This window comes from Cynocephalus volans, chromosome 3 (genome assembly GCF_027409185.1).
Source record: "Cynocephalus volans isolate mCynVol1 chromosome 3, mCynVol1.pri, whole genome shotgun sequence".
NCBI classification, from domain to species: domain Eukaryota; kingdom Metazoa; phylum Chordata; class Mammalia; order Dermoptera; family Cynocephalidae; genus Cynocephalus; species Cynocephalus volans.
Window position 1 is genome coordinate 14,788,809 of NC_084462.1, and position 69,623 is coordinate 14,858,431.

Sequence of the window (69,623 nt, forward strand, 5' to 3'; positions counted from 1 at the left end):
TTTGTGTAAGCGAGAGGCATGGTACAGGGGCCATCCCTAAGACGGGAGCAGGTGCTGCTAGGAGCCACCTCTGCGGCAGGGGTGGGGTGGGAGTGGAGTGAGAGAGGACACGGCCCTTGAAAGAACCACGTGGAGGGCTGGCCGGTGGCTCACTCGGGAGAGTGTGGTGCTGATAACACCAAGGCCACGGGTTCGGATCCTATATAGGGATGGCCGGTTCGCTCACTGGCTGAGCATGGTGCTGACAACACCAAGTCAAGGGTTAAGATCCCCTTACCGGTTAACTTTTAGAAAAAAAAAAAAAAAACACGTGGGTGCAGAGGGAGCACCAGTACAGGAGTGGTCATGGTGGGGGCTGCGCAGATGAGGAGGCACCGAGTGGATGGAGACCCAGTTTCCATCTACTGTTTATTGAGCACCTACTGGGGGCAAGGTCCAGGGCAGCCTGTCTGTACCTAAGAGATCGCTGGCCTCACAACAACCCTGTGAGGTAGGTGTTCTGACCAAAGTGGTCGCAGTGCGTCCTGGCCGGAGCTACTCTGCACTGTGGACACGCTGGTGCTGGATGAGCTTGGTACTCTGGTGGAAGCGGCGGCCGCAGTCCTGGCAGGCAAAGGGCTTCTCTCGCCGGTGGGTGCGCAGGTGCTGAGTGAGTGTGGGCCGCTGGCGGAAGGCCTTGCCACACTCAGGGCATGCGTAGGGACGCTCGCCCGTGTGGATGCGTCGGTGTTGGGTGAGGTTGGCGTGCTGCCGGAAGCTCTGGCCACACTCGGGGCAGGCAAAGGGCCGTTCGCCAGTGTGGATGCGCTGGTGCTCGGTGAGCCGCGAGACCTGCGTGAAGCCTAGGCCGCACTCGCCGCAGTGGTAGGGCTTCTCGCCAGTGTGTGTCCTCTGGTGGCGCGTGAGCTTGAGACGCTGGCTGAAGCGCTGGCCACACTCGGGGCAGGCAAAGGGCTTCTCGCCCGTGTGCACGCGCAGGTGCTGCGTGAGCGTGGGCCGCTGGCGGAAGGCCTTGCCGCACTCCGCGCAGGCAAAGGGCCGCTCGCCGGTGTGGATCCGCCGGTGCTGCGTGAGGTTGGAGCGCTGCCGGAAGCTCTGCCCGCACTCCGCGCAGGCGAAGGGCCGCTCGCCGCTATGCACCCGCCTATGCTGCAGCAGCACCGAACGGCGGCCGAAGCGCTCGCCGCATTCCACGCAGCCGAAGGACTTGTCTCCCGTGTGCACTGCTTGGTGCTCCAACAGAACGGCGCGCCGCGCGAAGCTTTCGCGGCACTCGCTGCACGGAAAGGGGCCTGGGGGCTCAGGCACGCCGGGAGGGGCGTGAGGCGCAGCGCCAGGACCCGGGGGATCGCCATGGATGCGCTGGTGCTGCAACAGGTTGGAGCGCTGGCGGAAGCTCTGGCCGCACTCTGCGCAACGAAAGGGCTGCTCTCCGGTGTGTACGCGCCGGTGCTCCTCCAGGCGCGCGCTGCGCACGAAGCCCTGGCCACAGTCTCCGCAAACGAACGGCCGTTCCTCGGTGTGCGTGAGCTGGTGGCGCAGCAGGTGCGAGCTGCGGCTGAAGCTGCGGCCACACTCGCCGCACACAAATGGTCGCTCGCCCGTGTGGATCTTCTGGTGCCTCAGCAGATTGCTGCGTTGACTGAATACCCTGCCACACACATCGCAACGGCCGCCCCGAACCGCCCCGGCCCCAGTGCTGGGGCGACCCCGTCCCCGGCTTCGGCCCCTGGGAGCGCGCCAGCGGGCAGTGACCAGTGTGGGACCCACGCTCCGGCGGGGATCCTCATGCGTGGGGTCCTGCTCACTTCCTGGGTCGCTGGGAAGCATGAGCATGCCACCTTCGCGGGAGGGTGACCGGATCCGGCCTGAGAGGCCAGCCATGCCGAGGTCCCAGGGGATGTGGAGGTGGGGATTCACAGTACCTGGGCCTGCGGAGACGCTGTCCATCTGGAGCGCAAATCCTGCGTGCACAAGGGACCCACTCATTCACGACTGAGTGCCCACTGTGCCCGACCCACTTCAGCCCTGTGGACACTGTGAACTAGAAGGACCTGAAACTGACCAGTGAGGCAGACAGAGGTGCAAGGGTGGGGCCAGGAATACCATCTGTGCAGGCTTCCCCGAAGAGGTGACAATAGGACAGAGCCCCGCATGAGAATGAAGACTGGGCTGTGCAAAAATCTTTCTGGGTCTGACTCAAGTTGAAACAAATCACCTCTTTCTGGAAGGGCTGTACGGCAGTAGTGGGGGAAGGCAGTCCTCACAGGGTCTAGGTGGGAAATGATGGTCTCCTCAAAGGCAGAGAAATGGGTGGCTGTGGGGGAGGCTGGAGGTGGAGCCAACAGAAACGGATGGCGGGGGTGCTGACAGGGAATGCAGGCTACTGGACTTTGGTCTGGGGTTTGGACGTGACCAACAGAGGGCAGGTGTCTATGGAGCAGAGAAGTGCGTCCCGGCCATGCTGTGAACACTCCAGCATTAGCAGCTGGGTGAGGAAAGAGGAGTCAGCACAGGCGACTGAGAAGCAGGGGCTGAAGAAGGAGGAAGCCTGAAAGAGGTTAACTCAAGAAGACTGGGAGTAGTGAGGGCTTTAGTGGGTGATAGAAAATCCATAAGTTGTCAAAGAAAAGTCAGATAAGTTAGAATGCATCAAAGGTAATCAACAAAAACCACCTCAGAGTCAAAAGGCAGATGACAGACTGAAAAACCCTCTAGAGGCAAAGAGCTTATTAACCTAAGTAAAGAGTTTCAATAAAACAACAAGAAAGACCAATGACCTGACAGATACATGGGCTGTAAACAGGAAAGGAAACATAACTAATGCTTAAGTCCCATAAATATGCTCAGTCTCCTCCTAGTAAGAAAAAGTGCACACTAGGGCTGAACTCATCTGCCATTTCCACACCCTCACTGCATGGACCCAAGTGTTTATATGCATTTCTAGTGGGAAGCCAGTGCAGCAAAATCCATCAAAACAGCAAATATCCCACACTTTGACCCAGTAATTCCACTTTTAGGTATTTCTCCAACACCTGTGTTCCTCCCTGTGCTAAATGACCTAGGTACAAGGTTTCTTAGTGCGTTACTGAGAAGCAACCCAAAAGAATGTCAGTAGTAACCTGGATAAACAATCTTGTGTCCACAGTGAGCCACAGTGGGGCTCTATGCAGCCATCCATAGATTCAGGGCGCTTGCTGCTATGTGTTGAAGTGGGGACATGTGCAAAAAATGCCAGGCGTGGAACATGGTGAAGATTAAGCATCCATGAGTGGTTTTTGTGTGTGTGTGCGGCTGGCAGGTAACAGGGATCAAACCTTCTGCGTGTGTTTTATTTATTTTATTTTTTAAAAGATGACCGGTAAGGGGATCCTAACCCTTGACCTGGTGTTGTCAGCACCACGCTCACCCAGTGAGCCAAATGGCCATCCCTATGTAGGGATCTGAACCTGCGGATCTGGTGTTTATCAGCACCACACTCTCCCAAGTGAGCCACGGGCCGGCCCGTGTTTTAAAGAGAAATGTATGTATATGTGTTTGCTCCTCTATGTGCAGAATCTTTCTGGAGTGATACCTAAGAAAAGTAACGTTGGCTGTTGGGCATCAGGACTGTGTGGCACAGGCAGAGAAGGGGCATTCCACTGTATTGTTTCTTGTGCCTTTTGAATTTCCTAATGTGAATATTAGCTACTGAAAATATTCTCATGACGAAAACATTAAAAAGAAGACCTCTCTGGCTGCAAACAAGAGGCACAGTTTGGGGACAAGAAAGCAGCCAGGAGACCTGACAGGGTTGCCAAGGTGGCCAAGGGGAATCCGTGTTCAAAGCTGGGGGCTATGGTTTGTCTACAGGGAGAGCGCAGCCCGAGAAGAATGAGGCTGCAGAGAAAGAAGTCACCAAGGAGCCTGAGGCAGTGCTGCTGGTGTGGCTGGAAGAAAGCCCAGACTGTGGGGTTGTGAACTGACAGAGAAGCAGGTCCAAGCAAGAGGAAGTGGTCAGCCATACAGCATAGGCTGGGCAGGCTGAAGGCTGGAGCAGCAGAAGGGGCATGTGTTGGATCCTATTCTCTCTGCTCCAACATGCAGAAATGCCAACAAAATGTAAGAAGGGCTTTAAAAATACGTTGGGCGGCTCTGAAGTAAGAAAGGAGAGTTGGTGAGGTTCAGGAGTCAAGACCCTGGTGCAGTGAGCTCTAAAGAAGGCCTAAAACTCTCGGGATCTCGGGACTGGAGCCAGGTTCCATCATGAAGCTGTGGCTCATGGGGTTAGTCCAGTTCACCCACCAATCTGGCCAGGAATAGCTGCTTGCTTCTGGATGGGTTGTAGGCAGAGGCATCTGCACTGAATGGCCCAGGACCCAGGTGATTCATTCTTCCACTTTAGGGTTCTGACAGACCCTGTGGCAGTTCCTCACCTAGGATGATGCGCAGGGAAGGGGCAAACAAGAAACCACCAGAGCTGTGAAGGTCAGGCTGTCGATGACACAACCAGTGAGAGAACTCGCACCTGAGGACAAAGAGCTGACTGACCTGTCTGGAAAGACACTAAAGTATTTCCAAATCCTCAAAGGAGAGGATCAGCATCCAGAAAACAAGAATATTATGGGGGGGAAAAAAGTATTCTTATTGATTAAAAAAAAATAGCAAATGGGGATTTCTAGGTAACAGTGGTATCTATCTAAGTTTGCTCCATCCTGAAACCCCAGAGAAAACTACAATAAAGTTTTTTGGGGGGGCCGGCCTATGGCTCACTTGGGAGAGTGGTGCTGATAACACCAAGGCCACGGGTTCGGATCCTTAAAAACAAAACAAAACAAAACAAAACAAAAAAACACAAAAAACCTTAAAAAAAAAAAGTTCTTTTTTTTTTGTTTTGCCACCCCTCCCCCCACAATTTTTGTTTCAAGGTATAAAATCCACAAAGATGAAGAGAAGTAAATAAACAAAAATCCCTGACATTTTCTACTCTGGAAAGAAGATGTGCAGATAGTAACTGTGTAGCAGACTGGAGAAAGTGAATACTAAGCCAGCAGTGGGGAAAGCTGAAAGAAATTTATGTGTTTTATTCCAAAGATGATTCTAAAAGCTCAGGAGCTAGAGGCACCAGGTACCTCTGGCTGTGCAAGTGAAGAGGCAGGGCACCAACCAGGCTGGGGAGGCTTACAGAAGCAGATGCTGGGCAGGGCTGCTGCTATGGGCTTTGCACAGAATTCTTAGCCAACAGTGTGCACTGCTGTGGCTCTGATTCCTGGATTTCTTCTCCCATCGTGGCAGAAGTCTGTGTTGCGGGTGGGACACAGTACTGAGAAAATCAGGGGGACTAAGTAAACAGCCACACTGTGTGCTCAGGTCACCCTCTCCAGGGATGCTGGCAGGAGGCTGAAAGTGCCCTCTTGGGGGACTCAGAGGAAGGATTTGAGAATGCTTACAGCAGGGAGTACCCCTAAATGGTCTAGCCATGTTGGCCTACGGATCCTTCAGCAGCATCTACTCATACTTCAGCTGCCAACTCATGTCCCCCAGGAAGTAGATCTCCTTGGGGAGTGGCCCCCCCAATGTCCCTCCCAACCCTGGTTTGTTGTCAGTAAGCCCCTCATCCACCTGCTCAGAGCTGCCAGCCAGATTTGTGATCCCCTTGTCTTACACATAAGCAAAGAACTTGGAGGGAACAGAGGTCACACTGGGAAAAGAAAACTTAAAAAAACAAGTTATTATTGTCCTCAAAGAAATAAGGAAAGACATTGTACCTGAAAAGACAAAAGGAAGTGGCTATAAAGTTGAATGTTCAGAGAATAAAACCAGTCTTAGAAATTAAATATATGCTGGCAGAAATTAATATCATAAGAGAAGATCTAGAAGATATAAGTGAGGAAACTTCCTGGAAAACAGAGCAAAGACAAAGAGATGGAAAATTGGAGTGAAATGATAACATTAGAGGACCTGCCCAGAGGCCAACAGCCAAGTAATAGGCATTCCAGAAACAGAGAACAGAGCAATGGAGGGGAAGGAAATGAAAGAAGCATTGCAAGGTAGTTTCCCACAACTGAGAGATGAGCATTTCATATTGAAAGGGCTCACTAACAACAGTGATAAACAAAGTCTGACTCTGTATTAATAAAAAGAATTTTTCCAGCTAAATTCTAGTCTAACGCTGAGGGTTACACAAATGTGTTTCAAATACATAATGTCTCAGAATTTTGCCTCCCACACCAGAATTCACAGGAAACTGCACCAAAACAAGGGAGTAAACCAAAAAGAAGATTCGGGGCCTGGGGAACAGGGAGGAACAGAAGATGGGGTGTGTGTAGGGGGAGCCTGGATGACAGCAGATAAGGATGGTGGCTGAGGTGGACAGCAGGGGCCTTTGGCCTGTGAAGCCTGTGTGATTGGGCAGGATCTTGGTCTGTCGTCACCTGATTCCCATCCTGTGTTTAGGTCCCTCCTGCCCACCTGCCTGTCTACTAACCTGCTGTCCTTGCCAGGTCCTGACCCTCCCTGCCCCAATGTCAAACAGCAGGAAGCTAGCCCAGAGTCTGGAGTCATACAGGATGCCAGGACTGGGAGAGGATGTGGGTATGGGGAACATAAGCCCCACTCTCAGGAGGTTTTACTGTGGTAGAGAGCAGAAGCTAAAGGGGCCATGGAATCAATAGCAGGCTTGGCTTTTGAGGGCAGAAGATGCTAGAGCAGGTTGAATGTTGCAGGGGATGGTCTAGGGAATGGGGGATCTTGGGGGTGCTGGCGATAGAGGGCTGCCTGGTAGGGCCAGGAGTAGGGTCAGTGGACATGGTACTATACATGTGAGGGCCCAGCCCCACCATCCCATCTCACTCACCTTGGGAGAAGATGCCCCCAGCTTCCTCATGCCACAGGGCCCTGGAGTGCTCCCTCCATGAAGGCCCCTCAGGCCCATTCTCACTGTGGGGAGAGGCCTGGTCCAGCACTGTCCCACAGCCCTGAAACCACAGTGCTCATCTGTACCTGGCTGGGCTCAGGGTGGACCAACCCGGCCCCCACCCACTGAGGCTCTTGGGGGAGAGAGAGGGGCTCAGCCTGTTCAGGGCTCACCTGGGCCTCCTCAGGCAGGAGGGTGGGTGCAGCCTCCTGGATGGCAGCTAGACGCCCAGACTCCAGAAGCTCTAGAGACGAAGAGTGGGGTCAGGCAGCCTGAGGGAGTTCCCACCATGCTGTCTTTCTCAGTAGTGGGCCACGATACAGGCGGGGAGAGACCTGGGTGTGGGCTTGGGGCTGGGGAGGGCAGCGCAGGGCAGCTCAGGGCCTGGCTTGGGGGTGGGGAGAAGGGCACCCTGGAAGGCCAGGGGTGGAGCTGCGGCAGGATGAGGTGGGCTCAGGTCTGCACCCCTGCACCAGCTCTGGGGCAGGATGGCCTGTAGGGTTTGGGGGGCGGTCACTGTACAGTGGTCCATATAGGAAGGGTGGAGTGTGAGCAGCTGGCTAAGGGGCCCTGCCTGGAAGGTGAATGTGGGGGGCACACCCCCAATACTGTGGGGTCCTTCCTCAGCAACACCTACCTATAGTCTGGCCTGCTGTCTACTCTCCAGTGACCAGTGGATATTCCCCAGTGGATCTCCTTGGGGAATGAACTCCATGTGCCTCCTAAATAGGGAAACTCAACAGCCTACTTCATGCCAGGGGAGAGCCATGGAAATGGGGCTGTGGCAGTCAGGCTTGGCATATGAGGGGCAGTAACAGTGCTGGCTAGCTGGAAGGGAGACCTAATTGGGTGGGATGTGGGGGCCACTGGTACATGGGAACCATTCCATTTAGCAGAAGCCCAGCCCAGAAGACTTTAGACTGCTCAGGACAGGCCCCTCATGTCCACCCAACCAAGCCTTAGGACCTTCCCACCCTGCCAGTCCTCACCTGGATCCTCTGTAACCTCTGGCTCCTCCTTCACCTGAAGGCCCAGCAACGATTCCTGCCTGGCCCCAAAGGGCATCTTGGGACCAGGCTCTGGAGTTTGCGGCTCAGTTTGAGGTAGGGGCTGGAAGTCAGAGGGCTCCATCTTCTCTGATAGGACCTCCTGGCCCTGCACCTGGACTGTGACCTGGGGAGGTGACCCTACCATCAGAGGCCCAAGCAGAGATGGGGCTGGGCACAACCTGGTGTTCATGGGCACCCACCCAATTGCAGGACTCCAGGGGTCTGTCTGGTAAACACCTACTCACTTGGTCCTCCAAAAGCCTACCTCCCCTGGCCCTGAGCAAGAAATGAAGGGGCCACCTGCAGTTGTTCTCTTGCTGCTGACTTCCAGGGCTGCCTGGTATGTTCCATCTCTTCCCTTACCCCGCAGCCCTCGTGTTCACGTGACTCGAGGTGATGCAGGAATGGGCTGGCAAGACTGGCCCTGGAACCCACCCTGCCCTGGACACTTTCACACAGGCTCTCTGTTGCAGGTGGCCACTTCCAAACAGTGAGGGAGGATGGACGTGTGTTTGGTCAAGCATGGTACCCCGCTAGGGTGAGGAGCTGGACAATGCTCCAGCCCTGACCCCCCCACTTAGGGCCACTGACTCACCCATCTCCGAGGCCCGCCCAACTCCTGGCGCAGCCCGTCCACCAGGGCAGCAGCCTCCTCTGGGCTGCTTGGCTGCTGCTCTTGCACACGGGCCTGGATCTCAGGGGGCAGTGCGCCTAGGAACTGCTCCAGCACCAACAGTTCCAGTATCTGCTCCTTGGAGAGCACCTCTGGCTGCAGCCACTGGTGACACAGCTCTCGGAGCTGGGCCAGGGCCTCTCGAGGCCCCGCTGCCTCCTCATAGCGGAAGCACCGGAAGCGCAGGCGTGCAGCCTCAGGTCCTGGGTCCCATGGGAGAGCTTCACCCTCCTCTTCAGAGTCCTCCAACTTCACCATGACAGTCCCATCATCTTCTGAGGGTGTGCAACCTGGGGATCCCAGCACAGTGGGTCTCATTGGGAGTACCAGGTCAGGTTCTCTGAGGCCAATGTCTGCCCCTGGGAAAGGAATAGGATGAGGCTGCTGCAATAAGTGTAGACAGTGGCAGCAAATGCTTAAGTGCCTACTGTATGCTGTGTTGTTCAATTCTCAGACCTGCCCCATGTGGAAGGCAGATGAGGAAACTGAGGCACAGAGAGGTGGGTCCACACCCCAGGGACCTGGGGAGCTGGAAGCCTTTGTTGAGCCATCATGTCCCTGGCCTCTCTAGGGAGGCTTGCATAGAGTTTCCCGTAGCCCTCCTGCTCCAAACACAGGCTGTTTCTTAGGCCTAGAAGCCACCTCCTCTCTACCCTAAATCCTGCCCTTCTTCTACATGTATAACCTCATCCCTGCCTTGGAGTTCTCCCTCTACCAGGTAGATGGCACCTACACCACTTATGACCTGGGCATCAGCACCACTGCTGCGCACTGAACGAGATTCCCCTAATGCCAGCCCCTCACTACACCATCCACTCTCCCACCCAGTCTCTCTCAGATTTGGTCCCACCATCATTTGCCTCCCAGCCTGATTCTAGAGGGCAGCTTCACTCCACCTGGTCCCCATCTAGACGAGTGCAGTCACTTGTGTGACCTAGCCCCCAGACAGCACCCTGTCCCTACTCAGTCCCATTCTCTGAGCCCAACTTATCACACTATGCAATGCCCCATCTCCCCTACTCCCTCATTTACATGGGGCGGGGAGGTGTTGGGGGAGGTTCTAGGAGTGGGGGTGGGCAGAGGCCCCAAGACCACTGGACCAGGAGCCTGCAAGGAAGGTCCAAGAATCTGACCCCGCCCATTCTCAGGTCGCTGTTTCTCTGTGAACTTCAGTTTCCCCATATGCAAATAGGGCTGACCTCCCCGCTCAGGCTGCTGCTTCTGCAGCTGGGACTTTGTGAAAGAATCTGAATTTATTAAAGGGGTGGCATCTATTTCGAAGGCCGCTTGATCCCGGATCAGGTCAAACCTCCACTCCTCAAGATTCCAAGTCAACCTGAAACCCTGGGAGAAACTTGGGTCATCGCCAAGCCGGCAGGTCCCTGCGGAGGTTCCTGAAATACATTTCCCAGAAGTCTAGGCGGGCAACTTCAGCTCCAGGGTGCCAAGGCAGGTTCTGGCTCCGCCATGGCAACCGGGGGCGGGGCCCCCAGAGCCTGTCGTCGTGGCAACAACCGGTAATTGATAAGAATCGCGCGACAGCGCAGGGCCCTCCTGCAGGGAGTTCCCAGATCCCTCCCCCGTGCTCCCAGTCTCGCTGGGCAGCCGGAACCCCCGATTCCGTAGTTGCCGCCCCGCTCCCCGCCCGAACCTTCCTAGTTGAGCGGTGCCGGCCCTCACCTCTGCACTTAGCGGGCCGCTCCGCGCTCCCGAGCATGCGCACTCGCCAATTTCCCCCTACCCGCCCGGACTACGTCTCCCAGAATGCTCCGCGCGCCAGCTCGAGCGCCTCCTTGCCCTTCCCCCACCCTCGCCCCCGTTTCTAGCCTGGTGCCCCCACCCACCCCCCACCCCCCGGTCCCCTGGGGGTAGCGGCGGTCTCAATGATCAGGTCACACTCCCGGCCGCCTCTTCCCACGCTCCCCTCCTCGAATCCAGGCGTCCGGCCCCCGTCGACGTGCGCTAGCTTCTCGGGGGAAACGGACGACAGTACCGCCTTGTAGACAGCGCATGCCCCTCCCACCACGTTTTCCTCAGTTTTCTACGGGCCTTCCTAGAAATACGAGCAGGGTTCTGCACCAATCACGGCCCTCACTAGGACGCCGTCGGCCCCACGTCTCCATGGCAACCCCCTGCCAGGCGTAGGGTTCCTCCTCTGCTACCTGTTGGATGACAAAATGGAGAAAGGCTCGGCCCGGTGCGTTCTGGGAGATGTAGTCTGAGCGATGACGTTCCTCTGTGCTTGCGGGCGGTGGGCGGGTCCGGGGACCCGGCGGGCTTTCGAAAGGCAGTAGGGGGGGTGGTTTGAGGGCGTGGGGAGGCAACTGCGGCAGAGAGAGGCAGTGAGGAGAGGCAGAGAGACCCAGAGACTCAAGGACAGGGAGAGACGGGGGGAAGGAGGGAGAGAGAGGCTCGACATGAGGAGAGACAGTGAAAGTGAACACACAAAGACACTGTCTGAGTCAAAGTGTGATTTCAGCTCTCATTAGAGAGGGTCAGAGAGTCAGGGCCGGGGAGACAGGTGTGTCAGAACAGTTAGTAGGAAGGAGAGAGATCAGGAAGGAATGGAGATGACAGGAGAGACAGCAACAAAGAGGGAGATGGAGAATGGATACACAGAGACAAGGAGTGCAGACATCCAGACCCAAGGGACAGACAGGAATACGGAGGCAAGAAGGGAGAAAGGGACAGAATTTAGAGATACGGTAAGATGGGCTGATAGTTTTCAAAGATTCGGAGAAAACTGACAGCAAGAGGAGGGACAGGAAGAGTTGGAGGGAGACTTGTTAGGAAAACTTATCCAAAACTTGAGAATAAGACAAAAAGATAACTGGGAGTCCTAGCATTGTCTACCAAGCTTGCTTCGAACTCCCTGAGCGAAACAACTCTCTAACTTGACTACTTTTGATTAGAGTCCACATGCTGTGCAGTTGGATGCTAACTTGCAAAAGGTTGGTAGCTTACAAATGCCTTCTGTGCTGTGTATCGATTGCCCTCTAGGTCACTAAGCAGTTTTGTATCAGACTTTGCTCTTTTTTTCTGGTAGGGGAATTTGAGCCTGGGACTTTGCTGTGATAAGTCTGTGGTCTAACCAAATGAGCTAACTGGCCAGACCCTGAAAACTTTGCTTTTATTTCAGTGTTCTTTCTTTTACTCTGTTTATAGTTCCTTCTTTCCCATCTTCCTGAAACACCTATGTCATCCTGCTGGTTCCCTCGGTGAGGCGAATAAACCTTTGACACGTGATCACTGAGTCATGTCTTTTGAAAACTATATTTTGACATTCTGAAGGGAACCAGTTCTCCAGGATGGGGGGCAGATAGGGAGAAAGGGAAAAGTGAGACAGAGCCAGGGAGAAAAGGAGGTAGGTAGATGATAGAAAGACAAAGACAGAAGACAGGCGGCGAAAAGGCCAGCCTAGGGCAGAAACAGCCTAGGGCGCCTTTGCCGGGACTGCGCGTCGCGGCCTCGTCGTGGAAACTACATTTCCCGGCAGCCCTCGGGGGGCGCCAGGCGCAGGACAGAGTGCGTCACCAGGGGCGGAACCGACGCGGCCTCATCCAATCCCGGCCGTCGCCTGGCAACCTTCTCCTCCGCCAAGATGAAGGCTGGGTTCGGCCGCCTCCAGGAAACGGCTCGGTGAGGCGGCCGATGGGGAAATGCCGCAGTCCTGTCAGCCCAGCTGAAGCACGCAGCTCTTCTCAAGGCCCGGGGGTGAGAGTTGGACGCGCGGGGGCTAGGGCTCTGGGGGCGGGAGCTATGGCACCTTTTCTCCGCTTCGGTCGCGGGGAAGGGGGCTGGAGAGGCTGCGCGCGCAGCCAAGATGCGCGCGAGAGGGTCAGTTGGAGCCGTCGGCAGCTCCGCGGCCGTGTGGGAAATGTAGTCTCGAATGGGGGACGAGCCCTTTCTTCCACCCAGACATTGGGCAGCGAGCAGGCTTGGGGCTGCCCCTCGAGATGGCGAGAGAGGGAATGAGTGATCGTGTGGGTGAATTAACTTAAAAATGTGGGTGAGAAGGCGAAGGATGTGGGAGAGAGGATGGTAGTCTGAGTGGCTCAGAATTCGGGCCCACTGTCATCAGGCAGGAGCCTTCTCCATGCTCATTTGCCTTTCCCTGTCTCCCTAGGTGAGGGCTTTGTGGGCAGTGCCACCTTGTTTCACAGCAGGTGCATGGACCTATCAGGAATTTATCTGTTCCTGCTTTTCACAAACATTCCTTTAGTCGCTTTTTTAGTTGCTACTTTCACATAGCTCAAAATGCAAAGGAACAAGGTGAGAAGCCTGCCTCCCACCACTGTACTTCATTTAATAAATTATTCAACAAGTGATTGCTGGGTGCCTGCTAAGTGCCAGGCACTGTTCCTGGGCCTGGGGACACAACTGAAAGCTCAGTAGACACTGCTCCTGTTCTCAGGCAGCATGTGATATACACACAAAAAACACAGTGGGGGAGAGCCTCACCGATAAGGTCACATTTGAACAGGGACTTACAGAAGGTGAGGGAACAAGACATGCAGATAACAGGGAAGAATGCCTGTTCTGCACCAAAGAAACCAAGGAACAAAAGCCCAGAGTCAGCACCATTGGTCTGCCCGGAGGATGGGGTCAGGAGTGAGGGAAGGAGAGAAGGAGGCTTTGAGACCCGCAAAAAAGCTGATGAGGACTGTGCCTTTTACTCAGAGAGGGGTGGGAGGCCTGGGAGGGCTCTGTGCAGAGGAGGGACAGCATCTGACTTAGGCTTTACTGAATCATTCTTGCTGTGATGTGGAGGACTACTATCCTCTTCTAGTCTTGGGTACTCCATGGTGTGGCACAAATTAGGGAGGTTCCCTTATGTGTTAGTTTCCTATGACTGCTGTAACAAATCACTGCTAACTTAGTGGCTTAAAATTACTCAAATTTGTTATCTTAGCGTCTGTCCTGGAGGTCAGAAGTCTGAAGTGGGTCTTACTAGGCTAAAATCAAGGTATCAGCAAGGCTGGTCCCTTCTGAAGGCTCCAGGCTTCAGTGTGATCATATTGCCTTCTTCTGAGTCAAATCTTCCTTCACCTCCTCTTCTAGGGACCCCTGCGAGTAGATTTAGAGGCCACTTGATAACCCAGGATAACCTCCCCATCTCAAGATTATTAATTTACAAAGTTTCTTTTGCTATGTCAGGTAATTTATTCATAGGTTCGTGGGATTAGGATGTGGACATCTTTAGGGTGTCCTTATTCAGTTTCCCACACTGACATTTGATGTCTTTGCATGAGAAGTGTGGAGATGGTAGCTCATCTGCTCCTTTGCGTCTGGAAGGTGGGTCATGGTCTCTCCACTCTACTGGCTTTCCCTTGTGGTCGCAAGAGGTTCCTATAGCCTCCACTGCTGGGAGAAGACAGTGAAGTTCCCTAGCAGACCTCTTTTTTGGTGTCATAAACCAAAACTGAGTGACACAGTCCTTTAGCAACAAAGAAGGCTGGGAAATGACTGTGCAGTGTTTCTGTGGGCTGAGAGAAAAGGCACTGGGTGTGCTGCTGGGGCAGTATCTGTGTCAGGGCATGAGAAAGCCAGTCATGTGCTCACACATTGATGCTCATGTGTGTCCCTCTTACAGGCAGAGGCAGGCGTGGCAAGAGAGGGCAAGAGGCTGCCATTGTGGGCACAGCGGTAGCTGCCTGGGCTGGGCAGGGAGAAGAGAGCTCATTGAGGTATGTGGCTCAGGGAAGCGGAATGAAGACAGTCTCCCACCCACAGGTGTCGGGGAAGGCACCCATTGGTGAGATTGGCCTCTGTCGCAGTACTAAGTGGGATCGGAAGTCCATCACCCTGCACGTGAAGTTGGAGGTGCTGCAGAGGTTTGAGGAGGGTGAGAAGCTGATGCAGATCGCCTGGGCCCTGGGGCTGGCCACCTCCACCGTTGCCTCGATCTGTGTCAACAAGGACAAGATCCAGGCCAATTCCCGGACCACCACTCCAGTCAGTGCCACACAGCTGACCTGCTGCTGGGGCATGGTGATGGGCCACATGGAGCACTTGCTGAGCCTGTGGATTGAGGAGCAGAAGCAGCAGAACCTGCCTGTCAGCACACTGCTCATCCAGGACAAGGCACGCAGACTGTTTGCACAGCTGCAGCAGGAGCAGGGTGATGGCACCCAGGCTGAGATCTTTGGGGCCAGCAACGGCTGGTTTGCCTGCTTCAAGGCGCACCACAATGTGCTGCTGACGGATGAGCCAGCTGTAGCTGACACCCAGGCTGCTGCCCAGTAACCCCCAGTGTTACACACCATTCTGGAGGAGGGCTGCTACTCACCGTGCCAAGTCTTTAATGTGGATGAGAAGGGCCTGTTCTGGAAGCGGCTGCCTGAGTGCATGCTCCTGGCACTGGAGGGGGCAGCCAGGCCAGGGCCCAAGGCCTCTAAGACCACCTGACCCTGCTGCTCAGTGGCAATGCTGCTGGCGACTTCAAGCTAAAGCCCCTGCTAGTGTACCCTTCAGAGAATCTGCGTGCTCTCAAGGGCTGCTCCAAGGCCAGCCTACCTGTGGTGTGGCGCTCCAACCGCAGCGATTGGTTAACTCCCAGTATCTTCCAGGAGTGGTTCACTAGCTGCTTCTGCCCTGCTATGGAGAGCTACTGTGTCCACCATGGCCCCCCACACCATGCCTTGCTGCTCCTGGATGGTGCGCCCTGCCACCCTGCCTACCTGGGTAGTCTCTCGGCCCACGTGTGTGTCGAGTTCCCTGCCCAAGAACACCTTAGGCCTAATCCAGCCCATGAACCAAGGTATCATTGCTGCCTTCAAGGCCCATTACCTGTGCCGCACACTCAGCCAACTGGTCCAGGAGATGACCGGCCAGGATAGGCCCTCTGCAGAGGAGTTCTGGCATAGCTATACTGTCATGACTGCTGTGGACAACATTGCTGAGGCCTGGGCAGAACTGCAGCCTGCTACTATGAACAGTGCTTGGAGCAAGCTCTGGCCTGAGTGTGTGCCTTCTGGTGCCCTTGAGCCTGATGCTGTGCCCCAGCTCCACCACAGCACTGTGGTGCTAGCCGGCCATGTGGGCCTTGGGGATGAGGCTGATGTTGCTCGCTTGCTCCAGACTCATGGGGAGCCCCTACCCTGCAGTGTCCCCCAGGACATAGAGGCTGGGCATACCAGCAGTTCTGGGATGCCCTGGGAGGCAGGGAAAGGCCTGGCCTCCAAAAGACCAGAGCCAGAGCTCACACAGAGAGTGTGGGGACCCAGGAAGCAGTTGAAGGCGTGCTGAGCCATGAGCACCTGTCCCAGGCCCTGTCCCACTTTGCTGCTGGCTTTAGGGTCCTTCCAGAGAATGACCCCAACCGAGACCTTAGCCTGTGGGTATCTTGGCGTGTCCACAGTGCCCTTGCCTGCCTCTGGGAGCTGCATAGAGACAGGAGGTGGCAGTCTTGGGTGGCTGCATCCTCAGGAGGCTCTGTGGCAGTGTTGACAAGGGAGTTGGTGGGAAGCCTGCATTTGCCCCAGGAGAGGCCTGCAGAGGATGAGCAAGTGGCTCAGGCCATAGGCCTGGAAAGACAGACCTCTGCAGCTGTTCTGCATGAGTTTGGGGTTGGGGCTGATCTCAGATGAACTCTGCCTGGTGATGTTTTCTGGACAGCAGACACTGCCTCTTTTCTCCCATGGTTCTCATCTGTGACGTCCTGTGGCCTTTCTGCATTGATTCACACACAGCATCAGTCTTGGGGAACAGGAAGGTGGTATTCCCTGATCAGTGGGTGAGCTGCAGGGCTCAGGAATACCCACACATGAAGGAGATGCACCCAAAAGGCACAATGGTTGTCCACCAGGGTGGCATTCCTTGAGGAGTGAGAGGGGAGGGGCCAGGACCCAGATCAGTCTCTCCCATTTGTCAACTCTACGTTCTTACTCCCTGCTCCATTATGACACTTCCCAGCAAAATTTAGATGGGGGTTCCTGTGCTTGGCATCTCCCTGTTCACTTTCTATACTATCCTGCCACTCTGGCTTCCATGCCCTCTGTTGTCTGAGGTCTTTGGTACCCTCCCTGTGCCAAACTCTTGGGGCACATGTTGGCCCTTGTCCTCATCCCACTGTGGTCTTTGATACCAGGGACCACTGTTTTGTTTTGGTGTTTTCTTTCTTCAGCTTCTGTGGCATGTCTGTCTTGGCTTCCATCTGGTCTTTGTAGCTGACTCCTTTGTGACTAATGGTCTCTTGGATCTAGTTCTTGGGAAATCCCATCCATTTTTGAGGACTCAGTGGCCACTTCAGGGTCAGCTCTGGGTGCACTGGCTGTAGCCCAGCCCCTCCCCAAGTTCTAGACCCACAGCTCTATCTGTGGACAGGCCCCTGGATAGTCTTGTAATTTCCTCTCATTCCCCCAAACTGTAATAACAGGCACCCTGGGGTGTTTGCTTGACCTTGCTGACCAGATGTGCCACCAGAACACAGATATTCAGCGAGGGAAGATGCTCTGTTCATGCTTCAGCTGGATGAGCCATAGGGTGTTGGACAGCAATGTGTGGCTTACTGAACTTCTTTCAACACAGTTATCTGCACGTGTGTATCTGTGAGCCAAGAAATAAAGATAGGAGAAAGGATTCCTGCCACTTTTGTCCTGGCTAACACCCACAGTGATGGGGCTGGTGGCTGAGGAGGGGCTAGAAGGCCCAGCCTTAGTGGGGGAAAGGCCAGATGATGCCCTTCCATGGCTTTCCTGGCAAAGCAGATGGCAAAGGAGAAGGTAAGGGACTTTTCTTAGGACCCAGGTGACTGGGTTATCATCTAATTTTTTTTTTTTTTTAAAGAGTATTTCTCATGCATGTAAATTACAAATGGAGGGTTTGGGGACAGAGTTGAGATTTCTCTCTGCTCCTTCCAATCAATCCCATCCATTACACAAATTATGAGCACTTGTACTAGGTATTGGGGAGACCAGGATGGGTGAGATTGGCTTCAGGAGTTGCCAGTCCAGAAGTTACATTCTATGTGTCAAGGTTATGACTTAGGAGGGACCCCATTTTAGTTGGGGCAGAAGACAAAAAAGTCTTTCTGGGAAGGTGGTGTCCCACCTTCTAACAACAATTCTAACAAACGGGAAACTGGTCATTTCAAAATGTCGCGAGTCAGAGAGGAGCTCGGGGGCAGCCCAGCATGGCAAGGTGGTTGGACTGGCGGAGGGGTAGCCCCGGTATTGGCGGAGGCGACCCACTGGAGTGAGCGCGGTACAGCCGGGTGAGGGAACGCGACTGGACCCGAGGTCTCGCAGGCAGTGCGTGGCGGTGATAACGAATACGTGAGCCTGTGGCTCCAGGACTCTCCTCAAAGCCAAGGTCGGCGCCCGGACCTTAAACGCTCAGCCTAACGCTCCGGACTCGCTCCACAAGCGCCCTCTCACAGGCTCTGAAGAACTGCGTTTTCTGGCAGCCTGAGCGCAGCTACCGCTGCCTCTTGGGAAATGTAGCTTTTCACTCGATGGGCCGGTCTTCCAACGCCGCCAGAACTACATTTCCCAGAAGGCCCCTCGGACATGCATTTCCTGCATCTCTCACTTCCGGCACGTGTGCTGTTGCCATAGAAACACCAAAGCGCTTGATCGCCCCGCCTCCTCCTCGCTCCTGCACGGAAGGTCGGGAAGAGGGACGGGGTCGCACTTGAGGGGCGGTGGGAGGACCATGCGCCGGAAGTAGCTTGCTAGGCGGCCGGAAGCTTCCAATCCTCGGGCACGGGGTGGTTGGTCGTCGTTCTCGCGCAGCGAGCAGGTTGCGTAGCTCTCGGGGCCGGTGAGTCCGAGCACGGGGCGGCCAGTGTCGTCTGGAAGGCCCAGGATAGGGTGCGCAGTTGGCCGGCGGGCGACAGGGAGTTGGGGCGGAGAAGCTCCTCCCTCCTCTGTAGGAGCTCGAGCGAGACCAAAGGAAAAGGGGGGTGCCGCTGGGACTTGGAGTCCGGGCACGACCCAGAAGCGGGTCCGCCTTGAGGGCGGCTCTCTGGCCACGCCTCCGGGTCTGGCGTGCGAGAGAGGCAAACGGCCGGCCAATGGGTCCTCTGCCCCCTCTCAGACAACATTCCTGAACTAGCAGCAATCCTCAGTTCTGTGCACACCGCGTACGCTTTCCCACTCAGCGCCCCCTAAGCTGTTGTCACCTCCTCTAGGAAGTCCTTCTGGATTTCCTTAGCCTGGGTCCCCTCTTTGTTCCCACTGCAACTGTCCTTCTGTACATTGAAGTGGGGAGGGCGATCCCGCACCCGGAGATTAAACTTCAGATAACTACCTGTCCCAAGGCCCTACAGGATCGCCCTGGCCACACTGGCCTTTACCTGTGCTGTTCCTGCTACCCAGAATGCTTTCACTTCAGCTGTCACCTCCTCAGGGCACCCTCCTGGGGTGTGAGGAGCCCTAAGTGGATGGGATGGGAGTGACCGGGTCTGGGAAGCCCTGACCAGCCCCTTTAGAAACATGTATTGGCATTGAAACAATTTTTAATTTTTTGAAGTTGCAATGGTAACAAATGGCCATTGCAAAGCAAGTTCATATGGTAAGCAGACATTTTATAAAAGAAAAAATGGGCGTCCAATTCCTTTCCCCACAATTGTCAGCCAGGCATTTGTTGTTTTTGACCCTTTTCTGAACTTATTTAACAGTAGTGCCCGTGCACACACACGTACACCCGCAGAAGTTTGTTTTAAAATTCTAACGTAATGGGATCTTTTTTGAGGAGGAGGGCCCCAGCTTACTTTTTTGTTCAGCATTATAGGCTAGATATCTTTCTCTGTCAACTGGCTAGTCGAACTAAGCCTCTAGTCCCTGTAGAAATCTGCTATGGGAGAAGGATAGTCTTCCAGTAGAGATGCCACCTGTTGCCATTCAGGCTCCTGCTGGTTGCATTGCAACTGCCCCAACCTCTGACTTGCCCTTCCATTTTGTCCCCCATGTCGCTCTTGTGCCCCTCAGACCTTCACTGGGTACTTACCCTCTGCTAGTTCCCACCAGCAGCTCTGCTTTGCTAATGGTGGGGCTCTCTGTTTGTTAGACACCGGGCACAACCACACCACCTGTCTCCAGGAACAGTTCTCCTGGCCTGGCACTGGTGACAGCCCTTTCTGCCCTGCCAGTCTGGCCTGAGCACGGGTGTGCTTGCTTTTCTGTTGTCCAGATTCTCAGTGCCAAGCATACTCTCTTTTTTTTGGCAGCTGGCCGGTAAGAGGATCCGAACCCTTGACCTTGGTTTACAACGTGCTCTAACCAACTGAGCTATTTGGCTAGCTGCCTCAGGCATCCTCTTGAGGGTACAGATCAGGAGGTACCGTCTTACTACCTGGTCAGGATGTGGAGGAGCCTGGGGAGCCAGGTCTGCAGACAGTTTCCCCCATAACAGTGGCATTGCAAGGTGTGGGCAGGTGGAGGGATGTGGTCGGCCCATGGCCTTGACTGGATGGGTGTGTGTCCAGGCAGGTGGTGTGTGTGTCTTGAGTGAGGGTTAGGGAGGCTGGCTTCCCACCTTGCTATGACGGACAGCCCAGCACCCCTAGAGCAGGAAGAGCTTGTGGTCATCAAGATGGAGGAGGATGAGGCCACCCTGTGGGAGCCTGACCCTCAGCCCTTGACCCTGCCACCTGAGCTCACCAGGGAGCCCCAGCAGTGCTTCTGCAGCTTCTGCTATGAGGAGGCGGCTGGCCCTCGAGATGCTCTGGCCCACCTGCGCGAGCTGTGCTGCCGGTGGCTGCAGCCCGAGGTACACTCCAAGGAGCAGACACTGGAGCTCTTGGTGCTGGAGCAGTTCCTGGGTGTGCTGTCACCTGACACCCAGGTCTGTGTGGAGTCCCAATGTCCTGAGAGCGGGGAGGAGGCTGTGGTGCTGGTTGAGAACCTTGTCCAGATGTTGCAGGAGACTGGTGAGCCACAGGGATCCAGGGGACTTGTCAGGAGGCCCGGGGGTGGGGGAATGTGTGAGGGGACACAGTTCACGACCCCGGGCCCTGAGTGTTCCTCTGCCCCATCTGCCTAGGCTGTCAATGTCCCTGTCTTAGGGAGAGGGATTTAGAAGCTGCAATACATTTGAAGCCTTTTGCAACCTCTGAACTCCCCAGAGGTGGGAGCTTGAAGTTGGTGTGACTTCCACCCTCTCAGGGTGCACCAAGCCTGTTTTCCCTGCCTTTTCTCCTTCCCCACAAGGTCTCTTGAGTGCCTGCCACATGTCAGGCCCTGTGGATACAGTGGGGAAGTACACAAGGTTTCTGCCCTCATGGAGCCTGGTCTGTTTGGAGAGGTGGACAATGAGACCACTAGTCACAACTTGGGTGTCCTTCCCCTGGACGGGGTGGAGGGAAGAAGAATTGAGCACAGAGGCTGGCCTGGTCGGGGGTGACTTTGTAGTTCCTGGTGTGTGATGCCTTCACCTTGGGCTCCATGCATGTGTGTACACCTGTGTAGTTGGGAGTGGGTGATAACCATGAAGTAGGCAGGAGGGAAGGTACGTTCCAGCCATCGTTCATCTTGACATTTGTTTCTCTGTTTAGTCATTTACTCACACACGTCTACGCAGTGCTTCCAGTCTACTTCACCTTCTTCATCAGGAGGTAGAAACCACAGTACTTTTTTTTTTAAAGATATACTTTTACTAAGGTATAATGGACATACTAAAAAAAGTATACCATTCAGGAATTTTCTTTCTTTCTTTTTTTTTATTTTTTATTTTTTATTTTTATTTTTTTAAAAGATGACCGGTAAGGGGATCTTAACCCTTGACTTGGTGTTGTCAGCACCACGCTCAGCCAGTGAGCGAACCGGCCATCCCTATATGGGAACCGAACCCGGGGCCTTGGTGTTATCAGCACCACACTCTCCCGAGTGAGCCACGGGCCGGCCTGGGAATTTTCTTTCTTTCTTTCTTTCTTTCTTTTTTTTTTTAAACTGGCCAGTACAGGGATGGAACCCTGGACCTTGGTGTTATCAGTACCATGCTCTAACTAACTGAGCTACCTGGCCAGCCCCAATTCAGGGATTTTTAGTATATTCACAAGATTGTGCAACCATTACCACTAATACCAGAATTTAATCACCCCCAAAAGAAACCTCGTGCCCATTAGCAGTCACCACTCTACATCCCTGTCCTCCCAATGCCTGGCAACCACTAGTCTTTTTGTCTCTATGGATTTGCCTGTTCTGGACATCTCATTAAATGGAATCATATAATAATGTGGCCTTTTATGTCTGGCTTCTTTTGGAGTATAATGTTTTTGAGGTTGTAATGTGTCAGAATTTCATTCATTTTTATAAGTGAATAATATTTCAGCATGGATATACCACATTTTGTTTATTCATGTATCCATCAATTGGCATTTGGGTGGTTTTTACTTTTTGGCTATTATGAATAATGCTGCTGTGAACATTGGTGTGCACATTTGTTTGTGGACATGTGTTTTCATATCTCTTGAGTATATACCTACAAGTAGAACTGTTGGGTCATATGGTAACACTTTTTGACCTTTTGAGGGACTGCTAACACACCACTTGTTTTAACAGGGGGAAGTTAATGTAAAAGATTTTATGTAGGTTTTTTTTTAAAAAAAGATGACTGGTAAGGGGATCTTAACCCTTGACTTGGTGTTGTCAGCACCACGCTCTCCCAAGTGAGCTAACTGGCCATCCCTATATAGGGATCCAAACCCGTGGCCTTGGTGTTATCGGCACCACACTCTCTCAAGTGAGCCACAGGCCGGCCCTTATGTAGCTATTAAAGGAATAAAAAAGTATCAAAAATAAATCCCTGAAGTGTCCATGAACTGCAGGGAACAGCATTCATTCCTAGACTGGCAAGAACAAAGGGAAGAGGTTGCAATTATGTCAACTAGAAGCTCAAATAAGGAGAATGTGGGGCTAGGATCCAGACCCTTGGGGAGGGGCCCCTGCCGGCTGGTACTGGGGAGGGCCTGATGAAGCTGGTTCTGCACAGGTTGGAAAAGTTCCAAACTGGATTCAGCTACTGCTAAGCAAACTAAAAACCTTGATGTTGCAGGACTTGTTTTTGGCTGCACATGAACGTGAGGTGCAGGTGAGACATCTTGGGTGCATGTACCTGTGGTCCTTGTGTGGTGTTTGCTGTAGTGCTGGGCTCCGTTTTCTAAGCCTGTCACCAGCGTTTGAGGCAAGCTGTCTCCTGAACAACAGCCAGCATTTGCCTCCTCCTTGGAGGTCTGGCCCCTTGGTTCCTAGTTTCTCATTGAACGGTTGCTTAGATGATGCGTACTATGAAGAGGAATTTTGCAACATAACCACATGGATGTTGGAATAGTAGCCCACAGGTCACTGAATGGGTTCAGGCCTAGCACTTACATGGATCTCTGTGGGTCATGAATGGTTATGTCTACTGGGCTTTGAAATCACATGGTTTCAAGTTTGCCTCAGTTCACATTTACATGAAGACTCCTGCCTTTGCCCTGTGCCCTTACCTGGTCTCAGCTCTGCCCATTGTTCCTGTGTCCTCTGATGCCCCATTTGTGAGGGAAGAGGGTTGGCACTGGCTATCTCTGGATGAACTGCTGTGATGCTGTTAGGGAGTCCAGGAGCTGGGTGTCCTGAGCTCTTCCTTAGCTGTCACTGTCCCAGTATGTTCAGGGGCCCCCAAGACCACCCTCAGGTTCACTGATTTGCTAGGACTCTCAGAACTCAGCAAGACTGTTATACTCACAGTTAGAGCTTATTACAGTGGAATGATACAAATTGAGATCAGCAATGGAAATAGGTGCATAGGGCAGAGTCTAGGAGCAACCAGGGATGCGCTTCCAGTTGTTCTCTCCCAGTGGAGTTGTGTGGACAGTGCTTATTTCTCCCAACATTGATGTGCGACAATATCCAAGGAAATTGTCAACCAGGGAAGCTCCCCTGAGCCATGGTGTCATGGGTTTTTATTGGGGGTCAGTCACATAGGCATGGAGCATTCACATGACTGACTTCAGTTACTCAGACTCCAGCAACCCCAGAGATCAGATGGATGCAGCATGGCCCAAGTCTCCCACCATAAATTGCAGTTAGCATAAACTGTCTGGTGTGACCCAGGGCCTTAGATAGACACAGACAATCTTAACAGGCAGGATATTCCAAGCGCTTAGAGGTTGCCTCCTTGGAGCAGGTCAAAGGCCAGAACTTTGTTTGGAATGTGCAGGGTTTGAACAGCCCAGGCCTGCTGGGTCAGCTCTTTACGGCATGCCTGGTTACAGCTGAATGAAGCTTCTAATCTAGTTACTTCCTTTGTGTTTCAGTGACTTGAGTTTCAGGGATCTCGGGAGTACTCTGGGTGGGTGTGTATGTGTGTGCATGTGCATATGTGTATGTGTACCAGAGGGGACTGCATGTTAGAGAGGGGTAGTCTGTGTGGCCTGGAGAGCAGGCCTATGTCCTGTCCAGCTGAGAGTCCCAGGCTAGTATCTAGTCCAAACTTGAGGACACTGGCCACATGTTGACTACCTGATTGATTGGCCTAGGTGCATGGCCCCTGTGTGCTCCTAGTGGGGCTGAGGACACTAACACTCCCTTTTCTCCTCAGCACTGGCCCAAGGCCCTTCCAGGGACTGGTGGTCTGGAGACCTGGCAGAGTCGGCCAAGCCCTTCATGGATGGAGCTCAGGTGAGCTGTGAGTCCTTCAAGGTCACAGATGTCACATCCTATCGTCCCAGCCCTCTGCATCCCCTCTTCACCCCAGGCCATGGAGGGGGCATATTCAGCAGCTGTGCCCAAGCACCCCAGGCCTCCCTTCACCCTCAGGCTTGGTCCAGGAGCTGCTTCCCCCAGCTCCTCGTTCTGAGGGTGTGTCCCTCCCAGGCTCATGCTTTCTAGTAGTGAGGTAGGTATTTGTCTCTGGGTCTCGGGACCTCAGGGCCCAAACCCACAGGCACAGGAGCCGGCTCCAGCAGGCTTCTTGTCCCCGTCTCACTATCCAGCCTGGGGTTCTGCCTGACTTTCCAAAAGTGGGTTTTCTTTGATTAATTTAGGCATAATTTCTGTTGTACAGAGATAGAAATATACTAGTCATTATCTGTCCTCCCACGTATAACACATGTACATTATAAAATAATTCAAACCTTACACAAGTATGTAAAATTCTGGTCTCACATCTGATCTCTGGAGGAGGCCGCTGTTAACTGTTGTGCATCTTTCCTCCCTTCTCTTGTGTATACTTGTGGGAAACACACATATGTGTGTATGAACATAGGTGCACTGACATTTCCAAAGAAAGCCCATTAACACTCCATGCCCTGCCGTTTTCACTCCATCTCATATTAGGGGCCCTCTGAGTGGCACAAGCAGTCCTCCCTTTTTAGTGGCTCCATAGGAGTCAATTGCCCAGCCTAGCCAAGGCATGTGGGTTGTTGCCCGTTTCTCACTCTAGAACACATACCCCTGCCCTGGTTGCCAGTCCTTTTTGCCTCCCCTGTCTCCCAGCCTGCAGCCCCTGATGTCCTTGCAGCCCCTGCTTTGGTGCTGAGCACTGTGTAGGGCCATTTCACTTCCAGTCCTCACTGTAGGTAGCCCCATGTGGTTGTCCCTGTTGGCTAGGGATGGGAGCCAAGGTGGGTCATGACAAACAGCTCACCTCCCACTCTCTACCCAGCGTGGCCTCCCCAGAATGGCTCTGCCTCATGAGGCAGACACTGAAGCTTGTCTGTGTGTCACAGGGCACTCAACTGTTTGTGGTCCTGGTGGGTAACCGAGGGGCTTGCCCCAGAGCCTTGCTCACAGACACTAACTGAAAATGCATGGAAAGGAGGGTGTGATAGTCAAGGAGCATGCTGGGTCTCCTGCCAAGTGAGCAGGGAGGCTGGATGACATGCTGGCCTTTCTGCCCTTGACTGCGATTCTTGGGGGCTTCCTGATGCCCTGCAGGGCCTGGGAACTCCCATGATGGCCCTGTCCGGATCCACCCCAGAGCTGGGCTCACCAGGTGTCCTACAGGTTACTGGAATGCTGGCAACTCTTAGAGAACAGCCAGGGATGCTTTACTGTAAAACTCTGATCACAAACGAAGAGTGAAAAGCTGAGTTCTGAGAGGTGCTGTTTTTGGAAGAAACAAGGTGCCTGGTCTGCCCTGTTGTTGAAGGACACATGAGAAAGTGGGCTCAGTGGCTGCCTCTGGGCTCTGCAGTAGGAGGGAGACTCTCCCCTTGCCTGGTTCTCCTGTGGCATGTTGGGGTTATTTTACCATGCGTATGTATCACCTTTAAAAATAAACCTCCAGCAGACCCTCCCCCAAAACAAAGAAAACATGAAAGAAAACATGAGTCTTGTGACATCTTTAATGATATTGCTCAAGGTCTCGCCAAGCTTAGCACCATGAAAATATGTTTTCTGTAACTGGACGCTTCTTGTTTCTCTCCTTTACCTGGCTGCCTGGAAGCTCAGAGTTCAGTTTTCTGTGCAGTTGCTGTAAGTTCCTGTGCTGAGCCAGGATCTATCCAGACTGTTTTTTCCCCTGTCTCCACAAGCCCTTCAATTCCTGACTTCTGCATTTGGTCTGACAGCTTATTGTGTATGGCACCAACCTGGATCCTTGGGGAGGCTGGCGAGTCTGGTGATGGCCAGTGGGGGCATGGTTATCAAGTCCTAGTGGGTTTACAGAAGCTTGCTGCATTCCTGAGAATGCAGTTAATTTAGTCCAGGGGGGCAGCATTCATACAGTGGGAAGTGAGCTCTGTGACCTAATGTGGACCCTAATCTACCTAAAGAGAGACTTGTACATGATCTTTAACAGGTGTTACCCAAGTCAGTCCCACTTCCCACCAGTAAAGTTGTCGCCCCCTTTTACAGAGGGTCAGGGCCAGGGCAGTAGCAGCGCTTAGGTCAGCGGGCACAGGGTGGGAGCACAAATACTCTCTTGTGATGTACAGAGAGAGTGGTGCAGACAGAACCTTCCTCTCCACCGTCTCAGGCCCGAAGAGGCCCCTGAAGAGGCCGCTGAGCTCCAGCAGCGAGTGCTGAATCGCCAAATGGGACCGCAAGGCCATCAACCTGCAGGTGAAGGTTGAGGTGCTGCGGCGTTTGGAAGGTGGAGAGAAGCTCAGCAGAATCGGGAAGGCACTGGGGCTGTCCACCGCCACTGTGGCCGCCATTCGTGACAACAAGAAGATCCAGGAGGGTTCGCAGGCGGCCACCAGCTTGACACGTAGCCGCAGCCTGATAATGGAGCACATGGAGCGGCTGCTGAGCGTGTGGATCGAGGACCAGAACCAGCGCAACGTGCCCATCAACGTGGTGCCCATCCAGGAGAAAGCCCGCAGTCTGTTCGAAGACCTTAAGCGGGAGCAGAGCGACAGCGCCGAATCCGAAGCCCTCGGGGCCAGTCGCGGGTGGTTTGCCCGGTTCAAGGTGCGCCACAGCTTGCCGCAGCATAGGGCCCAGCGGTGAGGCTATGGGTTCCAACGCAGAAGCCACGCGAAAGTACCCGGAGGGTGATCCAGGAGGGCGGCTACACGGCCTGGCAGGTGTTCAACGTGGACGAGACCAGGCTTTTCTGGAAGCGTCTGCCTGACAGGACGTTCATTTCCATGGAGGACAAGTCGGCCCCGCGGGTTCAAACCCGCCAGAGACCTCCCGACCCTGCTGCTTGGTGGCAACGCGGCTGGCAACCTCAGGCTGAAGCCCTTGCTCGTGTACCCGTCGGAGAACCCGTGTGCCCTCAAGGGCTTCTCCAAGCCCAACCTGCCCGTGGTGTGGCGCTCGCACAAGAAAGCTTGTGTGACCATGAGCCTCTTCCAGGAGTGGTTCGTGCACCTCTTCTGCCCCGCTGTGGAGAGGTACTGCTCCCAGCACGGCCTTCCGAACAAAGCGCTGCTCGTCCTGGACAGCGGCCCGGCCACCCTGGGAACCTGAACACCTCTCTGACCACGTGCGCGTGGAGTGCCTGCCAGGAACACCACGGCCCTTATCCAGCCCATGAACCAGGGCGTCGCGGCCCTCTTCAAGTTCTGTTACCTGCGGAGGGTCTTCTGCCTGCTGGTGGTGAGGGCGGGCGGCGGTCCAGAACTTCTGGCGTCCTCGATGCCGTTGACAACATCTCCGAGTCTTGGGAGGAGCTCCCGCCAGCCACGCTGAACGGAGGGTGGAGAAAGCTGTGGCCCAAGTGCGTCCAGAGCGGTTTGGGCAGCGGACACGTGGAAACCCTCCCACAGATCCGGCGCGATAGTGTGGCGCTGGCACACAGCGCAGGTTTTGCAGAGGTGGCAGAAGCAGGTGTGGCCGAACTGCTGCAGTGCTGGGGGGCGGACCTGTCCAACGAGGAACTGATGGGACTGGAGCAGGAGTGGGCCGCGGGGCGGTGGGGTGGGGTGGGGGTGGGAGGAGGACAGCTCGCCAGCCCTGCACAGGCTCACCGCCAGGCACCTGGCCAAGGCCCTTGCACACTTTGATGCTGGCTTGCAGATTGTCAGAGACAACGATCCCAACCCGGAGCGCAGCCTCAAAGTCTGCCGGAGCATCAAAGACATCAGCAGCTACAGAGAGCTCTTCAAGGAGAAGAAGAGAGGCCTCAAGCAGGGGTTGGGTGTAAGGTGGGGGTGGGAGTTCTGAGGCCTAGGATTTTGTGGTGGGGGGAGAGGAGGTCTTCCCATCTCCCTCCTTGAGTGAAAGTTAAACTGGTGTGAATGTTTCCATTTCATTATATTTAACTCCCCAAATGTTTTTATCTGCACTAATTTATTATCTGAAGTGAACTTCTGTCTCAAATACATGCTTCTTAAAAGCCTCCATGAACTCTCAAGTGTGATCTTATTACAACCTAAAGCCCCTTGGAGCAAAGTGTACCCAGTGTCCTAGTGGGAGCCCATGAGAAAGCCGGGCTCACTTTTTTTTTTTTTCTGATTTTTTTTTTTTTCGATTGGTAAGGGGATCGTAACCCTTTGGCTTGGTGTGGTCTGCACCACGCTCAGCTAGTGAGCACACTGGCCATCCCTATATGGGATCCAAACCCGCGGTGTCGTCACTAACAGCACCGCTCTCACCCAAGTGAGCCATGGGGCAAAGCTGGGCTCACTTTGCATCATCTCCCTCTGCAGTATTCCTGGAGCCCACACCCACTACACTGAGCAGTCCCTGTGTGCAAAAGTGGGGCTTGCAGAGATGGATGGACTTCCTGCTTGTTTTCCTGTCACCCTGCAGCTGAGCTTCAAGCCCTGCAGACAGCAAAGGTAGAGCCAGCTGATCTCCCAAAGAGACCCCGCAGTGGTGGGTGGGAGGACTGCCTGGCCACACACCTCCCAGCTCTGTTCCTGTGGCACTCTGTCCCCTGAAATGATGCTGTGCCCTGGCAGACCTGTAGTGGGTGAGCTAATGAGGCAGCACATCCTGACTGCCCACCAGGCATCCCAGCTCTTATTATGTGGGGTGTCCTCATGGCTGCTGACATCCCCTGATCAGATCTAGGTGCTAATTCTCCCTCTCTCCTCTTGTTTCTTCCCTTCTCCCTGCTCTCTCCACCCTGCACTCCCTTTTTTTGCTGGTTTTCACTGGACTCCTGACATACATCCTTGACTTTCTTCTTGTCATGGATGTAGGCTCAATCCAGGCAGCGGTGGCATTTGTACACAAGGCCCTGGATTCCATGAGGGAGAACTGGGTGGCTGCCTGATGCCCCTAAGAAGGCGGCCTGCAGGGACAGCACATGGGAAAGCCATGAGGACATGACCTGTTTGGGTTCAGGTTTGGAGGCAGGGTCAGCCTCATTGCAGGACACAGCTCCTTAGGTTAGTGGCATCTGTCTCCATCTGTGGGGTCCTGCCAGAGGAAGCCTCAATATGAGCCATACTTCCTTCAGCCCAGGGGATTGGTCAGGGTTAAACGTGGCTTGAAGGTTTTGCTTGGGAACCTAATGCCCACGTCTCCCCTCTGCCCTCCCTACACACCTCTGCACACTTTGCTGAAATAGTCCCAGACTTGGCCTCAGATCACATGCGTGTGATAAACACTTTCACTGGCTGGGCCTCCTGGGCCTGGGCAGGTGGCTCTTCTGCCCCAACCCTTGGGCTATCTCTGGGCTCTTCTGAGAGTGGCCACCATGGGTGTATCTCCGGATTCCAGGGTTGATGGTCAGTGCCTCACATTTGGGTATCTATGCCATTCAGTGTCGAATCAGTTGGATGAGATACCAACTTTAAATACCATTTTTGGATGTATTGATCAGATAGTCATGATGTCATTAGCTGGCCAAGACTGCTGGTTAGCATGTGCCCACTGCCCTGGCAGGGAGACTGGGCTGTGTTTTCAGTAAATTGAAGCCTTCTCTACCTGCGTTACAGCTTCCCCTCATTGTTACAGCTCCCAATTGCGAACATCTGGGGAGGACCTTGGGTGTGATGCCAAGTGACAGTTTTATCACTGTTTTAATCTTTTAATGTCTAAAAAGAGGGAAGGCAGTTCCATGTATTTCACAAGTGACAAATACAGCGAAGTAATCGAACAGGTGAAAAACGCCAAACTGGAAAGGAAGACGTCTTCCTTTTCTCTGCAGCCTGAAGCGATTTGATGTGGTTCGCATCAGGAAGGAGGAAATGCTGATCGTCCCCCATTAGAAGACAGTGGCAGCTTTCATTACTACGTTAAGAATGAGGGCTGTGTGAGGCCCACAACAGTATTGGGCATGGAGGGTAGCACTGTCTGTTGGCGGACCTGAGGAAGGAGCACAAGATTGTGATGCAGGAAGCTACACTCTGCACCCAGATTTCTGTCAGCCCTGCCAGAAGCTAAACCCTGTGAAGAACGGGGTGTGGTAAAGCCTCTGGTGTTCGCAGAGGCCAGGACCTCGTTGACATGCAGTCTTGAGTCGATGGACCATTCAGATTCATCATGCTCTCCCAGGATCACACGACCAAGTTCGTCCAGCTGAGGCCTCTGATCAGGAGAAGCATCACAGATGTGGTCGGGTGTTGCTGGACATCTTCGGTTTTGGGACTCCTTCCATTCTCCAGTCTGGAAACGGGAGAGACTTTGCCAGTGATGTGACCAGTGCATTAAAAGGCATGTGGAGTGGCTTGACAATCATGACTAGGAAACACCAACTGGGCCAGAGCCTGAACAGTGTGGAGCGGACCCACCAGGACATTCAGAACGTACTCTCCATCTGGATGTGGGCCAAGGGGACCAGGGCCTAGACCCAAGGGCTGCACTTTGTTCAAGTGATGAAGAACAGAGTGTATCACAAGGGCATCTGGAGCTGGCCATACGACGTGATGTTTGGCCATGACATCAAAGTGGGCCCGTTGACACACTGTGCCAGTACCTCGGGGCCTGCATGGGGACCTGAGGCATGGAGAAGGGGACTGGACCCCCCCCCCCCCCCACACAACCAGGCACACTGCCAGTGCCTCGGGGCCTCGCTCTGGGGCCTGGGGTATGGAGCTGGAGACCAGACGCCCTGCCCACAATGAGGCACACCACCAGCACAAAGGAGCATGCCAAAAAATCACCTCCATATGGGTGGCCCACCAGTTGCTGCAAAAGTGGCTAGATGCCACAACCACCATGCAGATGGTCCACCAGTCACTGGAGCGCATTGACACAAGGAGAGTCACCAGCAGAGATAAAGAAGAGAAGAGGATGTCTGTCCCTACAAAGCCCATTTCAGAGTGACAGAAGCAGCATCTGCTCTATGATAATACTGGGGGACCTGAACACACCCCTCAGCATTGGACAGATCATCTAGGCAACAAATCAACAGAGTAACTATTACTCTTTCAGAAGGAGAGAAGAAATCTAGGGTTATCAGACGTGGGAGGGGGATGCGGAGAGATTGGACAAGGCATAAAGGATAATTACGATTTTTAATGATATATATGCTAGTAATATTGATTTGATCAGCATATCTCAATGTTGAACCTCCAAAATAGGTATAATCAGTTTTGATTCAATAAAAGTTAAAAAAAAAAAAGAAATAATTACTGTTTTTTTTTTTTTTTTTTAAGATGACCGGTAAGGGGATCTTAACCCTTGACTTTGGTGTTGTCAGCACCATGCTCACTTAGTGAGCAAACCGGCCATCCCTATATGGGATCCGAACCCATGGCCTTGGTGTTATCAGCACCACACTCTCCCGAGTGAGCCACGGGCCGGCCCAAGAAATAATTACTGTTAATATCTTGGTATGTATCTTACTAATTTTTCCACATGTATGTGTACATATTTACTTTAGTATTTTTTTTTAATAAACTTTTTGTCACATACGTAGTGAGCATTTTTTCATGGACCTAGATTTTTATTATTTTTAATGGCCACATAGTAATATTTGATTATATGAAGATACCATCATTTATCTGACAACCTGCTATTTTTGGACAATTAAATTTCTTTTTCAAAAAAAAAAAAAAAAGTGGGCCTGTTGACGTCCTTTCTGCCCTGTGGAGTGGACTGTTAGCTGGAGATGGAAAAGGACCTGGAGGAGCTGCTGCAGAGTGTGAGGACAGATGGGTCCAAGAATGAGAGCAATGACCTCCCATTGCTGGAGGTGTGAATCCTGCACCACACATGGGCACCTGTCCTGTGGGCAGAGAAACTTGGGCTCAGGCATGGAGGATGCCTCCTCCTCCATTTAAGAAGGTGAAGTTGGACTCAGTCAAAGCATTGGTGACACTCAGAATTCCCATCCCAGATTTAGACAAGGAAAGGCTGAGGTCAGAGATGTCCTGGTGTGATCCTTTCCATCAAAGACAGATGGTTTTATCCATTAGGCAACAGACTGGGAACAATTCACCAGTTTTTCACGAGGAGTCAGCTCACAATGTGCTCAGAGACTTTGGTTTCAATCAAGGAGGTCTTGCCTGAGGAATGGTCCCTGCGTGAACTTGCGAGGGTTCCATCTCTGGTGTGCAGGGACACAGACAGTGTACATGCAAAGCCAAGTGTGGGACCAGCGAGTGTCCCTGCAGGGCCTCTGGGTTCTTCTATTCCGAATGCCATTGGGGTGTGTTTTGCTATAATACAAGGTGAGACACTGGTGGGGTTCTGTCCAGCCTCATCTCCATGAGTCAGAAGCTTCTGACATGAGGAGCCTGGACTTGAGCCCCTGCCTGGACCTCTATGGATTACTGTACTGACCTCTGCATGGGTTGTCTGCATGGCTGGGGGTTAGCTGACTACAATGTAAACATTCTCAATAAAATAACAATTTTATTTGACGGCATGGCTATCTGTTAGGTTGTATCTAGGGCTTGTTCTATGAAGGCATATCCATGGATTAGGAGGGACAGGAGAGGTGAGGGGTCATGGCTAGTGTCTGGAGGGAGACACAGGGCAGGGTGGGCAAGGGATGAAAGTGGTGTTGGGACAGCTCACTACTCGACATGTACTCTGAGGACCCCCTCCGTGGAATGAGGCATCCAGCTGGAGATGGCCTGTGGCCCTCCTCGGAGGGAACTCATATGGCTAGAGGCCCAGTGAGTAGGGAGGAGGCTCTAGGACTCCTAGATTTGGGCTGGGCTGTGAGTTCCACTTGAGCCCTAGGTTCATCTCCTTTCCCCTCCCATTTGGCCACCCAGCATGATGAGACCTCTCTGTGGAACTTCTGAACCCTTAGGGATGTGGTGTGGGCCCAGGGGGTGGGGGCCCGAGGAGAGAGGAAGGATGCTCATCCTCAGCTGGGTGTGGAGGTTCCTGAGTGGTTACCAGCCCTACTTCAGCTGCCCTGCTAGGCTCCTGGGCACACCATGAAGCAGCAAGCATGGGAACCATCATTGTTGGAGGGGGTGCAGGTATCCTGGAGGCACTGAGTGGTCCACCATGTGAGGCCTCCTGCGAGAGGGTGTGAGAGTGTGGCAGCTTGGGTTGAGGAGGGGTTCAGGAGAAGAGCTTGTGAGCAGAGGACCTGAAGGCTGGATGCAGCTGTCGTCTGTTGGGCATGGAAGCCTTCCTGTCTGGGAAGCAGAAAGTTTGTGGTGGTAAGAAACAAGACCACACAAGAAGGCAGGGGCTGGGTCACAAGAGGTCATGGATGCCAAGCCAGGGAGCTTGGAATTTATCCTGTGGGCCACGGTGTATTAATTATCTATTGCTGGGTCACACATTACCCCAAACCTGGCAGCCTAAAACAACAAAAATCATCTCAGTTTCCCTGGGTTGTGAATGTGGGACTAGCTTGGCTGAGTGGTTCTGGCTGGGGGGTCTCTCATGAAGTTGCAGTGACGATGTCAGTTGGGGCTGGAGGATCCCCTTCCAAGCTGGCTCACTCACATGCTGGTTCTTGGCCGGAGGCCTCAGGTCCTTGCCACTTGGGCCTCTCTGAGGGATGGTTTGAGTGTCCCTATGACATGCCAGCTGGCTTCTCCCAGAGTGAGTGAGCCAAGAGAGCAAGGCAGAAGCCACGGTGACTTTTATGACCTAGCCTGGACACTACACAGCTTCATGTCCACAATACTCTAGGGTTACACAGGTCAGCTCTGTTTAGTGTGGGAGAGGACTCCACAGGGTATGAAAGGAGGAGGGGACAATCATAGGGGGCCATATTGGGGACTGGCCACCATACATGGGGAACCTTGAGAATCTAGAGGGAGGGGGTCAGATTTGTTTAGGATTCCAGAGGCTCTGATGCATTCGGTGACCACCTCGTTCAGTCTCATCTACACCCACCTGGTCTGTCCCCTCCTTGGCACCCGTCAGCTTGTACTTGCCAAGGAATGCTGGGGGAGCAGTGGGGGGCCCTTGAATTAGTGGGGTGGGAGAGGCTCCTCATATAAATGACATCTGGGCAGAGACTTGAACAGTTGCCAGGGGAGGAGGGCAGAAAAGAGGACGGGGGGTGGGTGGTAGGAAAGTGTCTCCTGTAGGCCATGAGAGCCGTGGAGCTGCCGAAGGTTTATGCCCCATGGCAGCCCTCACTCACCCTCCAGAGCTCAGCTGGAGCCAGGGGCTCCCTGCCTTCCACATCAGCACCCTGGAAGATAGCTCGAGTTGCTCACCTGGCTTCACATCAGTCACCGGTCGATGTCCAAACTTCTGAGTCGTCCATCACCACTGGATGCTTGTCCTGTATCCCTCTGTTCATCTTCCAGCTTCCCCCAGTGGAGTGCTCTGTGTACATTCCTAAAACAGGATGTTGGTCAAGTATGTGTGGGAAATGCTGCAAGCTCTACTCAACCTTTATGTATTTGAGAGTTTACTTTCACTCCCTTCCAAAGCCTGGTTAAAACTACAGAGCATGTTAACAGCTCTGAGAAAGCCTTACAAAAAAGCATTTGTTAATGTATGTTTTATCTAGCATGTTCCAAATAATAGATTTTTTGTTTTTGTTTTTGTACTTGCAATGTGCCAGGCTTTGCTTCAATGCTTTACAGTGCCCCTATGAGGTAGGCACTATTGTTATCTCCACTTTACAGATGAGAAGACTGAAGCACAGATGAGTAAGATCATAATCTAGGAAGCAGCACACCCAAGACAGAAACCTATACTTGTGTAGACATGGAGCAATCCCCCCCGCCAACCCCTTTAAAAAAATATCTATTAGTATTCCAGAAAAATCTTTGGAAAATGCTAATTCAGGCAAAGGTTTTCAAAACCGGGAGACTTACAAGAGTCCCATGGGGTACATTCGCACCCTTACCCATTCCTTTCCAAGCCAGCTAAAACAGCATTTGTGGCATCAATTCTGGGGACAGCATAGAAGCTGGGCTTTGACACAATTTCCTGGGGATGTTCTCAACTTCCAGCACCATCTTTGTCTTCTGGATCCTTGAATTCCACGATTCGAAGTTCCCTGGGTGAGCTCTGGATGAGGTCCAGGGCATCTATTGGAGCCAGGTTTGCCAGAGCCCCCTGGCCTGTCTTTGAAGGATGTTACAACACACAGGAAAGCCACTGCCCTCTCAGAGAAGGCCCAGGTGAACCCAAACTGACTGGCAGAGGATGAGGCCATGTGGTGTGGCAGTGAAGGGCCCAGGCTGTGGGTCAAGGGGACAGAGGCTGCGATCTCAGCCTCTCCACTTCTACACTGGACAAGTTTGTGCTTCTCAAACTTAGTTTCCTCTGCTGGTCACAGGATAAAAATGCCTACCTCGAAGGTTTGTTCTAGGATGAAAAGCTGGTGTGTGTAATGTGCTCACTTGGCACGTAATAAATATGCAATAATTGATGGCCAAGCAGGAAAACAGTAGAGATTTATGTCCCTAGGACTGAAAGAAGTATGGTATATTATTCATGCAAACACCAAGTTTTACGAGGTTCATATGTAGCAGGATCCCCAAATATCCACCAATTGTAACCTCAGAATCTGGCACAAGGAGCAAAGCTGGAGAGGAAAGCAGAAAGGTTTGTCCTCCTCTCACAGCCTATCCAGACTCTTCTAATATTTATATGTAGAGGATTCTTAAAGCAAATGTACTTCACAGGGCCTGGTTTTCCAAAGCCCTGCATTTTCAAATATTGACCTTGTGCAGGACTGGAAATTTCCCTCAGGCTATAAAGTTTCTGGTGTAAGATAAAGATTTGTGGCACAGCAAGGTTTCTGGCTCAAGGACAGACTAGTTACTGATTGATATGTGTAGATACTGGAAAATTGATGGAAGGAGAAGGAATGTTTGCTAAGATCAAGCTTTTGTTAATGGATCACTTAATTTTCTAAGGGAATGTCATCTGACTTGTTTCACTGAAAGTTACCAGTCTATATTGTTAAACTATAACCCCACCTATGTTCTCTTCCTGTAACTTCCTGGTCTGGAGAATAAATGCAGGAAGAGAACCCCAATTTGGGGTTAATTTCCCAAGGAAGGGATGCCTCTCACTTGAGGGTTCTAGGGGGAGATTAACCTTTCAGGGTCTCTCACTGCTCAGAAGAGATGGGCTTTGAGTAATCCTTTGCGGCTCTGTCACCCAGGGGAAGTGGGGTGACAAATCCGTGGGGGGCAAAACAACAAAATGGTACCCTGTATGAGGACATTCTTCATGGATCGGAGACTGACCTGCCAAGCGTTGGATAGGAAACAGACGTCCAATTCATCCCAGCAAGGGAGTCCCTAAGAAGGGAGACGCATCCTGGTAAGAGAATCACAGGTGGCTTTCAATTAGCTCTTGCACGCCTGCAGTAGGTCAAAGTTAGGTCTTTTCAACCCTGGGGATATTTTTTCTGTCTCTTTACTCTTTTCTTTTTTTTTTTTTTTTCAACCATCAATGGCATTTTATTTTGTAAGTTTCTATGTATTACACAGGTATCAACTTCCTTCCTCTAACCCCTCCCCCTCTTCCCAAAATTTAGAAAGATTAAAAAAAAACTTTATAAAAATCTCTTACTAATTTCTCTAAAGTCTTAGGTTAAAAAAACTTAAGTGGTGCTTCTCCTTTACAAGAATATAGCTTTTAAAGCAGAATTCGGTATGTCCTTGTGCTCGCTACCGATTTCTACTCCTTCCTGGGGAAAAAAAGTGGTCAATGCTTCTGCTTCCTTTTAATAAATTCATTTCTCAATCATTACACATTATCATTCCCCACTTGACACCTTCTTAGGAACTTGATTGTTGGATGCATTTTTCATTTGGCAAAAATTCAATGTGGCTTTGCGTGGGATGTCTAAGTGTCAGAAACAGCGGTGTTGATGTTCTCTGGTTTTGAGAAGGAAATTAGAGAGAGATGCATACATTCCCTGGAAGAACAAATGTAGGAGACTGAAATAGAGTGTGTGTAGAGTTAAGAAGGCTGATAGACACCACTTGGTTTTGAATTCTGTTGCTGTCACCCAACCTAGACTGCAGAATAGGCCAAAATATAAATCTCCCCAGGAAGAAGTTTGGTTAGGCACTGTGAAATGACAGTCTTCATTTTGTTCTAAGTGTATCAGAGCTGACACACACAAGAAGGAGCAGTATGGGTCATGTGCAGTGAACAGTAGCCTGTGAATAAACATGCATAAGCATTTCTGCAAATGCTGTCAACCTAGGCACTGGGGGAAGAGCAAAGAAGCATACTACTCAAATATACTTCCATCTCTAACTCACCCAAGACCCCAGGTTTCCCTATTAGCTCCATGATTTACAAGGCCAAAATGAAGTTTAGAGTTATGTTGACCTAGAATGAAGTTCTAGGTCACCTGGAAGCTGGTTCATTGGGACCATCTCAGAAGACCTGGGTGTGTCCAAGAGGGCAGCAAGTTTACCCAGAAGGGTATGCCTTAATGATCTTCACATCGTCTACCGGGCGGTCCTGGGAGTTTGTTTCCACCATTCCCACGCGGTTCACCATTCCTGTACCCTGGCACACTCGGCCAAAAATGGTGTGTTTGCCATCGAGCCACTGGGTAGGGGCAAGGGTCACAAAGAACTGGCTTCCATTGGTGTCTGGCCCTGCATTGGCCATTGCGAGAATTCCAGCCCCAGTGAATTTCAAGTCTGGATGAAGTTCATCTTCAAACTGTTTGCCATACATGGAAGCGCCACCTCAACCTGTCCCTGTTGGGTCACCGCCCTGGATCATGAAATCTTTGATGATTCTATGGAATTTGGTGCCATTGTAGTAACCACGACGAGCCAGCTCAGCAAAGTTCTTACAGGTCTTTGGAGCATGCTTCCAGTACAGCTCCAACACAATGATTCCCATGCTGGTCTCCAGGTAAACGCTGGGCGGCTGCCAAGAGTTTGGGGGAATCGCCGCCATAGTGAGGCCTGAGGAAGAGTTCCCTCCTGTCTCTTTACTCTTAAAATATGGATAATTCGTTAATGGAAGGGGGGACTGAACATACATTACAACTCCTATTTCTCCTTAAAGCAGCAAGCTGTAAGTAACAGAATGGCAGCTTGTAAAATTGTTAGTGGATATTAAACAACCATGTCCTTGATACCTCAAGGAAGGGAGCCTTACCATAAAAATTTGGGAACAAATTCATCACTGGTTAATTTTGCAATGGGTCTCATTAAGGCTTCCCATCTAACAACTAGGAATCTATGTCAAGTCGCTCTGAGACCTATCCAAGACCTTAACAAAAAACTAAGACATGTTTATGTCACCAAAAAAGGATAAAACTTAATCTTTGCCAGTGACTAAGAAAACTTTAAATCGGACAATCTAAAGTAAAAGAAGTTAATGTTTCTTTATAGTGTTGGTATTGTTTGAGCATGTTTTTCTTTCTTATCTGCACGATGCTTCTCTCCTCTCAAAAGCAGTGGTTCTTTTCTTAACTGCATGTGCTACTCTTTTTCTCTGAAGACTATGGAGTTTTATGAAGAAAAGCAGCCATGGTGCCAACCAGACCCCTTTTGGGTCTACTGCTCTTTTCCTAAAAACCTCAAGAGTCAAATGGTTTCATCTCTGATTGGTGGCTCAGCTCTTGAGCTCAGTAACCCATTTGAAAAACAAAAACTAGACTAAAATCTACCCGTTTAACTAGATGGTCTCAAATTTTCTGGCATCCACTTGGTTATCTTAAACAGACTTCTAAATTCTCTTCTAGTCTCATCTATGTATTTCTTCACAAAATTCTATGGTAGAATTCTGTGCTGTTTTCTTAAAGGAAGAGAGTCTTCTGTGCATCTTCTTGAAAAGGCTTGCATACTTTGCTTTGCAATGTAAATTTGTTATCTTGCTTTCTTTAAGGCAAGGTGAGGCCTCACCAATAAGTCTTTTGGAAAAAACACAATGTAAACATGACTGTCCTTTTCACTAGTGGGCTTTTTAAAAAAATCTTGAACAAAATCTATAAGATCCTTGTTTGTTCTTGTTATTTATGTCCACATATATGTGTGTGTAAGCTGTATGTTATGTCTATATGTTCATGTCTGTGTAATTGTGTTATGTGCAAGGTACCAAATTGGCTTATAATTAATGCACACTCATTAAATAAATAAGTATACTTTTCGAGTTTACGTGACTTAAGTCTTCTAAAGTTTTGATAAATATATTTTCAAAATTTGATTCAAACCTTTTACCTAAATTTGTCTCTAGGTCAATATGTCTCCTTGTTATCTCAGCTCTGCCTCCTGGCCATGCTGGGAGAAACAATATCTTTTATGTATATAACGCCCTGTGTCATAAGCTCCACATGGCTCCAAATGCCACGTGGAAACCCGGGACCATTGCATAGGCCCTAGTTAGCATTAACTGATAAGGGTATAGATCTATTACACCAAGTTTTTTGGCTGGGAAACCATAAATATGTATTTGGTAAATATAGCTAAAACTCAACCTGGGCTTTGTATAATTTGCTCTGATAAATGGACGCCTATTTACTAACCTGAATGTATAAAAATGTTCTTGTCAGCACACATGATTGCCTGGGTTTACTAATCAAACAGGATTACTAGAAGTCTTTTCACTTGACTGCTCTTAATACAAAATTGTAAAAGATTTTCTTTGTCCTTTAGATAACTGGTTTGGGAAACCTATTTCATGATAAGTTCTTGTGCTCTCTGCCTTTGAAACCCTTTGTCACTTTGGTTTTATTTTTTGTAGTAATTTGTGATCTTATTCAACTAAATGTTTTAAGCCTTTTGTTATTTAACAAAACTTCCCAAAACCAAATTCTAAAAGCTCAACATTTTAATTTTAACTTTGAGGAATTCCAAGGGCCCAGGAGTTTCTAAAAGGATATATAAAAAATGTATCAAAACTAATTGGCTTATTAAATAAATTAGACTATTTGGGAAACATTGTCAGTACTGAAGGTGTTATGGATATGTGTTCCACAATCTTGTAAGGTTCCTAAATATCTGTGTCTTGATATAAATGCTACCTACCGGTCATAATCTTGGTTTAATTATAATTTTAAAATGTTATGTCTTCAAATATTTCATGAAAAAACTCTGATTGGTACAGTTTCTGACAAACTTTGAGTTCATAGCTTTAAACTAAAGTTCCAAAATTCTAATGAAGAAACTGATGGGTTTCTGAAATTGTTCACTGAGATCAAAACAGCAAAAGTTAATTGGTAAATTAATTTTTAAAAAAATATGGGTTTTTAAAACAATTTCCTTATTTTAAAACACTGCTGGTTCTCCTAATGTTTTCCAAATGTAAGAAAAACTCACTCTCTCTCTCTCACTGGAGGGTTCCCGGGAAGTTAACCACTTCAGGGCTTCTCACTGCTCAGAAGAGATGGGCTTTGAGTAATCCTTTGTGGTCACCCAGGGGAAGTGGGGAGACAAATCCGTGGGAGGCAAAGCAACATTTATACATTTGAGGTTTCCTCTCAGTGATTTTTCAAATTGCTACAAGTATGGAAAACTCATTTCTAGGTAAAACTTGAGCTCTCTTCTAGACGGAAGGCCTCTGCACTGTCCCTATGGTTGGACTCCAAAAGGGCAACTTGATGCTTCCAGATTGTCCCCTCCCTGCCACCACCTACCACTCCCAGCCCAGGAGCCCCTTCCCCAGCCAAAGCTTCTTGTCTATTAGCGAGGGATTTGGGGATCATGTTTATAACACATATTGGGACAGCCTTGTATTGGGAATCTGATGGCTTCCACATAAAATAATTTAGATGACTTTTTTTTTTTTTTTTTTTTTGTGGCTGACTAGTATGGGGATCCAAACTCTTGATCTTGGTGTTATCACACTGTGCTCTAACCAACTGAGCTAACCGGCCAGCCCCTAATTTTAACTGACCCATCTTCAAGACTCCACCTTGCATACACTTTTAATTCACAAAACTTACAGGGAAGGAAAAGGTTATATTTATTTGGGCTGTTTACAGTGTTGTGCTCCAATGCAAATAAAAATTTGAATCAGATTCATTCTTCAGGATAAAATTTCTGGTGTTGGATAAAGGCTAAATATCAGTGAAAATTTTCTCAAGATTATCCATATAGTAAGGGTTCTCTGCTGCTGATTCACAGATGTTGGGGGTGGGGGAGAAGTGAAGGCTTTGAATATGTTTTTATAGTTACTTTTCATGATAAATTATATAATGTTTTTAAAAAGATGTGAGTTCTGGTTGAAGGCTTTGCAGCAATCATTACATCTATATGACTTTTCTCCAGTGTGAATTGCCTGATTTGTAATGTGTGAACCCTGATTAAAAGATCTCCCATGTTCATTACAATTATAGGGTTTCTCTCCACTGTGAATTCTCTGCTGTGCTATAAGTTATGAGCTCTGACTGAAGGTTTTCCACATTCATTGCACTCAGAGAGAGTCTCTCTGTTGAATGAACTGCCTGATGTGTTTAAGTGGCATGCTTTTCCTGAAGCATTTCCCACACTCCTTACATTGAAAGGTTCTCTCCTGTGTGTGTTTCCTGATTATTAATGAAGTGCAAGCCCTGTTTGATGTCGTTTGCACACTCACTGCATACATGGGGTTTCTCCCTAGTGTGGATTTTAGGATGTTCACCGAGACCTGGATGGCTGTGGGGGGCTTTTCCACACTCACCACATCTATGGGGCTTTTCTCCAGCGTGAAGTCTCTGATGTGGAATAAGATGGGAACTCCTGGTAAAGCCTTCTCACTTTTGCTATACTCTTAGATTTTCTTCCCAGTGTGAATTCTCTGGTGCTCAATAAAGGATGAACTTTGGCTGAAGGCTTGTCTGCATTTATGGGGCTTCTCTCCAGTATGAATGAACTGATGTAGAGTAAGATAAGATTCTGACTGAATGCTTTCCCATGTTCATGACACTGAAAGGTATTTCCCCAGAGTGAACTCTGATGCTGAGAAAGGTATGCTCTGCAGCTGAAGACCTTGCCACATTCTGTACATTCAAAGGGCCTCTCTCCAGTGTGAATTCTTTGATGTTGAGTTAGTGACGAGCTGTGGGTGAAAGCTTTCACACATTTACTGCCCCCAAAGGGCTTTTTTCAGCAGTATGGACTCTGATGGTCGGTAAAAGAAGAGATTTGACTGAAGGTTTTCCCACATTCTTTGCATTCAAAAATTTTCTCTTTAGTACAATCATCTGTCATTGAATAAAAAATATTCTCTGGGGGCTTTTCCACATCCACTGGGATCCTTTTGAGCATGAATTCCCTGGTGTTTCAAAAGAAAAATGCTGCCCTGACTGAAGGCTTTTCCACATTTGCTACACACACATGTTTTTTTTCTGAGTATGAATTCTGCAATGTCCAAAAAGGACTGAACAGGCACTCAATTTGTTGCCACATTCACTGCATTCCCAAAGTTTCTTCCCTGAGCTGGCTGTCTGGGCAGCACATTTCAGAACGATCTTTCCTGCAGGCATGCTGTGCTGTCCACACAGGATCGACTGTGAATGCTGGTAGCCTCTCTGTCTATCACTAATATCCAAGAGGATATTTTTCACTTGCCCCAGATCTCTATTCTGGGTTTCTTTCTGCTCCCCTTACCCCTCCTGTTGACTCTGGCATCCCAGGCTTCACCCACTTGGCTGTCTGGGAAATTGATGAATAGTAATGATCTATCATCATAAGTGTCCTCTTTGTGAAGCCTCCCATCTAAGAGAAACAAAAAGTTAAAAGGTCTCTTGAGTACTGTGCTGGGAATTAGATAATATGGCAATAATGAGATCAGGATAATAAATCAGAACTTAGCACTTGGTGATATTCATTACCATGTTATTAGAATCGACAATTAGAAGAGCTTCCACTAATTAGATGCCTTCTATGAGTTAGACACATTTAGCAGCACTTCATATATAATTAATACACTTAATTCACACCACCACCCTCTGGGGTAGGTCCTGTCATTATCTCCATTATATGGATGATGAAACTGAAGTAATTGCCAAAGTTTACACAGTTAATCAAGTACAAACAAAAGTAGTCAGGCCCCAGAGATGATGCTTTTAACCACTTCATTTCACAGAGGAAAACTGGAAACAACCTAAATACCCAATGGATGTAATATTAAGCGTTCCATAGAAATTTTGAATAGAATGTGGCCCGGGTAGATGTTTATTTTAATGTTTGATTAAAGCATCAGACCACAAATTATGTGTACACTTAAAAATTAAAAGCCATTTGTAAAAATGAAAATAAATCTTATTTTGGGGTGGCGATGGATTACAGGTAACTTTTTCATTTTTAAAATTAGCTGTAATAAATCACGTCTTTTATTTTTGGGAATCTGGCTCGGTAGGTTATTCAGACCATTCTTCCCCCTGAGGAAAACTAAAAGTGCTAGATAAAATGTAAAGAGCATCTTGTCAAAACCCTCTAAGACCTGACAAAATAGTAAGGAATAACCAGCCCCAATCTATGGCAAAGCTGGAGGTGAGTAGGGACTGAAGGTTAATTTGAAACTAATAATAGAAATCCCCCTATGATTAGAAATCTAAAACACACTGCTAAATAATCCATGAGTCAAACAAGGAGCTGTAATTGGAAAATTATTAGAACTGAATAATTAAAAAGTGACATATACTAAAACTTATAGAGTGAAGCTATATTAGTCAGAGTTCTCCAGAGAAACAGAACCAATAGAGAGAGAGTGTGTGTGTTGTGGACCAAAATCAAGGCTACTGAGGTGGAAATAAATTTATAAATGTTTATTAAAAGCCAAGCTTGAGGATTGACCTGGGAAACACAAACCAACAGAACTGGAAAGTGCTCCAAAGTCTGCTATAAGCACAGGCATTTTGTAAGAGAGTTTCAAAAGGGAGGGGAATAGCTCCAAGTGCAGTTGTACTTTTCTTATGGAACACAAGAATCACAGTCATTGATTACTGATTATTACATGGGAGCCAGAAGCGTCTACGTATGACCTGAAGCAGAAATTTCATGCTTCGGCTATTCTTAACATCTAAATGGCTTATTCAAAACCAGCAGGTTATACATTAATAAATCAGCAGTTCTAACCACACCCATTGTTTGTCTTGAGAACAAGATGTTGATACCAGGATCATGAGACTTATGCCAAGGCACTGAGTTTTGGAGAACCTGCTTCATTTTGATTATTTCCTTCATCATTTCCCCACTTTGATCAAGAACTTTTGATTGAAAGCTTTGAAGATCAATTTTGGTTTGAAGTTGTGTGCATTTCAGGTCCCGCAGACCTGGGAAGGCTCATTCCTAGGAAGTCATGTTTCTCGTTGGAAGGGAAGAGAACAGTGGAATATTTTGCAGGTTGGCCGAATTAAAGAGCAATACGGGTGAGTCATGATTCAAATGACATGTTATTCATTTATATGATGACTCATTTGTAAACATTGAGCAATTATATGTTTAGTTTGAGCCGTAGATTTAGAACAAGCAGAAATATAAATCATTAGTAGTTCTACAAATAAAAATATAACAACAATGCTAATAATAATGACAACATTTGTGGTCCTGAACAGAACAAGGATCCCAACCAGCTAAATAAGTCATTTTGGGGATCTGTTTTTTCTTTTATCTTGTAACCATTTAGGCTGCTGAGTAAGTCTTTCTAGCTAAGTGTCTCCTCCTCCTGCAGTACTGATATATGTGCAGCAGGTGGTATAGGCTATTGCACACACACCTCCTTGTTTGGCCAGCAAGTAGTCCAGAGCTATTCTGTTGTCAAGAACCACATGGGCTAAGGAGTTTAAAGATTTTTGTTGAGCAGCAATACTTTTAGCAGTGTCCTCAGCTATTTGGCCAATTGTAGCTGATAGATTTTGAATTGTATCCCTACCAACATAGACCCCAGCACTGGGGATTAAAAGTCCCCAAATACTTTGACCAGTGTTATAATTGTACCCAGCCAACATAGGCCTGTTGAATTTGGGGTGTAGGGAGAAAGGGAGCCCTCTGTTTGTCTTGTGTAGGGACAAAGATGTAACAAAATGTCCCAACAGGCATGAACGTTCTATTTGAAAACTATTAAGGCACTGATGAGCCATAACTGTCCTTTAATTGGATCAGAACTCATACCACAAACAAAAATATAACCAGGGAGTGCAAAGGTTATTCCTCCTAATGTTTCTTTGTTGATAGAATCAGTCATGGGTAATTGAGATAATATTAACATCAAGCCAAGGGTCCCATCTAGTACAAGCTTTCCAAATTTCTTCCAAATGGTCGTCTATTGACTATTTGTTGACATAATTTAGGTTTGTTATCCTTATCAGCGATAAATATATTTAACCAATAAATATGGGACTAGGAGGTCTTGTAATGAAATGGACAGTAATGTTATATGCCCTATTTAAATCATTCCAAATTAGTCCAGAAGAGATGATGTTTATGACCTCAGAGAGATTAAAACAAGAGATAGAATTGTTAGGATTTGGGACTAATTTCACCTGAAAGGTGAGGCCAGTAGGAGGTTGGTCATGGTATGTAGTGGCCATGGGAACATCTGGAAATCAGAAAGAGACATTAGTAAGGACATATATTGGTCATGAATTGACATGGGAAGCATATGACATCCAACAGCCTGAAAAATTTCCTCCAGTGGCCACACTTTGTGACAATTCTATAAAGGTATTGTCATGCCATTCTATTTACTCTGTTAACTTACAAAAGGAACAAATAATAGAGAAAAATAAGATCATCATATTGACTCCAAATAAGATTACCTTAATCAGGCCCGGTCTGGATATTTTGGTACAGCAGTCGACCTCAGATGTTGTTTACTTTTCATCCTTGTTTTGAGAGAATTTGAGGCATTGTCTTTCTCCAGGAGTTACTGTCGAGTATTTTAGCCTTCTTAAAATGAGAAATATGGATCTAATAATTTATTCCCTTTAATTTTGCTGCACAGAGATTAGTCAGCAAAACCTGGTAAGGTCCCCTCCAACAAAGTTGGAGAGAATCTTTGATTAGATGTCTTTTCCAATAAACAAAGTCATGAAGGTGTAAATCATGCAATTTTTTGGATCTTCTCTGGGGAGTGCCTTGTAGAAAAAAATCTCTTACAAGCCTAGTCTTATTGTCAAGAAAGTTGACAAAATTTTTACGATAATGTAAGATACCACCCTTTAAGCCTGTGGGACTGAGTGTGGGGTCTTGTAAGGACATAGGGCTGTCAGTAGCAATTTCAAATGGAGACAATTTATGTTTTCCAAAATGTATAGGCCTTAAATTAAGTAAGACCAATGGAAGAGCCTTAGGCCATGGGAGATTAAAAGCCTCAGTCATGTTTGCCAATTGAGTCTTTACGGTTCCATTGGTATGTTCCACCAACCCAGAGGATTGTGCATGGTAGGCACAATGCAAATGCTGTACGATAGGCCAAATATCACAAATAGACTTCATAATTTGTCCCGTAAAATGAGTTCCACGATTGCTGTTAGAGTTCTGAAGGAATTCCTCAACAGGGAACAATTTGTTCTAATAATAATTATCCTAACTGTAAGGCAGTGACTCTTCTGCAAGGAAATCCTTCTACCCAGTGGAGAACATGCAAATCATGACCAATACAAATTTATAACCTTGGGAAGAGGGCATTTGGATAAAATCCAGTTGCCAAACTTCAGAAGGTCCAAGAGGTAGAAAAAAATGATCAGTGGAGCTATGGAAAGATTTCCCCGAGTCATGTTTTCGGCAAATAGCACATCTGGAATCAACCTTTTCGGCTACTCTAAAGGAAGGTTTTTGGTAGTATTGTTTTCCCCATTCAATCATCTTTTTAGATCCTCAATGAGTTAACTCATGTACACATTCTAGAAAAGGAAGCTGTAAACCTGCAGGGATAATAATTTTATCTTCGGAACTATACCAGATATCATTTTGAGAAGAACAATATTCCCCTTTTGATTCCCATATAAATTTTTCTGAATCTGGTGCTGGTTGTTGAGCTTCTTTTAATATGGAAGGATTAGATTTAAAAACCTGTAAAAAGCAAGTTTCAAGAGGACCCTTTCTCTTTTTATTTAATTAATTAATTTATTTAAAGATGACCGGTAAGGGGATCTTAACCCTTGACTTGGTGTTGTCAGCACCACGCTCTCCCAAGCGAGCCACGGGCCGGCCCTACCCTTTCTTTTTTTATGGCTGTCTGTTTAGCTCTCTCGTCTGCAAAATGATTACCTCTACCTTCTGCTTTATTTCTTTTGGAATGTCTCAGGACTTTTATTATGACCAAGGCCTTGGGTTTCTCAATAGCTTCTAATAGATCGGAAACATATTTTCCATTTTTAATATTTTGTCCACTGGAGGAAAGAAATCCTCTTTGTTTTCATAACATGTCAAAATCATGAGCGATGCCAAAGGCATACCTGCGGTCAGTGTAAATGTTAGCAATTTTATCTGTAGCTAAAATATAAGCATGGGTTAAAGCTAATAATTCTGCCTATTGTGCTGAGGAGGCATTTGTAGCCAGCCGTCTTCAATGACATCTGTAAAAGAAACTATGGTGTACCCTATGGCATATTTTCCTTCCTTGACTCTTCAATAGGAACCATCTAAACCAAATTAAGTCAGTATTATATAAAGGTTTTTCCTGTAAATCATTTCTGGGCAAAAGAAGTTGGTCAGTTAGTGCTAAACCATCATGGGGAACTTCATCTGTTGATAAAGGCAGCAAAGTAGCAGGGTTTAAATGATTACATCTAGCCCTAGTAACTTTAAAGGGAAACAATAGGAGGATTTCATAAGAAGCCACTTGATTTACAAAGCAATGTTGGGTATGATGTGAAAGAATATAAAGTTTGAGCAATTAAATAGAAAACTTGTGTTTAATTGCAACAATAGCCTACCAATCTGAGAAATCCTCAGAATTGTTTCTTAGTTATTGGTTGAGGAAAAGTCATTATTCTTTCAACTGAGAAGAGTTCATAAAAATCTTTCCTTAGAGGGCCGGCCGGTGGCTCACTTGGAGAGTGTGGTGCTGACAACACGAAGGCCATGGGTTCGGATCCCTATATAGGGATGGCCGGTTAGCTCACTTGGGAGAGCGTGGTGCTGACAACACCAAGTCAAGGGTTAAGATCCCCTTACTGGTCATCTTAAAAAAAAAAAAAACAAAAAAACCCCATTCCTTAGAAATCAGGTAACCTAGACATTTAACCTTTTCTTAGCAAAACTGGAGTTCTTTCCTAGATACTTTGTGGTCTCGAATAACTAATTGTTTTAGTAAATGCAGACAATCCTGTTGAGAGGCTTTCAAATGAGAAGAGCAGAGGAGAAGTTCATCCATATATTGGGTTAAAGTTGAGCCATCAGGAAACAAAGCATCATCCAAGTCTGCTTTAAAAATCTGAGAAAAATATGTGGGACTCTTAGGGTATCCCTGGGGCAGTATAGTCCAAGTATACTGTCAATCATTCCAAGTAAAAGCAAACATATTGACTATCAGGATTTATAGGTATGTTAAAGAAAGCACTACATAAATCAATAACTGTGAAAATAATGTTATCATCAGGAATATTAGTTAACAAAGTATGGGGATTTGGTATTACAGGATGCCAGGGAACTACATATTGTTGATAGCTCTAAGATCTTGTACAAACTGCCATCCCTTACTGTTGTTTTTTGTATAGGTGAAATTGGTGTATTGCAAGGGCTTATACACAGAATAACCCCTTTTGTATGTAGTCCTCTCTTATGGGTTTAATTTCTTGGAGTGCCTCTGATCTTAGAAGGCATTGTTTAATTTGGGCTTTCCCCAGATTCCAACGGCTGGAGTGGTTGGCTGTGGAAGCATGCCGGGGCTGACCCAGCCACACTTCTATGGGACTGCCTAAGAGGCTTACTTGGGTTTATTTCCGCCTTAATGGGAGTTGCTGATAAAATTTACCCAACATTGGTGGATGATTGACATCACAAGGATTTTGGTAGAGAGGCAACTAACCTACTTGCATCTATGGCTTTAGTCTTTATATCTGTAAAGGGTATTTGAACCAAATAATTAAGGCTATTGCAAGAAGGATTACCAGGTGAAAAATTTTAGTTGCATGAGATGTTGTTAAATTCAAATACATTTCCTCTTTTGGGGAAAAAGAAATATAGGCATTATAAGTTTCCAAAAAATCCCAGTCTAGCAAATGTATAGGTGCTGATGGGACAGGTAGGAAAGAGCGCTGCCCAGTTAATGTTTCCAATTGAAAAGGTAGGGGCAAGGACTTATGTACATTAATAGATTTGTTTAAAGTTTCCATTATACTTTTTTTTTTTTTTTTTAAAAGATGACCGGTAAGGGGATCTTAACCCTTGACTTGGTGTTCTCAGCACCACGCTCACCCAGTGAGCAAACCGGCCATCCCTATATGGGATCCGAACTTGTGGCCTTGGTGTTATCAGCACCACACTCTCCCGAGTGAGCTACAGGCCGGCCCTAAAATTTCCATTATACTTAAAGATTTTTTAAAAAAAATTCTGAGGAAGGAGTCTTTTTAAAGTGCTGGGATTTTAAATAGGTAGACTAGCTCCACTATCAATCAGGCTTTGTTTTCTGTTGACGAAATCAATTTCTTCCAAGGAGTGAGTTAGGAGAAAAGGAAAGAAAAAACCCCTTGTAATTTTTTCCCAATGCTTTTAAAGCAAGTAAGGATAGTTTTATTTGGACCCTGACAGCATTGTTGAAATTTATTCTATTTAACATTTATTGAGGGGGGGAAATTGTAGGGATAGCATATAAAAGATGTTTAGCAAACAGCTTGAGTTTCCTCTTGTGCTGAATTATTAGTTTTATTAAAGTCTTTTAAAGGATGAGTCCAATTAGCTTAAGCAATGTGTTGAGTAGCTTTCTCTTCTGAAATTAGCATATGGGCCAATTGATATGTCAGAAAAGCCAGGGTCATAAGTTTGAACAGTAAGTTCAATTTTTTTTCTTTTTTAGCTAACCCAATAGGATCATCTATGGGGTCTGGAAAATCTTTAAATTTTTAAGTTCATTCCTAGTCTAGGGGATGTAAGCTGGCTCACCTCAGTTGTTAGTTGGCTTCATATGAAATGGAGCAGCAAAATAGGGATTCTTTCCATTGGTGTGGCTGGCTTCTCATGTGAATCTGTAATAAGTTGGAAGGGGGGTGGAGGTAATATAGAGGGATCAAGTTGAAGAAATTCAGAAAGCAAAGGATATAAAGAAGTGGAAGGTGAAGGAGGCCAGGAGGAAGGAGGAGCCTACCACAGCAAATAGTTGTAGACAATTAGCTTTAGAAGAGCCATTTTGAGGACCGGCCCGTGGCTCGCTTGGGAGAGTGTGGTGCCGATAACACCAAGGCCACGGGTTCGGATCCTATAGAGGGATGGCCGGTTAGCTCAATGGCTGAGTGTGGTGCTGACAACACCAAGCCAAGGGTTGAGATCCCCTTACCGGTCATCTTCATAAAAAAAAAAAAAAAAGAGCCATTTTGTAGAGTACAGCTTTAAGCAGAATGCTAGCCGTAAGGAAGTCTTCTTGTAACCTTGGCTTACAGCATTGCTCACGGGAAAATGCTGCAGGACTTGGTGCTCAGGAAGAGCAAGATAATAAGAGCTAATCAGGAACTTGGTGAGCTGACCATTCTTCCCTTGGAGTCACAGCTGTCTGAGAGTAAGGCCCGTCCAGCTTGCGGGAGCCAGATAACACTTGTGTTTCAAAGATGAATGAAAAAGTTACAGAACTGGACTTAAGGTTGAAAAAAAAAAAAGCCCAAAGCCTGCAAGATTTCACGTAGCAGACTTTGTGAGCACCACGCTCAGCCAGTGAGCAAACCGGCCATCCGTATATGGGATCCGAACCCGGGGCCTTGGTGTTATCAGCACCGCACTCTCCCGAGTGAGCCACAGGCCGGCCCACGTAGCAGACTTTGGATGGGACTACTCTCCCCCCTTTTTCCCATGCTTTTCCCTTTAAAAACCCTTACTGAGGCTCCTGAGCTTTTGAGGCAGTTTTAGTTTAACTGTCTTCTCAGACAGCCGACAATAAAGCTTCCTACCTCACACCAACATTCGCGACTTAGGAGTCTTGTTTCTTTGAGCAGAGAGCAGCCAGACTTGGGCAGCAGGGACAGTGAGGCTGAAGAAGTCTCAGCCTGTTCAAGATTATTCCGTTAGTTTCTTATTTTCCTCCTGTAAGGAAGAAAGTTTATCATTATTTTGTTGAGTTCCCTCCAGGTACCATTGGAAAGGCTGTTGGATCTGGAAGCCCGCTTTTTTCAATTGTGTGTGCAAATTAGTTAATTTAGTTAAATCAAAAGACCCAGTTTCATTTTATGTCATCTCTGGTAGGATGAATCCATTTTTCTGAATTTTTGCAAGTAAAGCATCCATAAATATTGTATATGAAACCAGCTGGTGTGGGCAAAGGAGGTACACCTTCAAATATAGAAGCTTCCTTCCTCATGCTGGTGGTTTTGAGCCAGACAGACTGTGTGGTTTTTTCAAGCTGGTTGGCCAGTGGGAGCTGGTGTCTTTTATCTTTGGAGCAAGAGTGCCCTCATGTGGTGAGCTAAGGAAGCTTGTCTCGCTTCAGACCCCCGGGGAAACAATTAAGAGAGATTCTGTTTTGACACACAGCCCTAGAATACCTTATGTTAAATTCATGGTAGCAACTCTCCTGAGAAAGTCAAGGCCACCTCCCATCTTGGGAGGTAAACAGAACCCTGTCCTACAATTCAAAACTTTCCTTGAATTTGTGGACAGTAACTCCCATTCTGAGAGAGTAGTAGAATCCTTCCAACTAAGGAGGTAACCAGCTTTGAATAAACCAGAACCTCAACCAAGGTGGGAGGTTCGGTGATCCTGGGAGGAGTCTATCTGTTCTGCACTCAGGCGGGGCGTCCAAGTTTGTGAATTCAAGGAATTCAGTAGCGAGCACCTGCTTGAAGCTTGGAAGCTGTGCTTGGTAGTCCAGGCGGGTTGCTCCAGGATCCTGCCAGCTATGCCATCTTGTGGACCGAAGTCGAGGCTGTTGAAGCAGAAATAATTTTGTAAAGGTTTATTGAAAGCCAGGCTTGAGGACTGACCTGGGAAATACAAGTCAACGGAGTTGGAAGGTGCTCCAAAGTCTGCTATGAGCAAAGGCATTTTACAAGAGAGTTTTGAAAGGGAGGGGAAAAGCTCCAAGTACAGTTGTACTTTTCTCATGGAACACAAGAATCACAGTCATTGATTTCTGATTACATGGGAGCGAGAAGCATCTACGTGCGACTTGAAGCAGGAGTTTCATGCTTCAGCTATTCTTGACAGTATATAAATGGTTTATTCAAAACCAGCAGGTTATACATTAATCAGTAAATCAGCAGTTCTAACCACATACATTGTTTATCTTAAGAACAAGATGTTGATACCATATTCATGAGACTTATCCCAAGGCAGTGAGTTTTGGAAAACCTGCTTTATTTTGATTATTTCCTTCTCTCTCGCTGTGTGTGTATTTATAATAGGGAATTGGCTTGCACAATTATGGAAGCTAAGAAGTCCCACGAATAGCAAGTTGGAAACCTAGAAAAGCTTATGTGTAGATCTAGTCTGAGTCCAAAAGCCTTAGAACCAGGAGAGATGATAGTATAAATTCCAGTCCAAATCTGGCAAGCTCAAGACCCAAGAAGAGCTGATCTTCAGTTTGAGTCCCAAGGCTAGAAAAGACTGATGTCCCAGCTCTAAGCAGCCAGACTGGAGGAGTTCCCTTTTATTCTGCCTTTTTGTTCTATTCAGGGCTTTAACTGATTGGAAGAGGCCCACCCACATTAGGAAGGGTGATCTGCTCTAGCAGTCTATCAATACAAATATTAATCTCATTCAGAGGCACTCTCACTGACACATCCAGAATAATGTTTGACCAAGTATCTGAACACCCTATTGCTTATTCAAGTTAACACAAAATTAAACATCACAGAAGCTTAACCAGTATTTGCAGAGAAATCTGTACCCTTAGTGTATATGACAAAAAAGTCAATGCTTAAAAATAATCCAACTCAAAGTTAGACAAAGAAGAAAAAATTAAACTGAATGAGAGCAGAAAGAAGGAAATAAGCAGAAGGAATTAATGAAACAAAGAATTTTACAACAGAGGATCCACAAAGCCAAAAGTTTTGTTTCTTTGAAGAAACAAAATTCACAAGCCTCTGTTGAGACTAATCGAGGAAGAAAGAGAGAAGGTACAAAGAGTCAACATTTTAAATGAAAAAATTGTGCAGACATAAAAAGATAAGGGTATATAATTTTGTGCATAACAATGAAGTGCTATGAACTTCTTTGAGAAAGACACGTTATGTCTGGGGTCAGAGGAGACTTCTCTCAGGAAGTGACCTTTATGGTGAGATGGAAGGAATGTGTGTGTGAGTGTAAAAGTGTATGTGTGTGTGACTGAGCAAGCGTGTACGTGTGTGTGTCTGACCGAGTGTATACGTGGGTGTGCGTGTGTATGCATGTGAGTGTGAACGAGTGTGAGTGTGAGCTGGGAGCAGCACAAAGGCCCTGAGGTGGGGGAGACCCTGCCTGCGCTGGAGGATGGGAAAGAGGGGCCATGGTGGGAGCTGAGGACGCAGGCCTGAGACGGAGGCGGGGCTGCTGGGGCAGGGCAGGTGTCGGGGAGGGTGTTGGGGCACCCAAGCAGTGAGAAGGCCCAGCAGAGGTGCAGCTGCTAAGGTGGGGTGGGGGGCAGGTGGGCAGCTGGGTTCCCAAAGCAGACGCTGGGTCTCCACATCCCGCCATCTTCAGGACTTACTTGCCGGACTGCCCGTGTATGCCTGAGATCACCCCAAGGCCTCCTCCAGCCTCCAGGCCAGGGCCTCTCCCTGGGCAATTTGTCTGAAGGAAGGCTCTGTCCAGAGGTCCCCAAATGCTAATTCTGTTGCCTCCTTGCCAATGGCCAGCATTTCCTACACGCTGGACACTTAGTGGTGAGTGAGACAGACATGACCCCTTCCTCCCTGGAGTCTAGCGAGTTAAAAGATAGCTAAACACACACACACACACACACACACACACACACACACACACACACACACACACACACACACACACACACACACACACACACACACACCACACACACACACCAGAGTTTGGGAAGTTCCTTGATGGGACGGTGGGGAGGGGGGGAGACATTAGATGGCCGGTAAGGGAAGAGTTCTATGAAGAGGGGCACTGAGGACAGAAGGACCCAACAGCTCAGGGCTTTGATGTGGGATGGAACCAGCTCAGAAATCTAAGGAAAGTCTAGTGTAGCTGGAGGTCTGAGGGCCTGAGAGGCCAACCTCAGTCCCCCTTGTCCCCTCACTGCTTGCTTGGGTCACCTGCACAGCTGCCCTGTGCACAGCACCCCTCCAGCCACAGCCCTGCCCTGTGCTTCAGCCTGGGCATAAGGAGCCCTGGGCAAGGGGAAGGCATGGCTGCCAAGGCAGACAGTGCTGGCCTCCCGGGGGTCTGCCCAGTCACCCATCATGCAGATGTGTGAATGTCCCTCATCACTACACCCCGGAGGCAGCGCTGCAGCATCTGTCATTGACAGTAACAATCTAAAGGTGACTTCATAGGAGAACCTTGGGAAGAGAGGAAGGGGAGGCACCAGAGACTTGGGGGGCTGGTGAGCAGGTGGGGAGCATAATGGAGCAGTTACTGTGAGGACAAGGGGCTGGGCAGGGACTGAGGGTGGTTGGCCTGGACTCTGCTTCAGTGACCACGTGGCTCTGGACCCAACTTCATCTCCTGCTCTGTTCCACTCCCTCACTAATTCTGTCCCTCACCAGCCTGACACCTTACTGCCGTCTGCACAGACCTCTCCCTTCAGCTCAAGTCACCTCCTCCAGGAAGGCTTCCCGATCCCCAGGCCCCATTGGCCAGTGCTCTTTTCCTCTCAGCACCTGTTACCTTCAGGATTCACCTTCTGAACGTTGGACCCCACCCCATCACATCCTCCTCCCCACTCCCACACGGGCTCCAGAAAGGCAGGATCTTCTCAGTCCTCCCTTTATTCCTGTATCCGAGGGCCTGGAGCCTGGAATACTAAACGCTGACTCACTGAAAGAAGGAGGAAGAGAGTCCCTTTTTCTCTCTTTCTAGGAACTTTCATGGATCTAAGGACCTAACACCTACTTTCTGGGCAAAGACCCTGAGTTTCTTCTGGCTGGGGACCCCCAGAGAGGAGCACAGGGCCTCTGGGTAGGGCTGTGAATTCCGAGCAGGGACATGAACCCTCCCCCAGGTCCGTGCCAGCCTGAACAGAGCCCAGCCTCACCCAGTGAGTGCAGGCTCTGAGGATCTCCAGTGATCCCTCCCGATACAGGGATCCTCTGAGTGGATCCAGCTGCTCCCACTCCTCCTGGGTGAAGGTCACAGGACCCTGGGATGACAGACACACTTGGCTCAGGGAGAGGACTTGGGTTGGACAGGAGGACATGGCAGGTGCAGCCTCACATGAGGGGTCCTGATGGAGTCCAGGGCACAACCCCTGCTCCTCATTTAGGGGCAGGCACTGAGGATGCAAAGCCCCACCCTTGGGATGTTTGGCACCCCTCAGCCTCCTGGGTAGGACATGGAAGGCCAGTGCCCACCTGAGACCCTGGCTTACCTCAGCCATGGCTAGTTCTTGGGGCACCCTTGGGGGATAAAAGAGCTGGGGAGGAATAAGGAACATACAGGGTCTGCTGTGAATGGAAACAGAAGCTGACAGTGAGTCTGTCTTGCTTACCTGACTTGGCCGATGGACCTGCCCGATCTCCTGCTCTGATGAAGATGCTGTTCAGGGCCAGGAGCATCAGCCCCAGGCCTCTGATTGGGTCTGGGTGGGGCCAGCCAGGTGCCTCAGCCCCAGGAGGCAGATGCTGGCACAATGTGGCAGGCCTTACAATGGACATTTCCTTTCAGGCCCACAGATCCCTTTTTTGTGGCACACGACTGAGGTGGGGGCTTTTGTCTCTAATGATATGTGAGCGGCCACAGCCTGAGGGACTGAGGTGAGTGTTTGCCCACAGACAGGGTTGGTGGCCGCAAGCACAGTGCACTTACCCACTGCATGACCCTGGAGGATCAGACACCCTTCCTGAATTGCACCCTCCTCTGGGAATGAGGATCATAAGACACTGGGCTGGGTGCACACACCCCATGTAGGCACCTGCTGCCTGAGTGTCCCATACCAGGGCATGTAGGCTTCTCCCCTGGGGCATCTTGGGTAGGTTTCCATCTGTGTTAGGTGACCTCATGGCTCTGCTGGAGGACCAGTAGACAGCGTGATAATGGTGTCCAGAGTCCACCCCATGTGGCTTTTTCAGAAACCCCCATCCCCACCTCGGGTCAAGAGGGGTGGAATATGGTCTATAATTGCAATAAGTATAAATGTTCTAAATACCCCAACTTTAAGGCAAAGAGTGACAAAAATCAATAGAATTACAAAACAGCTATTTACAAAGGCACACAGTAAATGTGAGGGTACCCCAAAATGTTCATGGAAAAATGGAATTCAAAGATAATACGAATCCACGAATTTTTTGAAGTACTCATATAAGAACACAGACTTTTAAAAGTAAAAGAACAGAAAAAATTATGCCATTCAAACAGTAACCAGTAGAAAGTTGGTTTACCTTTTTTAACACTAGAAAGTTGAGCAAAAACTGCAGCTGTGCCCTTTGTATGAAGCTGCTTGGAGACTGCAGGGGAGAGGAGGGCCTTGGTGGTCCGCAGGCCAGCAAGACCACTGACGGGGTTCCTGTGCACCCACGTACGAGTGAGTAATTGAGGAAAGAAGCCACTCAAAGGCTGGTGAGTCATTGCAAGGGACCAGTGCATGGCCTGCTCCATGGGAAGTGTTTGGAGTGCGGGGTTTGGGGGAGACAGGCCCACTGGGGGAACATTGGGGCACAGCATGGACAGCTGATCTGCCCCCCAATCAACACAGGATCACTCAGTGGAGACTGGTCAGGAATATAGAACTCCAGGAGGTGCAGTTTGCTGAAGAGACTCAGGCCCAGACCAGAGTTTATACACAACCCAGGTCTGTACCAGACCTTACAAGACCTGAAAGTCTTACAAGGTCAGCCATTAAAACCTGAGCTGCGCAAAAAGCCTTTCCCAGGGAATCAGCAGCAAAGCAGCAATTTAGCTCAACCACAGGGCTCAAGTGCCGGTCCCCACAGGAAGTTTCCCCATTTTGGAAGTAAGCAAAGGACACCAAATTAGATCCAGTGCAGAGTTTAAGTGGTGGGGGTAGCTAATAATTCAACACAGAACTGAAAGAAAACACACAACCCCCCCCCCCCCACAGATCAGAGACAAAGTTCTGATATTAATCAGTAAAGGTCTAACACCACCAAAGAACACCTATAGAACCTAGAAGAGCCAGAAGCACCTCAGTCACACGTCCCCATGTCCACATCCAGCCCAGTGCTGACCAAGCTTCCACAGAAGCCCCCTGTGCTTCCCAGCCGAGATTGGGGGGCTGAGAGCCTCAGCCATGCCCCACTGAAATCCACATTGACTGGTGATGACTGAGCTACCACCAGAAGCCCCCTGGGCTCTCAAGCTGGGATGTGGGGGCCCTGAGGGCCTCAACCACTCTCCCCTGATGTCTGCATCCAGCCTGGTGATGACCAAACTGCCACCAGAAACCCCCTGTGATCGTGAGCCAGGGTGGAGAGGGCCAAGAGCCTCAGCCACACCCCCTGACATTCACATCCAGCTCAGCCACAACTGCGCTGATGCCGGAAATCCCCCAGGCTCCCAAGCTGGAGTGGGAGGGGGGCCTATGGGCCTCAGCCATGCCCCCCTACCCTCTGCAACCAGGCCAGTGAAGGAGCCAGCCATGGGCCCGCCCCACCCCCACCCCTACTCTCCTTCCGCTCCCCACCTCCTTTCCCCCACTGCTCTACAATGACACTTAGAATGTAAAAAATAAATTAATTAATTAAAAAATATTTCTTCCCTTCCCCCCAAAAAACAAACAAACAAAAAATCAAAATTTATAAAACAAGTTGAAAGAAATAAAGGAAAAAATGAACTAATACACAAACATTGATGGAAAATGTAATGCACCTCTCTCAATAAATGAGAGAACAAGCATACAGATATCAGTAAACTGTGGAATATCTGAACTGCTCTATTAAGCAACTATATATTTTACCTCTAAAAAACAGTGCACCAAAAAATTGCAGAAAAGGCACTCATTCCAAATGCAAAAGAAACAGTAACAAAAGTAGAACAGGTTCTGGGCCTTAAAGCAAATCCAAAACTTCCAAGGACTAAAATAATATGTACATATCCTGATCATTGTGTAATCAAATTTGAAATCACTAATGGAAAGAAAAAGTTCAAATGTTTAGAAATTAAATGACGCCCTTCTAAATAACTAATGAATTGGGGCCGGTCTGTGGCTCACTTGGGAGAGTGCGGTGCTGATAACACCAAGGCCACGGGTACGATCCCTATATAGGGATGGCTGGTTAGCTCACTTCGGAGAGTGTGGGGCTGACCACACCAAGTTAAGGGTTAAGATCCCCTTACTGGTCATCTTATAAAAAAATAAAAAATAAAAAACAAATAAATAACAAATAAAGCAAAGTGGAAATTAGAAATCATTCTGCATTAAGTGATGGTCAATATATAACAAAAACTGGGGAATGCAGCTGTGGCCACGGGTAGAAAAAATTATAGTAGGAAAATGAAAGACTCGTGTTTATAATCTTTTTGTTTTGTTTTGTTTTCTCTTCTTTTTTGGTGGCTGGATGGTATGGGAATCCAAACCCTTGACCTTGTTGTATAACACTGTGCTCTAAGCAAGTGAGTAAGCAGCCAGCCTGCATTTCTGTTTTCATATTAAAAACAGGAAAATTTGGGCCAGCCTGTGGCTCACTTGGGAGAGTGAGCTGCTGATAATACCAAGGCCACGGGTTCAGATCCCATGTAGGGATGGCCACGGCTCACTGGGTGAGCGTGGTGCTGATAGCACCAAGTCAAGGGTTAAGATCCCCTTACCGGTCATCTTTAAAAAAAAAAAAAAAAAAAAAAACAGGAAAATTTGAAAATAAATGTTGTAAACATCCCTGAGAAACAGCCGCGTGATGGAATAATAAATGGCCCTTTGAAGGTTTAGTCATGGTGTCTGGGAGATGTCTCTGTGCATGGTTAGAAGTGGAAGGTTGCAGCATAGTCAGAAACATATGCATTAACCCAGCAACAAGCACATGCTGCCAATTCTTTACATAACTAGAACACATTGCACAGGGAGCAGGATGGAAATAAGTTTGCTTATAACACACTTATGGAATCTTTGCATCTCACACCTTGCTTATAACACACTGATGGAATCTTTGTGTCTTACACCAAGAAGTCTAATCAATCAATCATGATTTATTAGAGTTTTCATGAATTAGGAAAAAGGTGCTATAGCTTTTGAGATGACATCAAACAAGGGGAGACAGTTGTCTAAGGCAGTTTGGGCTGTTATAGCAGAACACCATAGACTGGGCAGCTTAAACAACAAACATGTATTTCTCAGAGTTCTGGAGTGTGAGAAGTCCAAGATCAAGGTACTGGCTGTTTCAGTTCCTGGTAAGGGCCCACTTCCTGGTTTGCAGAGGGTGCCTTCTTGCTGTATCTTCACATGGTAGAGGGAAAGCTTCCATCTTCTTAGAGAATACACAAATAATCATGAAGTGAGTGCTGGTAGAAATATAGACTGTGAAGGCTATTCTGATGAAAATGTGGAACATATTATTAGACAGTATAGAAAAGGGAATCCCTGTAATAAAGTGGCAAAAACCAAAAACCAAACAAACAAGAACCTTGACCAAATTGTGATCATGCTCTAGTGTTCTGTGGAAGATAGAATGTGTAAGTGATGAAACTGGATATTTAGCTAAATAGATTTCCTTTTAAAATTTTTATTTCTAAATTGACAGATAAAATTATATGTATTTATCATATATATATAACTGAAGACATTTCTAAGAAGTGTTGAAGGAGCAGCTTTGTTCTGACTGTTTATAGTAAAGTGTGAGAAGAGAGAAATGAATTGAAGATGAAATTGTTATGCATAAGTGATGTCAGAGGTAGGACCTGGGGGGCCCGATAGTCGGCCTCAACCCACCCCATCCTCTTGCCAGGTTCCTGACTCCACCACAGGAAAGAATTCAAGGGCAGAGTCACAGTAGAAAGTGAGAACAAGTTTAATATAACAGATAAGAAATGCAGGTTCCACAGAGAGAGCGTGGCATAGCTGCAGAGACTGAGCAGGGCCCACACCAAGTCTAACACAAAAGTAAGTTCAGTACAGACATCAAAGCAAGAAAAACATACTTAAAGTTCAGTACCAAGTGCAGGTTGTGTCAAGAGAATGAGCAGCTGCTTGCTGAAAGTTAGATACAAAGTAAAGTACATGCACCTCAGCCAGCACATGGACGGTTGCCTTGAGGAATGTGAGCAACAGCCCTGCCTGTGGCTGGGATTCAGTATTTATAGTTTCTCTATCTAATGAATATTCAGTTAAGGGGGTGATTCCCAGTCATGTAGCATTTAGTCTTGCACCTGCTCACTTTGTCTCTTCCTGGAGCATGTTCATTGGTCAGACTCTAGCACATGCACTGGGCATATTCAAGAATGTTCTGTGCTCTCTATTGAGCATGCTCAGCCACTGGATTTGCATAAGCCAGCCCCTTGTGGTCTCATTTTCCCCTAGTTGGTGCTGAAAATAGGTCTAACTGGCAACAGTAACTTTTCTCCAGGGGAGACCACAGAGGAGGGGGCCTAAGACCTCAGGGAGTGGCTGGAGACCCACAGGCATGGATGTCCTGAAATCCAAGCTCAGGGAAACTGAGAACCTTCTATATCATAACGAACTAGAATTTAAAGGTTGGGAAAACCCTCAGCTGGTCCATATTAGAAAAAATGAGAAGGTATGTTTGGAAGAGAACACTAAGGGTGCAGCAGACTGACCATTTGATAAGGAGATTAGTGTGGTTAAGAACCATGGACCTAATCAGCCATCTCAACAGAGGCCAGGAATAGAGATTATATCAGCAGAAACACTGAAAACTGGGACTAAAGAAAACAAAGAAAATGGGATGAAATGAAGGCAGGCTGTTGGACTTGAATTTTACAGGACAGGACCATAGAATTTTTGGCTGTGAATGAGTGCTATTCAAGACAAGGGAAGAATGACCCTCAAGGTGACTCATAGACCATCAGGGCCGCCTTCCTGGTTTCAACAGGCCTGATGACCTCCGCCCAAAACCTTGGGTGAAAGAATACCTAGAGCCATGATAGCACCACCCCCTCCCTGACGGCACGACACCTGCCTGGCAGAGCTTCGAGGTCAGGACTGCCCCCAGTGAGTCTGGAAGGCAGAGCATCAAGCCAAAGAGGATTATTTTTGAACCTTAAGTTGCCTTGCTAGGTTTTGGACTTGCTTGGGACACTTCATCCCTTCCTTTTTTCCCATTTCTCCATTTTGGAATGGGAATGTCTATCCTATTTCTGTTTTATCATTGTATTTTGGAAGCACATAACTTGTTTGGTTTCACAGGCTCATAGCTGAAGAGGAATTTTGCCTCGGAATAAATTGTACCTTGTCTCACCTATATCTGATTTAGATGATATTTAGATGACACTTTGGACTTTAGACTTTAGAATTGATGCTGGAACAAGTTAAAACTTTTGGGGCCGTTGGGATGGAATGAATGTATTTTGCATGTGAAAAGGACATGAATTTTTTGGGTTCCCCAAACTCATGTTGAAGCCTTATCCCCAAAGTGATGCTATTTGGGGGCAGGGCCTTTGAGAAGTAATTAGGTCACGAGGGAGCCCTCATGAAAGGGATTAGTGCCCTTATTAGAGATGATCTCTCTCTTCATGTGAGGATACAGAAAGAAGGAATCCTCTGCAAACCAGGAAGAGAGCCCTTAGCTGGAGCTAAACTGGCCAGCACCTTGATCTTGGGCTTCTTAGCCTTCAGAACTGTGGAAAAGAAATGTTTGTTGTTTAAGACACCCAGTCAATGGTATTTTTGCTATAGTAGCCCCAACTAAGACAATGGTGGTATAAACACAAGGTATGATTGAGAGGAGCTGGTGTTTTCAGTTAGGTGGATAAGCTATAGCTCAGAAGCTACACCTGGCCGCACTTTGTGTGGCTGAAATGGGAGACTTTAGTACGAGATAGACTGAGCACTATTCTTACTGATCAATTGACCTGAGGAAGTCTATGACAGTGAAACCTGAAATGCATGGCCAAAAAGCCTAATCATCAGAGCTGGCAAACTCCCTTGGGAAGGGTTGGTGATCCACAGAGTTGTCCTGTCTAAGGAAATCCTCTGCATGTGAGGGCAGTACTAGGAAAATGGCCATACAACTCAGGTATGGAGAACAGGTGTGGAGAAGCACCTCACAATGTCTCCAGTCCTCTCTGACAGACGGACGTATCAAGGTCAGAGACCTCAGTGTAGGAGAAAACAATTTAGAGAAGACACACAATTTGAAATACAAAGGCACAATTCAGAAATCTTCATGAAGGGGCTGGCCCGTGGCTCACTTGGGGGAGCGTGGTGCTGACAACACCAAGGCCAGGGGTTCAGATCCCTATATAGGGGTGGCCGGTTAGCTCACTTGGGAGAGCATGGTGCTGACAACACCAAGTCAAGGGTTAAGATCCCCTTACTGGTCATCTTTTGAAAAAAAAAAAAGAAAACTTCATGAAGAGAAGGAACCTTAGCTGGGGGTGAGGGCAGGGGCGGAGGTGGTACTCAGGGCTGTGTCAGGTTTGCAGAGGGCGGGAGATGTGTCAAAGCCCCTTGACATTATGAGGGGTTTAGAGACCCCGCATGAGGGTATGTGGATAGAAGGGCAGAGGTCTGATGGAAGGCAGCAAAGCCAGGACTGCAGGGATTAGAGACAGAGCCTTCCCCTGGTTGGGAGTGGTAGTGCTTTGCCTCTGGGGATAATCTGCAGGTGACCGTGAATTTATGGAGAGTCAACCCCATTGGGGAGGATGATGAGCCCGCTTGGGGGGTACTATCAGGGGGAACCCCTGCCCCACACTCATCACACTTTACCTTCCCTCACCTCTGGCTTGGACCTCCCCCTGCAGCTCTGGGGAGCCCGGAGTTTTCTTCCAGCTGTGCTCGCTGCTCATTAGGCCTCCTACTTAATCACTGGCAATTGCCGCTGAAGATTTGCACCTGACACCCAAGTCGGCTCCTTCCTGGAGATGCCCCTGACTCCCCTTGCAGATAATGTCACCATGTCTGCAGGTGACACTGTGAGGGCCACTCTGGGGGATGAGCTCAGGAATCCTGTCACTATATCGGTGGCTACAAATGCTTTCTGTGTCTCCTGATGCTCACTCCGCTGCCTGTGGCCACAGCAGCAGAGGTGAGCCTGGTGAGTGTCCCCAGGGCTCAGGCCCAGGGCTGGACTGGTGGGTGGAGAGTCCCATCCCTTGCAGAGGTGGTCAATGCTCAGAGGTGGGTGAACCAGGGCTCTGTCCCTCCAGCCTCAGACTAAACCCAGCCCTGCGGGGGCTGATTCCAGTGGGCTGCCATGGGCAATGCGGGCTGAAGGAGCTTTTCCTGGGGACAACGTGAAGGTGGGGAGGGGATAGCAGGGACTCTGCCCCCCAGCAGCTTGGGGAATGCATTACTGCAGGGCCAGCTGTGTGCATCTGGCTGATTCTAGAGGCTCTATGGGAAGTGCTTCGTGCTGAATCCAAGCCCACCTCTGAGTCTCTCTGCATTTATGTCTTCCCAAGAAGGAAGGGCGAAGCGCTTCTTTGTCTCACTGTCCAGGCCCCAGCTTGGTATTAGCACCAGGGATGTTTTTGCCCTTTAGAATTCGGAATTGATAATGCAGCTGCTAAATTATCAATTATCAATTTAGCACGTACACACACACACAATATTATGGAGCCGAGGTTATCTTCTCTTCACAAATGTTCTCTTCTGTGTCTGGATTAGATTGGAGTAAATGACTGAGTACGTGTGTGTATGTGTGAGTGTGTGTGGTTTGAATTGTGTCATTTCTGGTGTAAGAAAAGTAACAAGTTCTCTGACTTTCTGCCTCATGAGGCCATGAAGAGGAAGAAAAGAAACTAAAGCTGGACAGACTGGCCCGAGTTCAACACCAGCAGGAACATGATTGACTGTGTGACTCTGTGTAAAGTGCTCAGGTTTCCTGCTCTGTCTCCTGCTTCTTACATAAAGATGAGAATTGTAGTTTGCAGGAAAGCTGTAGGTAAAATAAGTTGACTATATAAGTGATCTATCAGGTATCCAATAGATAGTTAACAACTGAGAAACTGGACGCAAACTTACCCTGACTTCTGACCTCCACTGTGTGCATTTGCATGTACACACGAGTTTCTGTGCTGATTTCCTTATTACTTTTCTCCTCCCTGTCTTTGACTGTATCTCCCACGTCTTCAGTCTAGGTCACTGGACAGCTCCTTCATGTAATCATGTCTTTACCTGCATCCTTTACGATTATGTTGAGTGTCTTGAAGGTACAATTTTTCAGAAATTTGAGTCTATAGGGAGCTTCCTCATCATCACTTACCTAGGGTTTCCACATGTGTTCCTGATCCCTGTCTCCACCTGTCTTGTCACGGTCCCACTGCCAGCCTCGGGGCACAAAATGTGCTTGGGTGGCTCATGAACATTGGAAGGGGAGGAAAACCCGGCACCTCCCTGTCATCGGGCATCACAGGAGCCTCTGCTCTCTGTCCTCAGGTAGTGGAGGTGCTGTTTTCTCTGTCCTGAGTTTTCACCCAACACCTGGGGTTCACAGTGTGTGTGTAGAAACTCAGGTCGCTTCACATTGGCCTGCCGTGGGATGGTGTTGAGTGCTGTAGTTCTGTAAAGTCTTCCCATACCCTGGAAGAAATGGTCCCTCTTCTGTGATCCCCTAACACCAGTGACTTCCCTCTTCTCCTGAAGTTTTCACAGTGCACTTGCTAAGTCTATAAACAGAGTGGAGATGCTGTCTCTGTTCACCTACCTGATGTTTGGGGGCATAAAACCATATGGGAATAAAATTACTGTCAGATTCTACTATTAGTCCACTTAATTGAAAGCAAGATGAATGTGACCTAACACCCAAATAGTGATTATGATGTTAATACAAATACCTAACATAAAACTGGAGTTTAAAGTGCCAGGGAACTTCTCTGCATTTTCCAGTTTAATTCTTTAAGAAAGGAGGTGTATAGATTCTATTACCGTAGCTGTTTTTACACTATAGACCGAGTGCCTAAACATTAAACCATGTGTGTCCAGCAGACTCAGCCTCAGCCCCAGGCCGTGGCTGCTTGTCTTTTCCTTGTGAGCAGAGCTGCCACGTGTTCTGATTTGTTGCTCGTGTGGTGTTTTTGGTGAAATGCTCATTCCACTGCATTTTCTTGATCTCCTTTTCATTTTTTAAATAAATTCAAATGTCCTGAACTCTTGGCAACCTTCACCTATTCCTTGGTGTTATTTACTTTCTCCAGAAGTTTGCATATTTCTTTCTTTCCTTTCTTTTTCTTTTTGGCAGCTGGCCCTATGGGCTTCCAAACTCTTGACCTTGGTGATATAATACTGCGCTCTACCCAGCTGAGCTAACCAGCCAGCCCGGCATATTTCTTAACCAGAGAAATTAAAGTTAATTGTAATGATCTGTTTATAAGTTTCTCCCTCTCAAATCAGAAATGACATCTGATCACCAGTCACCTAGTTCAGAATTAAGTAGGAGTGCAATAAAGATGGCGAACGAGAAGAAAGCCTGAGGCTTGGTGAGCAGGTGCCGTCCACACGACTGCTCAGGGTTAGAGAAAATATTAATGGGCTGTTCTGATGGGCTTGTGGGTTCCTCTGCCGTGACATTATTTCCCCAGGTCTTTGGATTCCCTTCCCCTGTCAGTGCTGATGGTGAAGCCCAAGATTCCTTTAACTCCAGGGCTCACTAAGGCAGCTGTAACACAAGCATAGCCATATTAATTTTATTATTTTCTAGGAGACTCTCTGTGTCCCCCAGACCACATGCCACCATGGACATGGTGCAAACGAGTGTTGGTGATGTGCTCTTGAAGGTCATGTTCCTGTTCCAGGTGGGAGTTGGTATTCTGGGAAACGCTCTGCTTCTCTCCATTCACTGCTCCTTATTTCTCGCTGGGGACAGACTGAAGCCCACAGACCTCATTCTGTCCAACTTGGCTGTCGCCAACTCCTTTGTTCTTCTCTCCAAGGGGATACACCAAATGATGGAAGATTTGGGACTGGCACGTGCCCTGGAGAACTTCGGGTGTCAGGTGCTCTACTACTTCCACAGGGTGTCCCGCGATCTTTCGCTGTGCACCACCTGCTTGCTGAGCTGCCTTCAGGCGGTCACGGTCAGCCCCAGGAGTGGGGCGTGGGCAGCCCTCAGAGGTAGCGTGTCCAAGAATGCTGGCTCCTCCTGCCTGCTCTGCTGGACCCTCAACCTGGCAATCAACATCATCTCTCCTATTCAAATAGGCATCTCCTGGGAAAATAGCAGTAGTTCAAGAACAGTTAACTACACCTATTGCCAGTACAAGGTCTCCCCGTCTGGAAGGTCTGCAATCCCATTATCCTTTCTGGGAGCCGGGTTAATGACCCTCATGGTCTCGGCCAGTGTCTATATGGTGTGTCTTCTGCACAGACACCACCAGAGGGTCCAACATGTCCACAACTCCAGCCTCACCCACAGGATCTCCCCTGAGATGAGGGCCACCCACACCATTCTGCTCTTGGTGGCCAACTTCATCCCCTTTTACTTTCTCAATTCCATCTATATATTTTATGACACAAAGTCTTTTCATTCCTACTTGTGGCTGCAGCACACCCTGAAGTTTCTGGCTACGTGTTTTCCCTCTCTCAGCCCCTTAGTGCTGGTCCTCCAGAACTCCAGAGCCCTGAGATCTTGTTTTTAGGCCACGAGAACATCCACCGTGATCACTGATACACAGCTGGCTGGTCTCTCCCTCCCTTCCACAGATGCTTAAAGAAAACCTCCTGTGAGTCGCTCTTCCCTAACCATGGAGGCCCTTACAGGCCTGTCAAGGAAGAGACTTTCAAACCAATACATGCAGCAAGACACAAGGGACTTTTAACGTATGATGTTTGGGGAAACTAAAATTTATCATCATGTTTTCATACTGATGTTTTTCTTTCTTCTCTTCTGTGTGTAACAGGGAGGAAGGTAGACTATAGTCCGGAAGAACACTTTTGGGATTTTGATAAATTTTATTGTTGTAATAGAAAATTGGATAAAGTAAATAAGAGCATAGCATTCCATTTATCAGGTATGTTTTCATCTGTATCACACCACTTCCGGCTGTATGATTTTAGACAAACTAAGCATTCTAAGCTTCAGTATTTTTTTTATGTCATAGGACTATAGTAAAAATAAATGCAATAATGTATTAAAAACTGTGGCTAGGTATCAGTGTCAAACATTATACATATTTTTAGTTACTACAATTAGAAAAATATTTTTATTGAAAGTAAGAATTATCAATAGAGACTATTCTGGAAAATTTGAGAATATTGTAAGCATATTTTTTATTAAGGGAATATTAATTTTATTACTTAAAACAGACTACATCTATTATTTTATGGAACACATTCTAAGTCAGAGACTGTATATATGGTGTTTATCATTAGCATAACTCTGGCATACATACATATATATATATATATATATATATAATTACAGCCATTTTCTACGTTGACTATAGGAGGCCAGTATCATTCCCAGATTAGTCCAAGATCACCCAGTAGGTAAGTGAAGGAAAAGATTTTTACCCAGGCTATTTGGCCAAAGCTTGGAATCTTATGTAACTTAATGTTGTATGAACATAGATTTAATGAAGAGGATTAGGCTGTGAGCTTTAAGGAAAAAAAAAAAAAAAGATTCCCATTGGCTCACTTAAAATGGGGTGATAAATACCACTTGGAGAATTAAAAGCTGTGATGTTCATGAATTCCTAACACCAACCTAGAGCAGGTTAAGTGTGTAGAAAATGCTCCTATCCCTCCCTCAGCTGCAGGGTTAGAATTAGGGTTAGGCTTTCTTCTTGCCCTCACTGAAGGAAAGTTCAGATAATCATAATTGTGTATAAGCAGATAAAACTCAGATAAATCCAGGTTAAAGGTTATGATGATTTGTAGCTGACTCAGCTACACAAGCGGTTTCCTAAAAAATCTCAATTGCCTTGAAGGGGGCGCCTCATGACTTAGGTGGGACATCCTGTTCTTAAACAAAAAATTCATGTAAATTCTTAAAATTATTGATGTACCAATTAATGTATAGCCTGCTAACTCTAGGTAAGCTGCCAAGTTATCTTTAAGATTAGCTGAAGCATCGCCTTACACGTGGATGCTTGTCCTGCATGCAGAAAGTTTTTGCGTATGTGAAGGAGCTGAAGTAGGTTTCCAGACAGTCTCTGCCTGGGTTGAGCCTCATGATCTCAGTGTGGACCTCTCCTTTCTAAGATAAGGATAGAGGCTGGCTGGTTTGCTCAGTTGCTTAGAGTGCAGCCTTATTACACCAAGGTCATGGTTTGGATCCCCATACCCGCCAGCCGCCAAAAAATAAAAATAAAAAAATAAAAAAATAAAAAAAAAGAAAAGATAAGGATAGAAGGTGGCTAGGGTTGGAACACACTGAATTATTATAGTTTGCTGACTGAAAGCAGTCACACAGTTGTTTTAAATAGCTGAAGCATGAAGATTTTTGCTTAAAACTGCACATAGACTTTTTAAACTTTCTAATGTAACTTGTAACCAATGACTATAACTTCTGTATTTGGCCCTCCTGTGAGAATGGAATAACTTTTCTCTAACATGGTTCCCTGTCCCCTGTAACCTTCCCTATAAAATCTTTCAGCTTGTAATAGATTTTGGAGCACTTGCCAACTTTGTTGGTTTGTGTTTCCTGGGTTGACCCTCAAGTGCGGCTCTCTGCAAACCTTCATAAAGTTATTTCTGCCTCAGCCTTAATTTTGGTCCACAGTTATAATGAAGAGCTCTTATAGGATTAGAGTTAGGGTTAGGGTTAGTCTTTGGGTTTGGGTTCTGGCTCCAGTTGTGTTGGTTCAGGGACTAGCATAGACTTGGGGGCAGGTGGGGCAGACAGCCTAGTGGGAGTCTCTGCCATTGGTTGACTCCCTCCACCCATTTCTCTCCTCCTCCAATTGGCAGGGCTCTTTTTGACACTTGCTCCGCCCACCTCTTGTCTGTCCAATTTCAGGTTCTCAGTTCCTGTTTTGCCCACTTCTCCCCTACCTCCAATCGGCAGAGCTCCCCTCAGTTCTCAGGGTTAGGGTTTATGGGTTAGTCCTAGTGTAACCAAATTGGGGTAC

At 48.3% G+C, this 69,623-nt stretch overlaps 4 protein-coding genes and 1 pseudogene across 8 annotated transcripts; 3 read left to right on the forward strand and 2 right to left on the reverse strand.

Annotated features, from left to right (window-relative positions):
- Positions 1–394: 394 nt before the first annotated feature.
- Positions 395–10,405, reverse strand: MZF1 (myeloid zinc finger 1). 3 transcript variants are annotated; one of them, XM_063092025.1, is made up of 6 exons: positions 10,298–10,405; positions 8,540–8,907; positions 7,885–8,068; positions 7,069–7,139; positions 6,836–6,956; positions 395–1,964 (listed from the first exon to the last, which is right to left on the reverse strand). In XM_063092025.1, exons 1-6 carry the CDS (start codon positions 10,332–10,334, stop codon positions 535–537), a joined length of 2,211 nt encoding a protein of 736 aa, XP_062948095.1. In that variant the 5' UTR covers positions 10,335–10,405; the 3' UTR covers positions 395–534. The 3 variants fall into 3 exon arrangements, with proteins under 3 accessions (XP_062948095.1, XP_062948094.1, XP_062948096.1); XM_063092024.1 differs by having other exon boundaries at positions 8,540–8,976; XM_063092026.1 differs by lacking the exon at positions 10,298–10,405 and adding an exon at positions 9,650–10,226.
- A 1,794-nt stretch (positions 10,406–12,199) lies between these two features.
- On the forward strand, positions 12,200–17,197 carry LOC134373023 (putative CENPB DNA-binding domain-containing protein 1). 3 transcript variants are annotated; one of them, XM_063090443.1, is made up of 2 exons: positions 12,200–12,331; positions 14,211–17,197. In XM_063090443.1, the coding sequence occupies exon 2, from the start codon at positions 14,327–14,329 to the stop codon at positions 14,861–14,863; it is 537 nt and encodes a 178-aa protein (XP_062946513.1). In that variant the 5' UTR covers positions 12,200–12,331; positions 14,211–14,326; the 3' UTR covers positions 14,864–17,197. The 3 variants fall into 3 exon arrangements, 2 of the variants coding, with proteins under 2 accessions (XP_062946513.1, XP_062946512.1); XM_063090442.1 differs by having other exon boundaries at positions 14,351–17,197; XR_010022928.1 differs by lacking the exon at positions 12,200–12,331 and adding an exon at positions 12,537–12,622.
- Positions 17,198–18,300: 1,103 nt separating this feature from the next.
- On the forward strand, positions 18,301–30,152 carry LOC134372464 (uncharacterized). Its single transcript, XM_063089957.1, has 6 exons — positions 18,301–18,379; positions 24,140–24,219; positions 26,519–27,914; positions 28,009–28,136; positions 28,641–28,772; positions 30,092–30,152. Exons 3-6 carry the CDS (start codon positions 27,135–27,137, stop codon positions 30,150–30,152), a joined length of 1,101 nt encoding a protein of 366 aa, XP_062946027.1. The 5' UTR covers positions 18,301–18,379; positions 24,140–24,219; positions 26,519–27,134.
- Positions 30,153–37,704: 7,552 nt separating this feature from the next.
- Positions 37,705–38,205, reverse strand: LOC134373900 (peptidyl-prolyl cis-trans isomerase-like 1; annotated as a pseudogene).
- Positions 38,206–66,293: 28,088 nt separating this feature from the next.
- On the forward strand, positions 66,294–67,190 carry LOC134372465 (vomeronasal type-1 receptor 1-like). The gene has a single exon (XM_063089959.1). It carries the CDS (start codon positions 66,294–66,296, stop codon positions 67,188–67,190), a length of 897 nt encoding a protein of 298 aa, XP_062946029.1.
- The last annotated feature ends 2,433 nt before the right edge of the window (positions 67,191–69,623 follow it).

Coding starts and splice junctions, on each gene's coding strand:
- LOC134373023 (XM_063090442.1), top strand. CDS start 12,269: ATGGGGAAATGCCGCAGTCCTGTCAGCCCAGCTGAAGCACGCAGCTCT. Junction 12,332..14,350: donor GCTCTTCTCAAGGCCCGGGG/GTGAGAGTTGGA, acceptor TCCCACCCACAG/GTGTCGGGGAAGGCACCCAT.
- MZF1 (XM_063092024.1), bottom strand. CDS start 10,334: ATGCTCGGGAGCGCGGAGCGGCCCGCTAAGTGCAGAG. Junction 8,069..8,539: donor TGGGCGGGCCTCGGAGATGG/GTGAGTCAGTGG, acceptor TCACCTCCCCAG/GTCACAGTCCAGGTGCAGGG. Junction 6,957..7,068: donor TCCTGCCTGAGGAGGCCCAG/GTGAGCCCTGAA, acceptor CTGTGGTTTCAG/GGCTGTGGGACAGTGCTGGA.
- LOC134372465 (XM_063089959.1), top strand. CDS start 66,294: ATGGTGCAAACGAGTGTTGGTGATGTGCTCTTGAAGGTCATGTTCCTG.
- LOC134372464 (XM_063089957.1), top strand. CDS start 27,135: ATGGAGGACAAGTCGGCCCCGCGGGTTCAAACCCGCCAGAGACCTCCC. Junction 27,915..28,008: donor CCGCGGGGCGGTGGGGTGGG/GTGGGGGTGGGA, acceptor GCTGGCTTGCAG/ATTGTCAGAGACAACGATCC. Junction 28,773..30,091: donor AAGCCCTGCAGACAGCAAAG/GTAGAGCCAGCT, acceptor TTTTCTCTGCAG/CCTGAAGCGATTTGATGTGG.